The following is a 72,089-nucleotide window of genomic DNA, read 5'->3' as shown; positions in this document are numbered from 1 at the left end:
CATTGACTGAAATGCTTGACATCAGCCTCATAAACTAGTAGTCAGCACAAAAGGTCTGACACTTGAAAGTACCAGTCCCTGACTTTTTTCTATTGCAGCTGCGCACGGGGGTTGGGCCTAACAGTGGTGTCCCTTTGTCAGCCCATAGGACAAGAGGTGAAGATAAATAGTGTTGACTTTAATGTAGTCACACAATTTTGCTATTTCCCAAAAGACAACATTTCCTCCCAGGCCTCACATTATGGCTCCGGGAGATAGAACTATTTTCCCTTTTGCTAGGGAGCAAGGGCCGGGAGAGCAACGTGGGTACAGAGTGGACATGTGGCTTACGGGTGTAGATGGGGGATGAGTGCAGTGTCGTGGGATCTTTTCCTCATCTTCTAGGAGGAGGTAGTAGGGTTTTCATGCATGCCATTTTGGTCACAGCGGCTTCTTTCATTTTCTTGAGATCCCTGGAAATGGTTCTAGAGGGAAGAAAAATGAACACAAGAAGCAAAATTACAAACATGTACAATGATATGATTTAAAATAGTTTTTGAAACCTGCCATGGCATTTGTCTGATTCTCACAAGGCCAGAAAGTACAACACTTTCCTGAGAGTATTTTGGTGAATAAGATTTTAAAACAAGTAATTTAAGGAGAGGTGAAAATTATCTGTGCTAGAGGCTAGAGCACATCAGCTGTGCGGTCCGCTGCCTTTGATAGCTGTGATTATAAGCATCTTTTTCATTGAGTATAAACCAGGTAGAGAAACCTTTTGCATTTTTGTCTTTACCTGTGTCAGAACCTGCAATAAAGGATATAGCCCACTTTGGGTTTGAAGGCTTAGAGCCAGCTTGGGTTGGGTGATGAGGATAGTTCTGCCTGAATATCATGCTAAGTTCTCTGCTTGGAGATTCCATATCTGCAGCTGTCTTTCACTCCCTAAAGAAGCTCACTGAAAGATGATGTCTGAGCCATGCCAAGGTAGAAACGTGAAACATCCGTCCCCATTCGGGCCTGTTTGTATCCAGACTAGATTTCAAGAACTTAGAGCTTAAACTCTACCAAACTATCCAAAGGTGTTTTATGCACAGAGTGAGGAAACGTGGAAGTTCAAATACTTCCAAGACCCCTGTGTCCAGATTTAGGAGAAATCAGAGTGGAAACATGAATGGTAGAAGAAAGTTCTACTTAAATCCCAGCTATGGAACCCAGATCAAACCAGAGCAGATGGTTTTAACGTCTGGCTGAGTTTTCCTTCCATTCCCCACACAGTGTTGAAGTGTGGAGATCCCTTTACTTAAGGCAACTCTTTCCCTCATTGGACAACTGAACCTATATTTTAGAAATTACTAACTGAAGATGTTTCAAATACTCTATTTTAAATAGCTCTGCTGCAGATTCATTCAACAGAACATTGTGTGAGGCTGAAACTTAACTATTTCTCCTCTGAAGCGGAAGTATTTGAGATTGAGACCTTTATTTGGGTCTCTTAAATAACAAGTCTACCTTAAAAACTAGTAGCTGCAAGTTGGGAGATAAGTTTCTTGAAAACAGAGATTGAATTGACTAGATTCTTCTCATCAGTTTAAACTTCTCTTTAGGAGAATTCTAAAGATAACATACTTTGTCATAAGCTTGAAGGGCTTGTTTCTAAGTTATCATTGTTAGCTTTTGCATGATTACAGCAGGAACTTTGGTAAATGTGTCATGTTTTGAGGTTGATTTCAGTGATTTTCTTTAGTTTTTACTTTTGAGGTCACTGAATTCATCATTTTTTAGGATATACTTATATTCATTTTTATCTATGTAAAACCTTGATTGGTTGGGGAAATTGGAAATTGTCTTGGAATTCCATTCCCATTTTCATGAGGCGATTCTTGGGTCTAGGGAAGCTGTAGTGTGAACCTCATGATGATCTTTTGTCTCTGCTTTTGTCTACTGCTTTCTTCTCCTTTACATGGACATTGGGTCTTTAGCTCTCAAACATAGTTTCTTGGCAGTTCCCTGACATGCGATTGAGACTTGCTTTTTTTTTTTGTAGCAGAGGAAAACAGCTGAATACGAGCAAACAGGAACCTGAGTTTGTAGGAGAAATAAAATGAATAGGTAAGGGTTATACAGAAGGGATTTTCATGTGATGATGAGACAAGTTATTGGAAAATTTCCTATGCTTTTCTCTGTCTAGGTCTGTCTTTTCTAGCCACGTTTCTGGAAAGGTCACCTTCTTCCACATGTTTTCAGTGCCAAGGGGTATCTGAAGCACAGAATATTCTCAGCACCTCTGATCACAGACAAAAGTGGCTGGATTTCTTTTTCATCCTTTTCTACCTCACACCGTATTTCCTCTATACCTTCATATAAAACAGAGGATGAACTTTCTACCATAGGTTATTCTGCAAACCCCAGCACTGACCGTGTCCCTCGCTGTTTTCCTTTCAATTCCTCTAACCTGGGAGACAGGAAGATACTTATGAAAACTCATGGATTGTGTTCTGGAAAGATCTCAGTCTTATTCTGTGTTCTCTTAACAGCGTTTGATACCCATTTAATCTCTCTGTTTTTTTTTTTAATCTGTAAAAGAAGGAATCTAAACTTATATCTAAATATTTTCTCTTCCTTGCTTTCTCTCTAAGATCTAACAGTGACCTACTTCATAAGTAATCATAGAAAACAAATGAGGTAGTCTTTCTGACACCTGGATATTGAAGATTGCAATCGCGTTTAAGGAACCATTAAATGATATCTACATAGGCCAGTGAATTGGATTTGTGTCTATGATAAAGCATTTCAACCAATCTATATTTAGGCCCGTGTCATGGAATTGGAATGGATGTGCCTTGGAGTTTTCTTAGCCTTACTTAAGGACACATAGTTTTGTAACCACACATTAAAAACCAACTTTCCAGGCTGAGACTTGGCATGTGAACGGCCTCCTGGGATTTAGTGATTGACCTGATGACGCCCCTTTGAATCAGAGTTTAAAAATTGTTTTAAATAAACATTTATTTTCTAGCCCGTTGAAGGTTTTACTTCTTTTTGAAAGCTCTTGTTTCACTTTGCGCGATACAAACCTCTATTTCAGGTTAAGTGGGTATTTCGGTCCTTTTGTTTGTGTGCTGATACAGGCGGTGGACTCACACCATGACGCTGTTCTGTTGACTGAGAATTGTATTGAGGCAGCAACACCTTCCTTTGTCCTTCACTCACTTTGTCCCCAGAGCTGGACTATTGCTGAAGATAAAAGGAAAAGATACTCTTTTGAACCAAAGACCAAAGAACTCCCTCTGTGCAAAGAAACCAAGTAGAACCAAGGCCACAAGAGCATTATCCGAGAAAGAATGCCTGGACGGGTTTTTGTCTTTCTCACTCATGTTGGCACCAAGAAACTTCTGTTGAAGGTCTGTGATTAGTTATGCACCTTAATGCTAGCTTTACAAGGATGAAGATAATTTGAATTAAGGACTTCGTCATTGTTTCTAGTTCTAGAGCTTTGTTTTTCCCGGTGATTCAGCACCGCATGTCCAACTTGACAATCTGCATCTCAACCTTAGTATATTTCAAACTCCTTTCTCGTCTCTGTTTAGGGAAACAGGTTCGGTTTTCTCTCTTCTCATTTGTATTATTATCACTGCCTTTTTGTCTGAACTCAAAGGTTTGACCTCACTGTGGAATATTTTTATTCTCTTTTTTCTCCTGGATTCTTATATGTTAACGGTGATCTAAGGCTGTTGCTTCATACTTTATTCTATGACCTGATTATAACCTTTCTATTTCTGTTGTTCTCAGATTTTTAGCCCTAAACTATAGCAATAACCTCCAGTTCCTTTTTTCATCATACCAAATATATATTTTATATGTGTGTTTATATTCTTTTATATAAATCTAATATGATTCTCTGATACAGTACCTCTCTTCTACTTATGTCACAACCTTGATTTTTTCATGCAGAATGAGGTATTTTTCATTCTCTGGAACAGTTCAACTCACAAGCCAACCTTGAACCCTCTACAAGCCCCGTGAATACTTTTCCTTTGAATATTAACTCTAATATTGAAAGTTACCATATTTCATTATTCCCAATTGAGAAAAAAATATTCAGTGGAGTCTCTAGGAGCTATTATGATTATGAACAAGCTCACAGGACAATGATAAATCTGGTTAGGAAGCTTGGTAAGGAGCTAGGTAGCAATAATAATATTGATGTTAGTTATCATTGACTGAGAGTCAATCATGTGCCAGGAAATTTTCTCAACATTTTTTTTCTTGACTCAATTCTATAGCCACCCTCTGATGTTGATACTCACTATCTCATTTTGCAGATGTGAAAACAAAGGTTCAGATAGGCTCAGTATCAGGAGGTACATGTTTAAATAACTCTCATATGATTTTGAAATCATAGAAAGGGAGGGGACCACCATCCAGGTGGGAGGGAGGGTGTGAAAAAGTTTATAAAACAAGAATGATTTCTTATTTTCCATTTAATTAAGAATGTTCTGTTTTTATTCTTATATTATTATAGTTCAATGAGTTCACTAGAGTGTGTTCTAAGTGGATGGTAAGCTCCTAAAGGATGAATGTGAAATCTTTTTGTCCTCTCTATATTGTCTAAAAGAGTGTTCTTTACACAGCTGGACTCTGTTACTGGAAATTTATTACCTTTTGTTGTGATGAGTTTAGAGATGCTGTCTTCCAGCTTTAGTTGTTGTTACTGTTCTAGTATATACTTTGAGTTAGTTTGCCACTTTGTCTAGAAGGAGGTTGCTGAGTATACACAATATGCATCTGCCAATATCAATACAAAGACAATGATATTTTCTGGCTTTAATTTGTCATGAAATATTTTGGTCTTGCTTTTCTCCATTTTGCCTAGTCATAATTTTTGCTAAGCAGAGTTTTACTTAGAGCAGAAAGGATTAGGGCTTGTATAGCTGAGCTGATGTGAATTGCCGAAGATTTCCACAGAATCACTGCTGTTCTTTAGTTTCTCATCTTGGGACTGTAATTTTGTTCATTTGTTAGTGACTATCTCCGCTGGAGTATTGGAAAGATTAAGTAGAATAAGATAAAGTAAATTCTTAGCACAGAGCCCGGGACAGTGTAGTGTTATATAAGTGTTAACATATCCTCGACATCATCTCACTGTCATCACCGATTCCATCATAATCGCCACCATCATGACCACTTATCTGCACGTACCTGTAAATGTCACTGGGTATCAGTGACCAGAATCGTACCCACAGTTCCTGTACTAATGTCAGCACCGCATTTGGTTGTGTGGTCTTAGAGGATTTATAATACTTGATTCAGCTGAAAAGTCGAGACAGAGATGGATTTTCTTCACTTAAATACAATTGAGTGTCATTGCTTCTCATCGATCTTATATGAGGTTCCTTGTGGGGAGTGAAGTTGCAATGTCCTCTTCTTGAAAAGTTTGTATGACTCCCTGCATACACTGAAAGCCTCACCTCTGACTTTGTCTGTTACTCCTCAGTCTCCTTGATATGAAACTAGATTCCATTTATGTGCTGTTCAATGAATGCAACTCTTTTTAGGTTAATGTCAAATTTAGTAACAACAGCTCTGAAATGTTGGAAATATATTGAATTTATGGATGATTAGCAGGTTTTTTATAAATAATGTTGACTTCTAAATTAATGCAATGAGGAATGAGAGAGAGAGAGAATTTATTATTCACTTAAATGGAAAAAAAGTGCAGTCAAGTAGGTAAAATATTAGGTAGTGATTCATTTTGTTCTTTCTAACATAAAAGATACTTGAATACTTGAAAAACAATTATTCAGTTGGTCTTGTTTCCAGAAAGCCATGTGTGCAAAAAAGATAATTTGACTTTTTCCTGAATTCCTCTAAATTACACCTAGTACAGAGTCTCAAGTACAGGCATTTATCAGGCCATAGTTCTTTTTTGTTCAACTTTTCTGTAATTCTTGTTCTAGTAAAATGCATTGCGTATAATAAAAAACCTTAAATAAGTAGAATCTTTCTAAAATGTTTCTATGGGTTAATCATACTGGATTTATTCGTTTTCATTTTTGACAGCCCTAATATTCTACACTTTGGAATTACCCAACATGTTATTTACATTGAAGGAATGTGAATTCATCTAGTCACACAGATGATGAACTAAAAAAAAAAAAATTAAGTTAAAAAAATTGGGCGAAGTCACAGCTCAGTGGTAAAGGACTTGACTAGCATGCACAAGGAGCTGGATTTGATCTTTGCAACAGGAGGAAAAAAATAAATAGTGATGCTCTCTGTTTTATGTTCTAAAACACTCTCCCCCAATTTCCAGGTAAAGTTTGATTCTCAGACTTCTGTTTTCACAGAAGTAATATAAAAATCAATGTAGAAGAGGCAAAATAAATTTTCCTATCCCAGCATATTTTTGTAATTTTTAACATTAGAAAAGTCAGAGCAATAATTTCAAATTAAACTTTAAAATTATTAAATATATTTTATTTTAAAATTTATTCTTACTTCTCTCATATTGCTACCAACTAAAGACTGAGAGTCCCTGAAAAAGAGAAGCACCCTTTTAGAACTTTCTTAAACAAGAGTAATATTGAAGCAAATAGGAATGTTCTGGTAACTTGGATGGAGATTTCTGACTGTGTGCTACATTTTCCTTAAAACAGTGACAATTGAAACAAATAATAATTGCTACCAATCTATTTTATGAATTGATATAGATTCTTTCTGATATCAGTCAATACATGATCAAAAAAAGTCATGAACAAGGGCTACATGAAATAAAATACATTCACATAAAATCATAAATTCAAAGCAATTTTAAAAAAGGATCACAGTACCTCAATGCTCAAATTTATTTATGCTTTGTTTGTAAACTGTAAATTTTCCTGATTATTTAAAATATTCTGTTTACACACTGATCAGTGGGAAGCATAGTTACCTGTAAGGGAGATCCAAACAAATCACATTCCACTGAACATCATCTGTGTTATTGGTAAGCCTGTATATGCCCATAAATAATGTACACATTGAGAAAATCTCACATTAGCTATGACACCTATACATATAGTATGGAATCTCATAAATTTTGAACACAAAGGTATAATTTTGACATTGAGACTTTTCCAAATATTGCTTATTTGTAAATAATCTATGAAGACAGAACAATTATTAGGCAAATTAGAAATGCTAATTAATTTGGTATGGGAGCATGAATTTTTAAACTGTTTAATAAATAATTTCAAATTAACAATAACTATATGACATATATATCATTTTTAGCAAGACTATAGCAACCCTGAGAGAATAACTTTGAACAATATTTTGTTATTACTCACAGGGTTACAGAATGGAATTTAAAATAATCTGTATGACTTTTTAAATAATTTCTTTGCATATTTTCCTAGTTAACTGATTTTTAACACTGCTCCCAAGGATTTGCCTTAAAAAATAAACATTTTTCTCTAGTAAAATTTTATTCCATTATCAATATTTTTGTGTGAAAACAAATGGAGCATATATAGAGTGAATTTGACAGACTTTTTTAGTAAGAAGCAAAATTGTACTCTGAGAAAATGCTTATGTCAGTACCAACAAATGGTGGGATTGTTCTAGATTCTCAATGAGGAGTGAAGTTCATGGTGAAGTTTATCTTTTAAGGCATTTTCCTTTAAATAAGAAACTGTTCAATTGAAAATCCACTAGGGAGTACTGGAGAATTTTTGAGACTTTAGGGAAAAAGAAAAAAGTTCTAACAAAGAGTTAATCTTGGAAAATCTGAATGGTTTTGTATAAGAAATATGTAGGCATCTGCCAAGAATCATCTCTGCAGTGCTGGAGAACTTGGATTCTCATATTATTCTATAGGAGGATTTCTTTGTTATAATCTATCCATCTATATTATTTGTTGTTAGATACGTACATTTACCTGGCCCTTCACAGAGATACTGTAGCCTAATAAGGAATAAGCTGAAAATTAAGTTTCAACACAAATTCGTGCTCCGTCGGATGTGGTACCTGATCTCTGAGTACATTAGAGCCCGGCTTCAACTCTCTTCTGAGGTGGAGGTACTAGGGGAGCAACATTTTAAAATTTATTTGCGCCCCCAAATATCCTGAAAGGGTGAGTTCACTCCATCAGAGAAGAGTGATTTCTCTCCTCATTTGTGTTTGAAACATGGAAACAACATAACAGCTGCATGCTGCATTGAATAAAGAAGATACACATGCATTTAAATCACTTATATCTTACTTTTTTATGATGCAATTGTGAGTTATGTTCCTTTTGCATCTGTAATTAGAGGGCAGAACAGATGGCGAAGGCTTCGTTTAAAGTGATGTGTCCATTAAAATAACCTATGCTGCCAAATGATTGTTCACTATAACAGGGTATTCACTCACTGTGGCAGGCACTTTGCTGCGTTGAAATATGGTGCAAAGGCCCCTGGACTATACATGACGCTTATTATTTTTAAGGGCTTTCCAATAAAAGGGTTCACTGTAGCACAGCTAGCTTTGTACCTCATTTATCTTCCAAGCATATGTTTTACTATATTGTTCTAATTAAAAAGTGACCTTGTATATAATGATCAGAACTCAGTGCTGAAAATGATTCATATAGGAGCTGGGGAGATGAGGAGACAATCCACGCCATATTAAACCGGGCAGCAAAGTGGGAGGAGTTGGGCCCGGGGACCAGAGTGGAGAAAATCTGTTCCCGAGATTCTGAGTGCAAGGGATTCAGAAGAATCAGTTCATCCCCGGGACGTGTTAGCCTCTTATTGCCTGGTATTTGGAGGAAGTATTTTGTTGAGAAAAACAAAAACAAAAGCAACAAATACAAAAGGGTAAAGGTCATCATTAAGTATATTTCAAAGCAGCTCATAAAATCTTGTTATTTTACATTTGGCACAATCATAATAACTTCTGCATTATTCAAAGCCATTAAAGATGCATTTTGTTTGGCTTTGCTTAGTCAAGATATGCCAGATTTTTTTTTTACATATCAGGGCTTGTCAGCTGTAATCATAAATATTACTGAACTTTCATTTTAATCACCTTTTAAAGGCAACAACCTCTTAAATGTTATTTCATAGAATGCCCAGAATTCCACAAAATAGATGATAATGTTTCTACATTGTGAAGGAAGAGATAGTTTTAGAGAGATTGTGAGAGTGATATATTCATCCAGCTGGGAGAGGCATTTAATACAATCACACAAAGCAATAGAAATTATAAATGACTCTTAGTTACTGAGAAAAAGATTTTGTAGGTCAAGATGATAAAATAATCAAAATGGACATTAAAAACTTAACAAACAAAATTAAAATACCAAATTTAAAATAGAAAAACAGGGTTAGCTGGTATGAAAATTTTTACTTCCTTAATGTGCAAGTATCTTTAGTACATTATCCTTAACAGGTGAAGAGCTCTTAGAAATCAATAAGGAAAATACTAAGGACTGCAGCAGAATAGCAAGGGCAGCATCATTAGCTTAAAGCCTGCTACAATAATACATGCGTTCAACTTTATAGTTAAATTGTTTTAACTGAAATACAAGCAAATACTATTTTCAACTAAAATCTTAGGAGTGATTTTCAAAATGTTCCTGTCCTCTTCAAGAAGAATGAGGAACAAAGCCTTGTGCAGAAAGGAAATTCATGCTGAAGCTACTATTCTGAAAAGGATTTGGGCAATTTGTATCAAAAGCATTAAAAACTTTGTGCATTTCATGCCTTAATTCTGCTTTTACTATTCACTTCTAAAGAGTCAAGAAGAAACGTGCACAAAAGTTGTGTGATAGGGTATTAGTAATAGTGTCATTACTAATCAACAAATACTCTTGAAAACCCCCTACCTGATAGCACTGACATAATGTGAATTTTGATGGTTACTAATTTTAGATGATTCCCAACTATTTCCGAATTAAAAATAATGTTAAAAGTGGGCTCTGCTTGCCTGCAAGCATGAAATCTTACATAAAGATGACATGCATACAATTTTTCATTCAAAAATTTGTGACGGAAGTTCATTTCTGGCAAACAGAATTCCATCTCTCAGACTTCCTTCTCTTACATTTTGGTTAATCCATGGGAGATTCTCATACTTTGGCAGGTTTTTTCCACCAGCTTTTTTTGTGAGTAGTTAATGATCTGTGAACAATCATTTAAAGGCATCAGGGGAGTTTACCATTTAGAAGAATTCTGCAGGGAAAAGTGTTTTGTAAAGCAAAAGACTTTGGATAACACAAATACTCATCATTAGTTTTTATTTGCTTTTAATTTTATGTAAAAATCCTTTGGTTGAAGCTACCAATCATCATAAAAGTATTTTTTTAAAATCACTTCTATTATTCTGGAGTAATATCTTTAGTAAGATTTAATTTGGTTTTGTCAGAAGAAGATGCCTGGTGGCTGTGGAGGAATTTTGAATGATACAGCTTGGTCTTCACTCTCTTTGAATTTCTATTTATGGAGTTCCATAAATACTCTTCCAGTCCTCTCAGGGGTATCTCTAACCTGGCTTGGAGCTTATTGGCAATGTTGCAAACAACAGTCCAATTGCATAGGCTCATCTAAGTTTCTCATTCTTTAGGGAAGAACTCACAAATACCCGGGCTCTGCACTCCTGTGGACTTGCTGGGGAAAATCACAACTCTCTCTGTTAGACTCTGGAAGTAGGAAAACTGAGTTCCAAGCACAGACTTCCTGCCTAACACTCATGGGATCCCCAGTGTTTCGAACATGTCTCAGGGTAAAGCTAGACTTATAAATAATACCAAGTTCATACAAAGAAATCCATGAGGATTAAGGGGATATAATATTGAAATAATTTCTGATTTTGTACAAGGGAATTGAGCATTCATGACACAATACATTTACATGTTTTACTTTCTTTGTCTACTCTGCCCCTACCTTAAACTTCTGTAAGACAGGTACAATGCCTCTTTCACCCTTGTTTAATATGTGAGTTTTCCTTCTCCCCTGGACCACACACAAAGTATCTGCTTGTACAATAGTTTTTGAGTGGAGTGTTAATACACCTGAATTCATTGGAGGGTGCTCATCCATTCCAAGGATTAATAGTTCTGCCAGGGTATTTGTTATTTTTGTTTATTAGCCTCTCCTTCATAATTATTAATTGGTTTACACAAGGCCCTGGACAATATTTAAAGGTATTTTGCTTGTTCCATAGCATTACAGGATCTAGTTCTTCCATAACACAATGTGATGAAAAAAATTAGGAGGTTAAGTATTTAGCATTCAAAATTCAGCCTTTTCATAAAATGTAAAAATATATTAGATGTACTCTTTGTTAATTAAAATGTGACTGGGACATAAGAGAAGAATAGGACTAATACAGAACGAAGAATATCTGTATATATTTTGAAATGTGGTTGTCAAATATACTAGGAGCAAACAGTTCTTTGGTTTTTTTATTTTGAAAACTCAATTTTAAAATATCAATATTTTACGATTTAATTTTTGATCTCTGCCCAAGCCATTTGTCAATGTTGGAATGCTATTCTATAACCACTACTTACGTGCTGTTACATTGTGAAACGGCTCTTTGGTGATCATTCTTTTTCACAGACTGCATCTATCTTTCTAGGTTAGGACTTTCTGTTTTCACCTCTCAAAAGGTTACATCTATAATAATTGTGTTACTCTACCTGTCAGTGGCCATTTCTCAATTATTCTAACTCAACTCTTTGTGGTTTCCAGGAGGAACATGCTTCCCATCTCATCCCATACATATATGTTTGCTTAATGAATGCCTGTGGTTTGCTTCCTCTGCCCCATAAAATTAAGAGGCCATAGATCAGAAGAGATGATAATTCAAGGGCTTTACGTGGCATGGTTTGAAGCATCTGTCAGCTCAGAGAATGGTTTAGAATCCTGTGATTTGTTCAAGGGATTTCTTTAGCCTATGCAAGTTGCAACTCATTACAATGCATGAAGGTCAATCCAAGGGGCTGTGCAGCTTTACTGACGGTACCAGGCCACCCAGATTAACTCTGTGTGGATGTGTGTGCACCTGTGTGTGTGTGTGTGTGTGTGTGTGCAAGAGCACATCCTGAGACCTTGAGCATTGTTAATTCTGATTGTGATTGAAGGTGATGACTGACATATTTTTAAAGAGGACAGTTTTCAGGTCTTGAAGAGACCTGTTGGGATAAACACATTCAAGATAATACCAGGGGGCAGGACAAAAGCAACATCACTGTGAAAATGCCTTTCACCTGAAGCATTCTGATGGAACTATGTGTGAACAATGTATACAAACTTCTTAATGTGGCATATAAAGATAGCAATAACCCTTAATGGTAACTGCAAAATGAAGCATTATGTTATCCAGCAGAAAGGGAAATGCAAATTGATTCTCTTTTTGTTTAGATGTAAGTGCTTATCAAGGTTAGTACGTATTCAAGGTCTGTGACACCAGAATAATTTATTTTATTATAATATACATACAAGGAGAGTGCTCAGGGCTTTCTGAGTAACTCAGATGGCCTGATGAAATTCTACAGTCCAGGCTTTAACAATCTCATCTCAATGTATCTCATACTCTATCTGGTGCAGGGGCGGGGGCTAGACTTGGAGATGAAAGCCTTTCAAAAATGAGAAGATAAAATAATTGTTACCATGGAGGATTCCTGGTAATATTTCATTCCTTGATAAGATTATAGAATTGAAACTTGCATGTTGGCTGGCATTGTTTCACAGCTGCTTGCTAAGCAAAGCTTTTCCAGGGGTTGTATCATAATAAACATGTGCACATGGGCAAGATGTATACTGTTGACTTTCTCCAAGCATAAAAACTCATTGAGCACCAGAAATCAGGGAAATGCTAATCTATTTGAATGGAATATAAACTATGCCTGGGTTCACCATTGGAATTCTGTCTCCATTAGTTCTAAAGTCTACATGGTCCCTTAATTTGATCTGTCAGTACCATAACGTAGCACCTTAGTTTCCACAGAGGCACGGGTGCTGTCACATAGTGACATCTATTGCTGGCTAAAGCAATGTTTGGACATCTGGGAATATACCTCTACCCAGATGGTGGTTTAGGAAGAAGGAAAGAAGGAGAGCAAGCAGAAGGGATTGCAGTGCTGGGCAAATGTTTCATCTGAAATTCTGCGAGCTGCTGAAGGTCTTCACAAAATACAACCACTCTCTAATGATAAGTCTAATTATGGAGGTATTGACAATGGTAAATACAACTGTCCAGAATTTTCTTTAAGCTGCTAGGGAGACGTGTAAGGCATTTGGCTATTATTTAGTACATAAATGAAACAGACAAAAGCCAGCTCTATAAAATATTTAAACACAGAAATGGACACATCTGTCTAATTTTTAATATTTTGGTGTTAGGGTCTTCCTTCTCATAGGTTAATGGGTGATATAATCTTCATAAAAATTTGGAGAAATTTTTCTCTTTGTAATACTGGGGATTGAACCTAGGGCCTTAACACTGGACTACATCCATAGCCAATTTTATTTTTTGAGATAAACTATTGCTAAACTGCCCCACGCTGTACTCAAATTTGAGATCTTCCTACCTCAGCATCCCAGAGTGCTAGGATTATAGGCATGTGCCAACATGGCCAGCATTAAATTGGGTTTTTTATTTAGTGAGTTGTTGAGTGATGGACATAAAACTAGTTAGTTGCAATGCCAGGTACTGTCCAGGTACAATACTAAAATATGCAAGATTAATCACTTTACTCAAGAAGAACAAAATCAAATTTTTGAATTGGCATTTGTTAGCCTGTCATACTATTACTTTGAAAATAAAAGGAACAGGTTTTCTTTACCGTCCCTTGGGAATGCATCATTGCCTGTAGAGGGGAAATCATCAAGAAGATTTATACTAAGTAAGAATCATAAAATATAAAAAATAAAATAAACTGTACTAGAGATTATTTTTATTTCAAACCAGAAGAAAATAACTTGCGCTCATTTAAGCAAAAAAGGCTATTCATTGGAAGGGTACTGAACCTCAGGGATGGCCTGAGTTGAGAGGCCACAGGAGTGTGGGAACATGTCAGCTCTGAGATCTCAAAGAAGACTTGATTCTAGATCTTCCCGCTAGTGACACACCATAGTTGATATAGCGCCCAGAATTTCTCTGGTTAAGTGCAGAAGTTCATATATATAAGAGAGTCTGACTGGCCCAACTCGGGTAAGGACTCTAATAATGTTCCACTGTGGCCAGGGGAGCAGACTATCAAATTTACAAGTGGACACTGAACTGTTTTCTCTGCGGAGGGAGAAAGTTTGCAAGCCAGTAATAGTGTGAGTTGCATAGACACCCTAAAATGTGTCGGTTACACTGTGGGAATAAGCAAAGCTTTGTATGTTATGCAAATGCCGATCTCATTGAAGAGAAGCAACTGCTGGCAGAATGTAAATTTCAGAATGCTATCATATGACATTAATAAAAATTAAGGACTTGGAGCAATGGGGAGGAGTTTGAACCATGAGGGTTTAATATGTTTTTCTCCCCTCACTTTGTGGTTTGGGTTCCTGATGACTCTATATGTGACACCAATGAGTGATTGAGAGTCTCGAACCTAGTGATACCATAGGTTGAGAAGAGGGTGCAATCTTGACTCTCACATCAACCCCAAATACCCTAGAATGGCACATTAGGCCATTCAAAGTCTGGGTTTCTTCCTTTTGCAGCTGGGCTATCTTCATATTGTCCCATTATCTGAACACGTAGCATAGACACATGTCCAATCGTAGAGAGATCTTCTTGTAGTTCCATAAACATGGGGGACATTTTTACTCTGCTTCCTCTTTGCTGATGTCATTTTCCTTAACCAAGAATGCAATTATTTCCTTCTACCTGAAGAACTCTTACTGACTCTTTAGAGGACTTAACAATATTCAAATATCACTTCCTCCAGGTAGGTCTCTCTGTCCTGAGCATCTACCAAGTGCTTATGCTTCAGGGGCTTTCTACTCCTCAGAATATTTGCTCCACAAAAGTGAGAAAACGTTTCTTCTTCACCTTTGCATCCTCTCCAATATCTTGCCTGGCCCTGTCACAAGAAACACTTTGTGAAAGAGCGAATGAAGGAGTGTGAAGATAAATATGAGTCTGAGACCTGCACAACACCCTTCCTGCCATTTCCTGGAGCCTTGCGGCTGCCATCTAAGATCTTCCTCCTCCAGCCCATAGGTGGCAATGAGAAGTCTCTCTCCAATGCTTTTCTTTCCTTCAGGCCCAATTGTAATGACAGATAATTCAGAAGCATGCTGTGCTTGAAACGAAACCAACAGCGCAACAGTGCTATGTACACTTCAGTCCCTATCAGTCTTGACAGGATTTTTATATGGGGATTTTATGAAGGAGAGCTTATCCCCTCACACCTTCCCTGGATCGTCTATTCCCCGGGGGAGGGAGATGTTTGTTTACAATTGCAAAGACAAGGAAAAAAAAAAGAAAGATAAGGAAAACTTCAGCATGATGTTGTTCTTCAATACAGGCAGCCTCTAGTTGTTCCCGAGACTGCCTACACTAACCCACATGCAATTTGAATCTATGATGCCTATACAGTTTATATATCGTATACATTTACAGACTGTCCAGCAGAAATTATACCAGTATATACACGCATCCAGAAAGCTTTTCTGGACCTAAAGTGATATGTCACATATATACCATAAGAAAGAAAGAAAAAGAAAAGAAAGGTGATCATTGTTGTGGCCACTTTATAGATAGTACTCATTTATATATCTAAAGGACACAGAATGTCAATGTCCTGTGGTACAGGTCTTTCTAAGCTTTTTCCTCCTTTCACCTCTTGCACTGTGTCCATCCTATAAAATCTGGTTATCAAAATCAAGGCCAGTGTGTTCATGCGCCTGTTTGGGATTGGAGAGAAATGTGCATGGATTCTGAACTTCTTACAGAATACAGGAGGAAGGGCCATCTGTTAAAATTAACTGGATATGTAAATCCCTTTTGACTCATCTTCTCTGACAACAGGGAGGAAGAGTAACTGGTCGACCACAGCGTTCTTACTATTCACGGTAAGAAATATACTTTCTCTCAGAGAAATCCATCAGCTGATGTTAACAAGGAGAAAGAGAAGGAATAGCTTGGCAGGAAGTTCTGACTCTCACCCTAACTCAATTCAAGAGCTCATCAAGGAAGGAGTTTGACTGTAACTTATACCTTTCTTCCTCTGATGAGAGTGACAACCAGGGTGACTGGAATCAGAGGGCAGCCTGTTCTCCTTTGGCAAACAAACACCCACTCTGGTAAGTGCCTTTAAATGTGCATCGAGTCTTTGTCTGGGAAAAGGACGCACAGTTGGCAAGTACAGAGCTGTAAGGGGATAGCTTTGACATGCTGATAAAGCTTCTCAGTTTACTTTGGACTTGACTTTATCATTTACTGAAGGATATTATTAGTGTGGAGATGATAGCCATTCTCTGACTTCTCAAACGAAAGCCAGGGAAATGTATATGAACAAAAGGTCTGTGATGGAGAATCCTACCCTGTTTGTTCAGTGACTTTGGGATCTTAATCATACAACTTAACAGAGATAAGGCCTGGAGGAGAAGAAAGGAGGCCACCCAGTTCGGGAGGCCCCCAGGAAGACCAGTGAAAGTCAATCGTGTTAAAAATGGACGTTTCTCCAATACTGAGCATGTGTGTACTTTTGCCTTATTGCAAATTTGATATTATAAAAATAGACTTGCTCTTTGTAGGCAGATGGCAGGCAGCACTTCTGAGGTTAAATCTAGCCTTATGACAATGGCTATCGATACCCAGGAACCACTTGGACTGGGTGCCAGATACTCAGCTCTTGGTGAATCTTTTTCATCAGGAGAGAGCCTGTGCATCCTCTGCAGTGTACACACACACACATTCCTCAGCAGCAACATTGCTCTAGCTGCTTACATTTCCTTGACTAAGTGTTTTTGGTAGAATCTCTTTTTAGGTGTGTTTCTGCATTTATTATTCATCTGCCTGACTCTTGTCTGGAAAAAAATAAACAACAGTAATTAAGAACATATAAATAAAAACCCAGGCACCAATCATGAATTATCTGGTTGCTTTGCAGCATGATTTTATTACTCATTTTATGATAGTTTCATTGATCAACTGATTGATTGATTCATTGATGTCTCTATTCATTCAACAAAGCCCAGAATGATAGATTGGAGATACTAGGATCTGGACTATAAAGATGCTTTTTGGACTTGTCTAAACATTACTTTTTAAAGACAGGGCATCTTGACAAACCCATTTCTGTGTTCTTAGCTGTAGATTCAATAACTTAGATAGAAGATAATAACAGTAAGTGTACTTAAAATTTCATATGTAAATTGTAGAACAGCAGGAAATATATTTTTAATTTTCAGTAGCTGGAACTACAAGTGAAATATTATATAATTTAAGTGAATGAGCATACTTTAATACCATGCCATGTTCAGAACTGTGTGCATTTTGTAGATAAAAAAGGCTAATCTTAAAGAGATTCTGTACTTGAGAAGGTTAAAGTCTAGGAGAGGAAAATAATTTGGTCTTAGAGAAGATAAAAATTTAGTCATAGAGTTTTCCTAAAATTTTCTGTGTTACCTGCCAGATAAGTCCATATAGTGCTTCTCCAAGATCCTCAGCCTTGATGCTACAAGAAATTGTGACTGAAAAATCCTGGGTAATTGAAGATATAGCATGCAGCCCCTCTGAACATAATATTTTAAAAAATTTAACAAAAAATAGTATTATGCTTGCTAAATGGTTTCCTAATTTTATGGCAGTTAAGAAATTCCATGCCCACTAACTCCAAGCTCCTCTTCACTGTATTTTTCATGAAATAAAATGGAATAATAATTGGAAAATAATTATTTCATTAGGTGAAAATACTCCATTTTTAAGCAAAATATCCAAATATAGCTTTGCCCCCCAAATTTAAGTCTTAGCTATTGTACAGTTGTTATGTGATTTAAAAAAGTAATTTAACCTTTTGCATTATAGCTTCTTTATGTGAGGGATGGATTAATAGTGAGTCATTATAACGATGAAACATAAAAGTTGAACAACACTTTTGATTGGATAAAGACTGGGGCTTCTGTGACAAAGACCTTCAAATACAAAGGCTTGAAATACAAGTTTCTTTCTCCTTCATGTGCCCTGGTAGTGGCTCATGGCTACTCATCAGGGAGGACTCCGCAAAGCTTCACCTTAGCTTACGATGTGCGCTTCCACTATGTATACTATGAACACAGATAGCAGACACCAATTAGGGAATATTACTTGGTGTCCAGGAGAGCTTGTCAAGAATATGAGGGACCTCTCTTTGCCCTGCGGCCGCACGGACCCTTGAGGAGCAGTCACCTGCAGTCTTGGAACAGCATTCCATGGCCTTACATGACTCCCAGGCCCACCTCCCATCTCATCCACCCTCAGAGCAACACCTGCAGCCTCCTCGTGGTAGCAATCACAATTTGAAGCATTTTACGTTCCTGTCTTTTTTTTCTGCTAGTATGTACGCTATGCAAAATGGAGAGGAGGCGATCACAGTACTTTGAAATTCAGGCTCAAAGTCGTCAGAACATTAGGCTGTGTGTGTTGTTCCTGCTCGTGCAGGCAAGTGTTGTTGTGGTGGGGTGTGTGTGTGTGTGTGTCTGTGTGTGTGTGTGTGTGTGCGTGTGTGAGAGAGAGAGAGAGAGAGAGAGAGAGAGAGAGAGAGAGAGAGAGAGAGAGAGAGAGAGGGAGAGAAACAGTCATACAAGCAGGCAGAAAAAAAGCAGCTATATAGAACCCCATTAGTCAGGCCTCAGGGCTCAGAGCCTGCTGGGGGATTCTCAAAGGCTGTCTTTAGCCGGATGGGGTTTTCTGAACCAGGATCGCTGCTGATCTCCGAAAGCAGCCATCCATCAGCTCAGGGCCTTGTGGGTGGCGGTAGTAGGTTCCCGTTTCTCCCAGACCCGTGGGACTTCCCTGATCCGAGGAGGTGTTACAGATGGTCCTGCAGCTAAGTGTCAGATGGAGGACCAGCATGTGTGCTTGTCACCTCCCCTCCTCCAGAAGCCACTTCCCTGAGTCCCTCCATGCTGCCAGCAGAGGCTCAGGTGCCTGGCTCTTCGCCTGCTCCTGGAGTTCTCTTTGACGTTGTCGTGTGTGCACCCTGCCCTATGCAGGACGAGAAATCACAGGCACCAGAGGCCCACAGAGGAGCCGCCGAATAGGAATCCCAGCCCAGACTCTCATGTACATTTCCGCTCTCCTATTCTGCCTTTGCAGCTGGGAGAATGTCAAATGTCTGTCTGTTATTCCCGAGGTGAATGTTGGACCCAAAGGCAGTACAACACTAGGAGTCACTGGCGTCCCCAGCACAATGAAGAAAGATGAACGGGTCTCAGAGAATGTGGCTTTACTGACCCCAAAGAGAGGATGTTCAGGTAAACTACAATAATAGAACCGGGGACAAGGACATGTCTAAATTCTGGACCATTTCTAACTTTTAAAGGGATTGCCACTTTAAGAAAAAGAATTGCAGAACAAATTTAAATACTTTGTGTGGCATATTTAACATTTTTACACTTAACACACTCTTTTAGTATACACCAGTGATGGCTAACCTTTTACAGACCAGGGCCAAAACTGTAACCACACGCCCACTTCTGTATCAGAAAGTTCCGATGCTGCAAGTAACACTGAACACTGAGGGTTTAGTTTAGGAAAACCAACCCATACATTAATATCTCTTGTCTTTTGAGAAAAACAACTGTGTCATAGATTCGCCACCATTGCTATACACAAACTCACTTGTGCTTCATGAAAGTTATTATAGAGCTCTTAAGGTATATTTATGCATAGAGAATTAAGTTATATGATTCTACAAAAGAGTATGTATAAGTTGATCATTTGTATATAGGGGTAGCCCTGGATTACACCTATGTCCCAATATGATTATCGATAGCATTCAAAACATGTCCCAGTTTAGAAGATACATTGGTTGGCCAAAATAAGAGTCCGACACATTTAAACCTGCATGCTGAATACCTCATTTGTGTACCCTCCAAGTGGCTCTGTGACAATATATAAAATGTATTTAGCGAAACATCAGAAGTCTTCAATGGCAGTACGATGGGAAGGAGTTTGAGGAATGAGTATGGGTTCGTCTGCACAAAGGTCACATCAGGATTTGAGGTGGCAAATGGGTGAGAGGTGCTGCTCAATTTATTTTCAGGGATGCTTGACGGGACCCTCCTAACTCTTAAATTTGCTTTGGGACACTAGTCTGAGGGAGGCAATCTCTATAATGTTCTCCCTGCCTTACCTTTGATGAAAAATTATCTGAGAGATGCCAGATTTCTAAGCTCAACACAACAGTCAGAGGCAGAGCAGGATCCAAGCAAAGATCGATTACATTTGAATTCAGACCATTTCCCCTCCTGTAGTGTAAGAAGGTGTAGCTACTGCTCCATTGTTCAATTTATTAATGCTTTGAAAATACTGCGATCTACAGTGCCCTGTGTGACAACTGACATTACCAGTGACAGACTCAAATTGTTGGTCCCCATTGACTCAGGTTTCTACCCAGTGTCTACCATATCTTTGGATCTCTAGTTTCTTGAATCTTTCTTGTAATACTATATTCACAAGCGGGATAATAATTCCTGCTTTGGAGGTCTAGTTGTATTAAATGAGATCTATGTAATGTACCTCAGGTATATTATTCACAAGGCACCTAACAGCCTTTTTTTTTTCTTTAAAATATGTGTAAAATACTTATGTTTTTAGCACATCTTTAAGTTCTAGTTGGAATTTGTAGGACAGAAAGGAACACGAGGCTATTCCCCATTTTTGTGAGCGACATTCCCTCTAACATTAGAGTGTTCACCTAGAAACTGAATTTCCCAGCACATAATAATGTATGGGTCCTATCTCCACTCCCTGCAAACACTGGGGAACATATCTGAAATTCTCCACTACTGGAAAGAAATTTAATATTTAAAGGTAATTTGACCTGTACATGTGTGTATCATGAATATTTGATGAAATCTATAGCAAATGTATTTATATAGCATTAATCTAAGGATATTTATTCTGTATTCATTTTCTAGGATATTATTTCTTCAGCAAGTGTGGAGTTGCCCTCTGTAAAAATGCTCAACTCTAAAGCAGCACTTGGAAATAAGCGAGAGGAGAGATTTTTTTTCCTGCTACAACTGTCAACATTGTGTTAGCCCTGTAAAAAGAAGAAATAATCCTAAAAGGATAAGAATTCCCTAAATTAATATCTCATTTTATTGTCTTGGATGTAGAACATGACATTTTCAAGGGGATTGCCCTTTGATTCTTAGTTCTGTGGTATTGCATAGACGTTAAAAAGTATAGACACCAGGATCTACATCATTTTCCTCTGATTTCACTAACTTCACTCCTTTGTGGTATTTCTGTTTGTTAGTACTTTAAATTAAAAGGCATACATGATTCAGTGCAGTCATTTGTATAATGTGCAATTCAAAGGTTTTTTTAACTTAGCTATTTAATAGTTGCTGTACACACCTAGAAATTAGGTCTCTTTCTTTGATTTAACCTCAATGCTGAGATAAAAAAATAAAAAATAAAAGTAAACAAAAAGGATACTATGCTTAGATGCATTTATTATTATTTTATGCTCTCACCTGATCAGATGTTGTAGAATTTGAGAGCAAGAAAATAAGATTTTCTAATTCTTTTTGTAAGGACAGCAAAAAAATTCCAACATTGTTAAGAGGGAAAAAATACAAAAAAAAAAAAAAATCCCACAGACCAATTCTTTTCTTCGCCTGGTCAGCAGTGGTGTGAGCTGGAAAGAGTTGCCCATTCCTTTAATCAAGGGTCCTAGGAAGAGTTCACTTCTGAGCAAGGTCGCCTGGCTACCAGAAACAGTCCCACATTTTGAATTGTTCCTATTTTATAAAAAATTCTACTCTTTTAAAACATTACTTCAATAAGGTAAACAAGCCCAATATTTATAATCACTCTGTTACAATATCAGTAGCAAGATACCGTGCTTTGCTATTTAATAGAAGAAATATAAAATCTACGATGAAACTTAAACTGCTGAACTGTTCAAAATCACAGAGTTCCAAAAGAAATATTCTGAAGTTGAGAAGTCTGAGAAATGTGCTTATCCCCTGGAAGAATTGCTTATCTCCTCTTCTCTACTTGGAATTAGACCCAGGGCCTTTGCACTCCTTCCCATTTTTTTTTTTTTAAATTTTGAGGCAAGGTCTTGTTAAGTTGTCAAAGTTGGACTCCAATTTGTGAACCTCCTGCCTCAACTTCCAAGAGTGGTGGGATTACAGGAGTCCACCACCATGCCCTGCTTGCTCTGATGTTTTTCATATCTTTATTGTACAACAAAATTTAGCTTCCCAGCCTGGAAGGTGTTGTCTGCTGTTTAGGGTTATTTTGTCACATTATATTGAAACCTACTTATAAACCTGTTGCCTTTAAAAAATGCAGCTCATTTTTCTTCTGCACTGGAGACGAGTAGTGTGTTATGTGTTGCTGGTTTCTCTATCAGTCACTTTGACCCTGGCCTTTGAGATTCTATGGAGAATGGGAATTTTGAATGGAAGGACAAACTTCATTCCTTGTGTATAATTTCAGATTAATTTTCTGTTGCCAGAAATCGATCTGGCAGAGTAGTGATCCAGTGATCCAGTGCATACCACCTCACATGCCCTCAACCTGCTCTGCAAATCTCTAATGAAAAAAAATTTATGAAATATTAATCCTGTCTACATGTGATTCCATGATGATATTTTCTTTTTCAGGCTATTTCATTTCATTTCCACTACAACCCACTGTAGGAGATGCACAGATCTAACGTGTAGCAAGGTGCATTGCATGAAGTATTTGATCAACAAGTGCATTTTGGACAACACAGCTTTATAATTTAGTTTTATTTTTTCCAAAGGCCATGGGTGCTTTGTCTCTATTGTCTCTCTTTAGTGGTCTGTATAGATCAACCCAAAGTTATCTAGATTTAGCATGTAACAGAGACTTGCAGAACAGAGAATTTTGGTGTAAAGTTGTCAGTGGTGAGGGGAAATACGGATTTTGAAACATAGATAACGTTGTCAGAGAACATGTAGGACATCCAGTTAGGTTTAAATTTCAGATGGAAAGTGAATAGATTCTTATTATGAGGTGTTTCCAAATATTGCATGGATAGACTAAAACAGAGATCGTGTTTTTGCTTATCTGGAATTAAAGTTTAACTGGATATCCTGTATTTTTATTTGCTAGCTCTAGCAACTTTAAATCTAAAAAGGAAATATATCTTTTCCACTTATTTGATGATTTAGCCAAATCTCTCTTTTTAATATATAAATATGAGAATTTACTGGACAAACTTTAGGATTCCATATGGGTGTAATGATTTAAGATACAGATGTTTAGAATATACAGTACTAATGAACACTAGATGGTTAACAAATAATACTAATGAAGTAATTTTAGTTTTTACATTTATTCTGCAATGAAATCATGCAAGCAAATATTTAACTCATGAAAATTAAAGGATATATTCCTTAGAGATATTAATGTGTTGGGCTATTTTGTTCACTGTTTTGTCTAATGTGTACAATATTGAAATGTGGGGAAATGTTAGACTCCATCTACAAGCGTGATAGATCTCCCGTAAGACATAATTCCTATTAACTTCTCACTGTGGTGGAATCTGTAGCAGCAATGGACTGAGCCGCTGAGATCTCCTTTCATAAAAGAAGTGCAGTCAGCCAACAGCCTGCAGGTAGAGCACCTTCAACATCCACTGATGCTTTTGAGCTGAGGCCAGTCCTGCCTAATGCTTGAGCATAGCAGGATAACAAGGTGTTATAGTTTGTGTCTAGATGTCCCTCCAAAGCCTCATACAGTCACTGAGTGGGCTTCTAGAATTTTTGATTGATTCATGGTCCAATGCTGGAGCTATGGGTGTGAGTACACACCCACCCTAGGCGGGTAGCCTGCATGCAATCTAAGGGACAGAAAGAGGCTTGCTCACTCGCTCCTCCCTTTTTGCTCTTGCTGTTTTTGCTGTCTTCACCACCTTAAACGGTTACTCTCTGCCATGTGCCACTCTGCCTTGGAGCCAGCTGAGTAGGGACTGACACCTCCACAAACTGTAAACTAAATAAACCTTTCCTTCCTTAATTTTGGGCATCAGGTATATTGTTTCAGCAATGAGAGAAATGTAAGCAACACATAGGGCATTGTGTTTTCTGATCAATGCTGGATCCTTCTAAATGGCAGGCTTCATGCCTCAACTTCCTGTGGGCTTTGTTACATTTTGTCAGATCTGCCCTGCAGCAGGAGGCTCTATCAAATTGTGCCTTTTTCTTATGTATTCATTTACAAACATTAGCTCCCAATAAACCACATGCACCCTGAAAGTTTTGGTTCCTGCCAGGTCCTCGGAGACTTAAGATGTGACTTGCTGCTTGCCAGTATGTTCCGCAATGTCCCTGCTGCATGGAACATTCCACAGAGTTCTCCTTTCAGCAATGCAGAGACCCCTCTGACACTGGGAAAATAGTTTTCACATTTAAAAGTTCAAGTGTTCAGAACAAAGGTATTGAAAGACATCATGTTAGATTTCTGTCACTGTCACAAATCTTGTTTTGAAATTCTGCATCATTTTGATGTTTTTGTGTTGATTTGTTTTTGTCTTTGTTCTTACTTTGCTATACTTTTTCTGTTTAAAGTAAAAAAATGTCTAAGATATCAACTTGATTTTTTTTTTTTTTTTCCAGTACCGGGAATCAAACTCACGACCTCACACTTGCCAGGCAGGTGCTGTGCCACTGAGCTAAATCCCCAGCCCCTAAGATATCAACTTGAAAGAAGGAAAGATCTATTATTTTGGCTCACTGTTTCCAAGATTTCAATCTATTGGCAGTTGGTCCCCTTGCTTTGGAGCTGTGGCAGCACAGTATATCACAGTGGGAACATGTGCCCAAAGAGATCAGTTTATCTCCGGACAGCCAGGAAGCAAAGAATGGCACTGCAAAAGGCCAGGTTCCAAAAATCTCTTCAAGACCACACCCAGGGGCACTAACTTCTATTAGGTCCCATCTACTAAGGGTTTCACCACCTGTCCATAGTCCAGAAGGCTGAGGGCCAAGCCTTCGATACATGAGGCTTTGGGCAACATTCAAGATCCAAACTGCATTAGAAAGAGAATGATTTTTAACTTTAATAAGAATTTAGCATTTGAAGAAAGAATAAAAATGTAACTGATATATTCTATTAGCACACAGAGAAACAAAGCTATCTTTAGAGAAAAGAGAAAGAAGTAAATTTGGTGTCAACTTCTCCTCACAGACCCATCACAATAAAAGAACCATGTCCATGTATACTCTGAAGGTATAGATATGTGATGTGAGCTTGCTAAAGGAGAAGCTACCACTCATTCAAAGGGGAGTTATGAAAGGTGTTCTCATACCCACTGTTGGTTCAGGATGTGTGTCTGAAATTTTTATTAGAAAAATTCCATAAGGGGATTTTCCAAACAATGAGAAATGAATCAAAATAATGAACTACTGAAAGAATATTACATAAACCAAAGAGTAGAAAGAAATGAAACTTTGGAATTTTTATTGTGAGTATGCATTACCAAATATAGTAAAGGAATATTATGAATATAGTAAAATAATTTTTGGAAGGAGAAAGTAATAAAGTAAAAGTAAGTTATCAATGGTGATGTAGATTTCAAACATGAGATTATTGAAAACTTCAAAGGAGAGAGGAAGACAAAAATGATAGAGCTAATTCAATGTACTTTGAGGCATAAATATAGTTTCGTGATTGAGAAATGAATCAAAATAATGAACTACTGAAAGAATATTACATAAACCAAAGAGTAGAAAGAAATGAAACTTTGGAATTTCTAAAAAAAAGGGGAGTATGTGGGACTTACAACTTCCTACTGAGCACAGGAAGCATCCAATATATAACGCATTAATTTTTTAAATTCTTTTTTTACTAATAATTTTCACTGTTTTCCTCTACATGCACATATTGATTTTGACAGTATCATGACACATTCTATTGAAAAGACTACTCCACAATTTTTAACAAATACCCTATGTTTAACGTATTGGATATGCTGCTAAATTGTTTTCCAGATAGTTTGTATTATTGTATAGCACCATCAGCAATGAATGACAGTGACTGTCACCTCACATTCTAGCCAACATGCTGTTAAAATAAAAATATATCAGTATTGTCTCATTTTAGCTCAGATTATAAATATTTCACTGATATTGGAGATTTTTTCTGTTCTGAAATAAAATGGGTAATTTTACTTAAAATTGAGTTAGTGATATATTTATATGCCTTGTGTATTTTTCTCCACAAAATAACTTAAAATCTGTCTTTGATAATAAGACCAACTGCTAAATGCTTTATGGCTTTAGCAAATGTTTCATATTGGGCCAAAAAATATAGTCAAATACCTTCAAATTATTTGGTAATAATTACCATCGTTCTATTTGCTAAGAAAGAGTCCTTTGGTAAATACACAAAATTTCATTGTATGATTAGGTCTGGATAATTATTTTGCAAGTGATTTGTGTGATTTTAATATATAGCATTCAGAGGTTCATTTTTAACACCACATAAGCAGGGACATAATTATGGATTGCTATATGTTAAAGTTTTTGAAGTAATATAACATTCCTGCTACTAATCCATCATCATCTTCCATCTTGAAAAAAGTAAAAAAAAATCCTGTAAAACACAGTGTGACACAATATTTGCTCAATATAAAGAAAAGTTAAAGATGTTCAGTAAAACAGAATTTAACCATTATCATGAGTGAGGGAAAAATACATTATGATTAAAGAATTTTAATACCAGAACACAATGTCAAATTGTGTGCATTCTCTGATTTTATAAGAAATTACATTGATGAAGAATAAAATATGCTTTTATAAATAATGTAAACATCCTATGTGGAATTGTACTTTAGTGGGTAACTTGGAAATACCAACTGAAGCAAAACAGTGATAAAATCTTTGATCTAGCCATAGTTGTAAGATAGTTGTAAACTCTTATTTGCAACTTTAAGTGTATAAGGTTTAAAAGATCATGTGCCATATCATGAATTGGACCTTGGTTCAATAAGCTGAAATGTTTTTATGTCATGAGATGTTTGTGTAGCCACAAAGAAGAATAAGGGACAAAAAACTAGAAAATATTACACTTTTATAACACACAGACTCCGCATAGATCAATGGTATACACACAAAAAGTAAAATTACAATTAAAAAAATTCATAAGTGAAAATATGAGGCTATTTTTGCAACTAAGTAATATGGCGTAGCTAAGAAACAAAACATCACAGTCACAAACTGTAAGAAAGATAGACTTGATTACTTTAAGTAGGGATTTGATATTAGTGAGTAATAACGAGGATAAAGTAGAGGGACAGATAACTACTTAAGGCATGTTATTTGAAATACCAGAAACTGTCAAGAGAAGAATACCTTTCATATGTAAAAAACTTCTGTGTATCCACAAAGGGAAAAATAGGCAAAAACATTGGTAGGAAATTTATCTACATATATGCATATGTCATATTATATTATGTAATTTACTTCCTATGCTCATATATTATGTTTCTTTAAAAATATTGAATAAATAGCAAATCTGAATCTTTTAAATATACTTTGAGGGTATTATTATTATAATATTGCAATGAAACTTTAGTTAACTTTCAAGTCATATTTCCAATGCTTCAAAATACCGGGAGGTGTGTTTTGGGATGGATTAAAAGAGAATTTTTTCTAATAGACTTTAAACACTTTCTCTTTTTTATAAATAAAAGCATAGTGCTCTAAATACTTTTTTCATTAATTTTTAAAAAATATCTAAAGGTATCTTATGTTCAGAAAAGTCTTCAATTAACAAGTTATTTTATTGGTAAAACTCACAAAATTCATATAACCATTACCCCAAATCAAGAAATAGAACATTGATGCATCAAAACAGAGCCTTTCTTGCTCCTAACCCAGAGATGCCTGAAGTCTTCGAATGGTATATTAGTGTACCTTGGCAGGAACTGAATACAGCTGGAGTCACACAGTAGGTATCCAGTCTCTGTCTTTTGTTCAATCTACATTGTGTTATGTTAGTGAAATTCCCTTGTGCAACAAAGTGGAGAGTTTTTTTCATTCTTGTACTGTGTTCCATTGAAGGAATGTTTCACAATTTAGTTACTCTTCCAGTTGATTGGCTTTGGCATGGTTTCCAGTTTAAAATGTTTATGAGTAATGTCTGTATCACATTCTTACAGATGTCTTTTGGTGTATACCTAGATTCATCTCTCACGTTCAGTCCTTGCATTACTCATTATATCTTCTCTGCTTTATTGCTAATCAATCTGGTCAGAATTGCTTCAGTCTTAGTACTCTTCTCATATGCAATAATTGGCTGGTTTGAATCCTGCTAGTATATGTTTTTATTTCATTAACTAATGCTCTTATTGCTTGTATTCCCTACCTTCTACAATGTTTAGGTTCCATGTTGTCTCTTTTGTTTAACTTCTTGTGATATAGATAAACAACTTTTTAAAAATTTTGACTTTCTTCTTTCTAAAATTTACATTAACAAGAAAATATTCCCTCTTCACATACCATTAGCTTCATTCTACAAATTGGAAATACCTTGGACTCATTGCCATTTATTTCAAAACATCTTAAATTATAGGTACTTTTAATCCAAAGGTCATTTAAAAGAGTATTGCCTTATTTACATATAGAATGACATTATATAAGGTATCTCTTTGTGAAATTAACTTCTAGTTTGAACTAGCATAGTAAGCCATGTATTCTGAATTATATGAAAACATCAACATTGTCTTATATCTCATTGTATGGGCAATATCAATAAAAGTTCCCCATACACTTGAAAAGAAAGTAACAGTTATACACAATGATTTTTTTCTATATCACTTACATCAATGTGGTTACCGGGTTCAAGTGTCCTATACCTTAACTAAATTCTTATCATTTAGAGCTTGAGGAAGATGTGTTAAGGGTTATTTCTTTTTTTCCTAACATCAGTGAGCAGTTACATTTTAACTGTCTTATGTTTTTGGTAGATTTAATTTCTCGATGTCTTGAAACATCCAGATTTATCTGTAGTTGTATTTTATGTCTTAAAATCTACTTTTCCTAACATTAGTTACAACTTTCTTTTGATCGCCATGTATTCTTAATTTGAATGTATTTTCTTTCAAAGAACATACAGAATTATTTTCTACAGAGTTTGACAAATACTTCTTATTTAGAATATTTATTAAATTAGTAACTCATGTAGCTATCATTGTAGTTGTATGTTTTTAATCTTGTTTTCTATCTGTTCAGTTTTCACAATTCTTCCTTTCCTTTATGTTTTTATTTTATCATTCCACCTTCCCACTGTTAGTATTTTTTTAAAAATTTCATAAATTTTTCATATTATCTGGACATATCATGTATTCCTCAACAAAATTATTTCATCAATTTTGAAACACTCAAGAAACTTAGAATAATTCTAATTATTATACATATATTGTTGAACTCTATGTCATGGGTAAAATGTAGTTTAACTAGGTCTGTATTCAAAATAAAATAAGGTAGTATGACAAATATTTATGTAGTCTGCAATCATCTTTATTTACCCACATATTATCATTTTTTTCTTTCTTCAATTCTGCCATTTGGCCTCATTTTTCTTCTGTCTGAAGAATTTCCTTTTATATTTCCTTTATTACAAACCAACTGACAATGAATTCTCTGTTTTTGCTTTAGGTTGCTATTATTTTATTTTAAATCATGATAACATGTTCACTGGACATAAAATTATAAACTGCCACTAGAAACACTTTTCCATCACTTTGGAGACTGTAGTCTCTTGCTCTCTCTACATCACTGAACTGAGAAGTCTATTTTCAAGTTTATTCCTTATTCTTTAAAAATGTCTGTCCTTTCTCTAGCTTCCTTTACGTTTTGCTATTGAGTTTTGATTTTGATTTTTAGAAGTTCTGATTTGATGTACCCAAATGTCATTTCTTTGTGATTGTCTGGTTTGCAGTTTAACCTATTTAACTACATTTGAAAAATTCTTAGTCATTATCTCTTAAATTATGGCTCTGCTTCTCAGTTCTTCTCATCCTGAAACTGCAACTATATATATGTTAAACATTTTTTATTTGGCTCCGAATCATTTTAACCATTTGCTTTATTTTTATCTGTTTTGTATTTCCCATCTATTTTTCTTTCTCTTTTCTCTGTCTCATGTTTATATGTATGTGTGTTTGTGTGTGTGGCGTGCATGTGCTCCAGTCTGGATATTTCTCTTTAAACCATCTTCTAGTTCACTAATCTTCTCTTTAGCTGTATTTAATTTTCTAAGAGACCTAGCATTTGATTTCTTAATTCTGGTTGTAACATTTTCTTACAGACTTTATTTTAATTCTTTACTCATTTCACTTTTTTAAAATCTACTTTGTTGATGTGTTAATGTTGAAGATTTTAATATGTAAAATAATCATTTTATAGTTCATGTCCAGTAAGTCAAATATCTTGATCTCCTATGGTTGTATTTCTGTACACTGTTAGTTGGTTCTTCTCATTGTGCATCTAATACATTTTTAATTGATTACCTAAGATGTAATAAAATCGATTAATTTAATAAAACTTTAGAAAGAGTGTGTAGTTATGGAAGGCATTGTTATCTTTCTATTTACAAATACTTTTGCAGTTTAGAAAGACATATATTTATTTAATTCAATCATTAATTAAGTAGGTTTAAAGCTGGACTTGGGCCTTTTAAAAATTGTTTTATGTCGTTTCTTTTTAATGCTGGGATTTATATTTTTGGGGTCCCAATTGAGAATCATGGCTGCTTCCCTTTGCTCCTTCATCTTCTGAGCTTTGACCTTCAATATTGTTCCTGGATTATGCAAGAGTGCTGGGACCTGTACACAAGTTCTCAGCATCTCCGCTGATACTTTCTGCTCCGTTCCTCAGTTATCTTTAGAATTAGAAGTTGCCTCAAGGAGAAAAATAACATCAAATGTGGAATTAATTTCTTTGTGTTTTGCTTTGTCTGTAATATTAGCTTCTTTATCTTTGAGGTCTATCAATAAATAGGTATTGAATTATTGAATTTGTGTGCATGTGTGTGTATGTGTTTGTGTGTGTGTGCATGTATGATTTCTATTTAAGTAGTCTCACACTTTATTCAAGTAGTTGCACTTTTCACATACAATTTCTTCAACTCTGTAATCATTGCTTCTCTGATCATTAACAGATACAAGAAATGTTTCACTAAGTGTACAAGAAGCTTTAGCCTATTTTACTATTGTCTTCATTTTAAGATGTAAATTTGAGGTTGATTTCATGGAAAAATGTTGAAATATACCCATTCCAATTTTTAAGGATTACCTGTAGTTTTAATTCTACTCCCAAGTAGAACTTCAAATTACCTTTCAAAATGTAACTCCCCCAGGGACAAATATTGTTAAAATATTTTTTTAAACTTTGATAGAATAGCTAATATTTAGAAATAGTTTAATTTATGCTGGAAAATAAATGTATATTACCTTTGAAATTTTGTAGTACATCTATGAAAGTATCAGTTGTAAATATATTAAATTAGTAATTTTTCACTTTAAATATGAACTTTCTTTAAGAATTTAAAGAGATCTTCCCAAATTTTCAGGGTATTATTGGTACATGTATGTGCTAAGTAAAAGCTTTCTCTGCCATACTGAGTGATTGGAGTATGTATGGAATTTCACCCTACCTTTCATTATCATTCCTTTGGGCTATAAGATTTAATTTTTTGGAGAGTTTATATGCAAATAACATTAAAAATGAACATAGTTAAATCATTCTAACAAATTTGTAATATTAATTTAAAAATAAAGTAAAAATTCAGATTAAATACACAGTAACTTGGTTTTCTAAAAAACTGCATTTGCTATCTGTTACAATGCAGTTTGCCATGTGTGGGTGACGGTGGTGTTCTGTGGCTCTGTCCCTAAATCTGAATAGGAGGAAAGTAAATCAGCAGATAATTCAGATTTAAAAACAAAGTGTTTTAGCTATTGGCAGATGTCAAGGCAACCTGAAACTTAATGAATACTAAACTGCAAACCTGCCATCCTTATCTGTCTCCAGCACAGTTGACAAAACAAGATAGTCTTGATGTCAAAACAGATGGAACAGGAAGAAAGAAAGAAGAAATTTGGGCAGAGTTAAATCTGGCTTTTACTATTTTTTTTAAATTCTCAATTATTTCCCCAACAAATCCTATGAGTATCCAAAATAAAACTTCTACTAATCCACAGAAAATTAATCCAAAAGCCTTCTGTACTACAAGTTTCAACAACTGGTAGGTAAAATCTTGACCCATGTCTTTTCTTCCTGTTAAACCCTCGGAACCTCATAGTCCTTGTCTGAGAGCTAAATCTGCTTATGGCTGTGGTGCCCAATCTGAAAAAGGCCATGGCACTTGACCTGTCCCTACTGGAACACTGTTGTTTTTTCTCCTTGATTTGTCATATTTCTTTTTGAAATTTAAGAAACGTTTTTTTTTTTACTTGGGACACATTACATTTTGGGATGCCCCATGGTTCCACCCTGAGCCTACGCCCAACACTCTCACAGCTCATCATGGTCTTCATGACCATCTACATAAACTACCCAGGCTCCAGGTTCCTTTTTGAGGGCCACCCTCACAAGTTTAATTGTATAATAACTATTTTCTTCATATATTCCTTGATCATTTTCTATTTCCATGTATGTTATACCCATCTACTCAAGCCAGAATATTGAGGATCATCTTAATTCTTCTTGACTCTAACTCTTCTCTACATCCCTACCTCTTCAGTAAATTATCTGCTTTTAACCTTTACTTCTTCAAATAGTTTCCTCATTCAAGAAATTGAAATAAGCTCCTTTCAGCAAATACCTATATCTCTATACATCTACAAGCACTTTAATTGCACATTATCTATAGAAAGAGAAGCAATTCCTTCAGCAGATATTCAAGGTGTTCCATGATTTCATCCATCCCTATCTCCCTAACTCGCACTCTCTTTATTCAGTATATGTTTAGTGAGTGCTTCTTATGTGCTATTGTGACTAAAGGTTGGCATTATTCTTTCTACAAGGAGCCCTGATTGTGTTGATGGAGAGAAAATATTTTAAAAATGGAAAGGCAATTATAAAATAAGATGAAGAAAATGAAAAAATAGGTCAGGAGAAAACTTGATCTAGTCTGCAGAGTTGGAAGGTTGTCTTGAGCAAATGGCATTAGACCTGATATCAAATGGATGGATAAGTGTTACAAAGAGTCAGAGAAGAAGAAATTAATGGTGTAAACACGGTGGGGAGCATTAGGATCTTAGATGCAACATTCGCAAAAGCCCTGCTGTGAGAGTGCATTATGTTTCAGGAATCGAAAAGGGTCTAGTATGGTTGGAGTAGAGTGAAACAGGTTGCAAGAAGTCAGGAGGAGGAATATGAAGGGGAAAGTTAGAACCAGGTCTCTCTCGTCCTCATGGGCTCTGTTAAGAATTCAATACTTTATCTTGAGAGCAAGAAGACACTGAAATCCTTTAGCACTGTAAAATAACATGACATATATGTATTTTGAAAAGAACTCTCTGGAAACAGTGTGGAGTAAAAATCTGAAGACTGAAATATTGTGCACGTTGCTGATTGGAATAAAAAACTACACAGCCCTTGAAGAGGTGGCAGTGTCTTAAACTTACCTTATGACTTAGCAATTGTGCTCCTAGATATCTAAGCAAAAGAAATGAAATCACATGTCTGCATATAAACTTGCGTGTCAGTGTCCATAGTACTATTGTTAATAATAGTTAAATATAAAAATGGCTTGACCACCAACTGCTGAGTGAACAAATAGAATATGATATATCTATATACAATGACATACTGTTCTGTAATAAAAAAGAACAATGTTCTTGTGCGTTCTCCCACACAGATGAACCTCAAAAATAGCGTGCTAAATCCAGGAAAGCAGACACAATACCATTTATTGTATGAGTTCATGTCCATCCAGACAGAAAAATCTATGGAGATGATTGAGTAGTGTTTGCCAGGGGATGGAGGTAGAGAGAAGTTGGGTGTGCTAGCTAATAAACACAGGAGATCTTTAGGGGTAGGGAGAAGTGTTTTAAAATTGGGTTATGATGATGGTTGCACAACAGCTTAAATTTAGTAAAAATCATTGAATTCTGTATTCCAAGTAAATATGTTTTATATTATCCTCCCACAAAGTTGTTAAATGATTAAATGAATGAACAAATCAATAAGTAAATAGCTAGCTGGAGAAATAAGTTGTGTATCTGAGCAATCCAGGGAGGAGGACACTGTGACAGCCTAGAAGAAAGGCAATAGCTAATGCCGGTTGATAGCCTACATAAAGAGAATGGGAAAAGTCTAAGAAACATTTAAGAATTAGAACGAACAAGAATGGAGGATTGACTCTCCCTGGCTATTTTCGACTAGACTCCCAACTCTAGAAAGGTCAAAGTACTTGTGAGTACTTGAGCACTGTGCTCTTCATCTTTCTCTTGGTGTGCTTAACAGTGGATTCTTCATGAGTGGCTCTTACACCTTCCTCCACCTTACATAGCTGTGATCATCCTTTGAGACCCAAATCAGGTGTTATCTCCTGTGGGAAGCCCTCTCTCACCCACATCACCACTATGTGCACCACTTTCACATTTTGTCTTAGCACTTCCTTGCACATATTTGTTCATGTAGTTATGAGAAACTTTGATACTTGGGTCTTTGTCTCTCTCACATCATCTCCACCAGACATGATTCATTGACCACAGTACTCTTTCCTGCTGAGTCAGGTTATCCCTTTTTTTGTTTTCTATAGTCCTGGGGGTTGAACCAGAGCTTTTCACATTAACATATTTCCCCACCCCTTTATCTTTCAGGTTGATTTTAACATAATATGTTGTTAAGCCACTACTTTGCCCAGTCTAGGTGTGAAATTGTGATTCTTTTGCTTTAACCTCCCACAGTGCTGAGATCGAAAATGTAGATTCAATACCCCTGAAAACAATGACAGATAGTTCTATTAATCAATTGTCATTGAGATAGGGTGTGAAGCTGTGAGTGAGAAACTTAAAGTGCAGTGGAGGCTTCAGAAGGTTGGAAAAACCAAGAATGTGGATTGTCTAAGGAAAGCTGCAAGGAAGGAGCAAAGCAGGCCTAAGAGAGAAGCCATGGGAGTTGGAAGCATCAGAAGTGCCATAGGGGTGGAGTCACCCAAGCCCTTTGAAGCTTACAATGTGTCGCAGATTGCTTCAGATACTGGACATGGAACTATAGGACTTAATGTTTGCTCTGCTGGATTATGGAGTTACTTTGGTCCCATTCCTTTGTATTCCTTAGTTTGTAACTTTTGGAATGAAGGTGCTTTTTTTGAGTCATTGAATGTTGGAGGTGTTTAATTTTTCATTTGTTTAGGGGCTTACAGCTGAGTTTGCCTTATATCTAGGAGGAGACTTGGTACTTGGACTTTTCAGCAATGCTGAAGCTGTTAGGACTTTGGCAACTCTTAGAGATGGACTAAAATGTCTTTTCTGTAAAGGGATATACATGTGTCTTTGTGGGACCAGGAATGGAATGATATGGTTTGTGTCTGGATGTCCCCTCAAAACCTCATGCTGTCATGTGTTGAACTTGAGTTTATGATTGATTCATGATCCAATGTTAGGATTATGGGTGTGAGCCCTATACTCCCCCAATGGGTGGACAATTTGCACACAGTGTAAGGGGAAGAAAGAGGCTATTTGCTGCTGCCCCTCCCCTTTTTGCTGTCACTTGCTTCTGCTGTTTTATGCCACCATAAACACTTGCCCTCTGCCATGTGCCACCCTGCCTTGGAGCCAGCCGAGTGTGGACTGAAACCTCCACAAACTGTGAGCTAAATAAATCTTTCCTTCCTTAGTTTTGGACGTCAAGTATTTTGTCCCAACAGTGACAGAAAAGTAACCAAGACAGACATCTATAAAATCTACTTGCTCTATCTGCGCCTGAATGTGACTACCTCAGAGATAAACATCATTTGTCTAAGTGTCTCCTACATCAGGTACATTGAATAGATTACAATAAATGAGGACAAACCTTTCCAGGGAGGTATGTCCCTATATATCTAAACATGAAACACAAAGCAATTTTTCCTATGTACTATATCTCTTATAATGGTGGCTTCATATTTTCATCCTTGGCAGGAAATGCGCTGAATATCATCATCATTTTTCCCATTTTTTTCCTATAAATTCTATTTTCTTAAGTGTGGGCATAGTCCACGGTCTTCCACAATAAAACATCAAACTGTAGTCCATTGTGGAGTCTGGGATTTACACAATAATCTTTGTATTTCAGACACTATTCCTTTGAGAACTGCAACTTTCTAAGTCAGGCATCAAGGTAATGATTTAGTTCTTTATTCTTTTGAACCAACTACTTTGGTGACTCATTTTCCTCACTAACCCACGCTATTATGTTCTAATCCATACATTAGTTCCCTCCAATGTAGATGACACACAAAGTTGACTTAGGGTGATTTTGCAATATGCACATTAACAAAGACTTTGTGAGCAGGAAGAATAGCAGTTATTCAGCCAACTTTAGGAAAACAGCTGAGTGGGAGACCAGCTTAGCGGGGTGTTAAACATCCATTAATAATGGCAAAGAGACAAACTTGACGGTTTTGATTTTAGTTCAGATAAGCACTTCAGACTTAGGGCTCAGCTAACTGTTTTTCTGAGTTTCTGCTGGAGGAAATCTGGCCTGAGCACCCTGGATATTCACCTGTCTGAAGATAAGGAAAATATTTTTACAGTAGCTTATGTAACAATTACTATCATGTCACACACATTAAATGTATGGTACATTATGAACTTTGTGGGGATAATCCCACTTTCAAGAATTTGACCCTAGTTTTGCCTATAGCTACCTTTCTTAGATTACACATATTGACTTTTGATTCAGAACTTAATATCACTGCAGCATGAAAGTTTTACTGTATTTCCACTTGGAAGCTTTATTCAGTCTAGTTCCATTCTCAGCAGAAAACATCACTGTTTTCCCTTGATCTTTGCTTCCTAGGATATATTATATTTACGTTTTCCTCTTCCACCACTAGCTTGTAAGTTCTTTGAAAACACAGACAGTGATATTTAATTTATCTTCAATTAGCACCTCTCCATTTTATGTGTTCAGCTATTGGTATTAAAACTTGTGTATATATATATATATATCCATCCAACATTAAAATTATTTCTTCTTAGTTTGTGGGAAATTTTACCACTGTTGAAATGGTTAGTTGTCTCAGTTTACAAAAGAGAACTTGTTTTCTAATATGTACTATCAGATTACTATATGTCCTTTATAATGCCAATTACTTTTCATGGGTTTTCTCAATAGCACGCAGAAGTCATTTAAGACATAAGCATTATTTTATCACTTCATTATTGATAAGAAAACTGAACAGAGTGAAATAACTCTGCCATGACCACACAGGCTGCTAAGTTGGTGGAAAAGCCTATCAAAACTAGACCTATACCCAGAATCCCATAAGGGTCATTGCATTTTACTTTGGGGAAGACATCTATTTTCACACTTCACATTTCATGAAAACAAAAGTTTCAATTTAGTTTGGTTTAGTTTTCATTATGTACCACTTGTCCCCAGGCAAATTTAATCCTTTCTAGCAGGTAGTGAAGTCAAAATCCCAGTATTTCCTGTGTATTCTTCCTATTCTTGATGTCACAAGTGTAGCCCATCAGCAGATCCTGTCACTTCCACCTGCAAATCTACCCAGGGTCTCACCACTTCCTATGACTTCCACTGCTACTAGCCTGATTCCAGCCATCAGAAACTCTCATGTGATTCTTGAACCATCCACACTTTGTTACCGTATTTCTTGCATCCTACAGCCAAATCTTTAGCAGAATTCAGAGTGTTCTTTCAAAACAATCAAACAAACAAAGCAGCCCAAGTCATACACTGCCCCTAGTCCTAGTGACTCCTTAGCTCACTCTCAGTAAGGGAGCACGTCTTTTCATTGGCTCTACAGAACTTGCAACCCTGGTCTACGCTTACTCTTCTCATGTAATCCTCCCAAATCTGCCTGGCATGACCTCCACCTCAGCCATGCCATCTCTATCTGTCTCTGTAACTCGTAACCTGGCCTGGGTCCTTTGTACTGGCCACTGTAAGGAACTAGAAATCTCTTCTTGAGGAAACATGAATGGATTTCTTTCTCACTTCCTTTAAATTTTTATTTTAAAGAGAATAATAAAAAAAATAGCAAAATACCAACAACATAGACAAAAACAAAACAAAGCAAAAACAATAAAAATGATATGGAGTTTCAGAACAAAATGAGAGGAATTAACAGTAGTTGCTATATTACATATTGTTATCTTCAACGAAGTTGCTCAGATTACGATGAGAGAATGCAAGATTGATCAAACCATTAAAGAGAACAAAAAATAAAAACAAAAAAAAAACATTATAAATGATTCAGAGTTTCACTAGACAAGATGGTAGGAATTCACCAATAGTTGTTATATTGCATATTGTTGTCTTCAAATTAATTGTTCAGATTACCAGATAAAAGCATGCAAAATTGGTAAAAAGAAAAAAAATAAGCAGTAACTGTTCCTTTCAATAAACAATTAGACATCAGCAGTACAGTTATCCCAGCAGTCCTTCTATATACATATATATTAGTTTCCCTTCCTTCTTTCTTTTTCTCCTTTCCCTCATCCTAGCTGTTCCTTCCATTGAGCAGTTTCTTTCCCTTTCATAATATCTGTTGTATGTTTTGGATTTTATTTACTCTTTCAGGTTCTTACACTAGGGAGAAAATACAATGTTTGCACATGTGGGTGATCTAATTTTATTGAGTCCTCTACTGATTGGAAAATTTTAAGTTACCATGCATTCCTATCTTTTTTTTTTTTACAGTTGTGTATTACCTAAATATATAGCATCTAATGTCCTGCAGGGTTTGGTTATATGTTCAATGTCTGTTTTAAAACAAGTAGAATGTGACACCCTTGAAGGCAAGGTTTCCTGTCTCAAAAGTTTCTCTCGGACATGCAACACAGCTTTGAATATAATAGCCATTTAAAAAATAAAGTAGAATCAGAAACTCATATATTTTATTTTATTTCATTTTTTGTTTTTGTTTTTTGTTTTGGTTTTTCTCTGGTGCTGAGAATCGAACTCACAATCTTGTACTTGCCAGGCAGGCGCTGTGCCGCTGAGCTAAATCCCCAGCCCCAAAACTCATATATTTTAACTTGTCATTTTTTTTTTTTACCAATGCCCTTCAAACTGGTTGAAGAAAATATTTCAAAATATTTTGGGATTGATAATCACAGCTTTATGTAGGAAAATAACAGGTATGATTTTCTGTAGGTAATTGCTTTATTATCCTGTTAGCATTTGAATAATTTAGATTTTCCTGTAACCTATCTACCAGTCACTTTAGAAGACTTTATAAAGTCTTGCTGTATCCAAAATTGCTTTCAACCTTCTGAAATGTAGATTGGTGCTGAAACAAATTCTAGTTTATCCTTAGACTTTAATTATAGCTTTCTTGAAGACATTTACACTTAGTGTCAGGCAATCTTAATTTTACTATTGCAAAAGAAAACTGCACAACAAAGAAAGCAACGTCAGTTCTCTTGTTTCTACTACAGACACAATGCAAGCATTGTTTTGTTTTGTTTTTCTTCGGTACCGGGAATTGAACTCATGACCTTACGCTTGCCAGGCAGGCACTTTTGCTACTGAGGTAAATCCCCAGCCCGCAAGTATTTTTTAAGAGAATGTAATATGTATATGTTCATATCTTTGACTGCGTACTGCACTGCAATGATTCAGATGCTGAATCGGTTCCTTATGAATTATACAACATTTTTCAAACTTGTAACTTTCTATTAGACTACAAAACATGCATTTTAAAAGCATAAAATTGGTGACAATTAAGAATATTCTTTTACAAAGAATAATGAAATTATTGAGTCAAATACTGGAGAAAAGCCAAAGTATCAATCTTGCTTGTACATTTTTTAGCTAAGCTGTTGTCCGCATAAGTAAGAAGCAAAGTTTTTGTTTTAAAGTTTACATTCATGTGTTCATTTGTACGTTCATGCAAGCCTTACCCACTCCATAACTATTATATTTAGTGTGTAATTTACACAAGGAATGTGCAAAGTATAAAAATAAGATCTAGAATTTCAGAGAGTGCATTACTTGGATGGAAATAGGCCACAGTGAAATTACTACTCATTTCTTTCACAAGACGTAGAATACTGAAAAATTATTGGGGCAGACTAGGTGAGAAGACCAGAAATGAGGATGTACCTTAAATTAACTTTGGACACTGACGTTCATCTTGATTGTCCTCCAAACTCTCAGAGCTAAAGACGTGGTACCTTACCTTGGCGCTATGGGGAGGAGGTAGCACATTTAGGAAGTGGATCCTAAATTGGAGGCCACACCCTTGGAAAGAATATCGGAACCCCAGATTCTTCTCTCTTTTCTTCCCGTGGTGCCTGGCATGATGTACTGTGCCGCCACACCACCCAAGTCACCCTGGACAGGAAACTCTAGAACTGTGCACCACGGTAAATCTTTCCTTCATGGAAGTTGTTGATTTCAGGTATTTTGTGACAGTAATAGAAAGTTGAGTACTAATGAGACCCCTGAACGGGACAAATTTCACTCAGAAAATGGAGTCATCTGTATCATTACTGTATAAATGGGGTTCCAGATAGGTGCGTTGGAATAAGACCACTTCTTCTCCAGATTCTTTTCTTTCACATCTCTCAAAATCCTTTTCAGTTTTTCTCTATTATGCATGCGATCGCGCTGAACAAAGTACTCTGCTGTTCCTTTAAACTGCACTGTAAGCCTCTGCTTCAGCCTGGGGAACATCATTTTCTTCAAGAAGCCTTCTTTCTATTTGCTCTAGGCGATAGATCTCCGCAAGTGACCCCAAGATTTCTTTCCCGCTTTTTTTCCCTTCTCTTATCACACATCTGCATCTTAAGTCACTGAAATCGCCTGCTTGTACGTCCAGGTTTCCCTTTTTAGACTGTAAGCTCCTGAAAGTCCTGTGCCAGGGCTACCTTTCCTTGTTTGAGACAGCTCACTTAGCACACTACTTACACTTAGCTAGCTGTTTCATAAATATGAACTGAATAAATAATTTCCATGATGTCAAATTACAACTCAAATATTTGAATTAGAGTGCTTATCTGCAATGATTAAGGACAAAAGGAATAGTTAATTTTTTAATATTTCACCAATGCTTAGGTGAACAGGTTTTGACACTTTCAAAATATCGTAGCTGAGTAGTGAATTAGAGCAAGTTAATGCATGCCCAAGGTGTATACAATTTCCAAAGGACTTTGTATAAGTAACTCATTTATTGTATTTTCTTTTTTTTGTATTCTTACTGTCCAAATCTCCAGCAAGTTAGGTTGAAAAAACTTGAGGAGAGTTCAAATTAGGCAGAATGAAAAATATGAACCAAGAAAGACAGAAGGAAAGTATGTAAAAATGTACTTGTTCAGTCTTGCTACTATTTCCTGGAGTCAATCTTGGTTAAAAACATAATAAGCAGACCCTGGCTTGTCATACCTACTTTCTCCCAGGGGTTTGAAACTGTAATGAAAGCATTTTAACTCAGTGGTAACTGGATTAGAGTAATGCAAGAACCTGCCACCTTGGGACCTCCTGCTTGTGTCTCGGCCTGAATAAATGTGCATGGAAATTGTTTTAAACTGATAGCTGCGCAAGATCACAACTTATAGTAATGTTGACAGTCTCAGCTTGGAACCTCGCAAAATAGCAAAAAAAAAAAAAAAAAAATGTGGAACAGGGATTGAAAACAGCTTATTTGCTGACATGAAAGCAGTGCTCAGAGGTTTAGATGTACAACCTTTGCAGGTCAATGGTGACAATATTTGCAAAGTGCCACCAGCATCTTTACTGCAAATTGAAGCAGCTTAATATGGATGCTTGCCGCAAATCTCAAGCAACGTGATTTCTTTTCCAGCCTCCAGTACTCATCACAGGCCATAAGAAGAAGTTTCACAGACTTACTGTGTACAAAAGGATACTAAATCTTCCATCTCCTGGAGGCCGAATAGGAAATGAAAAGAGAGAGTTGTCACATTCTGTCAGAGCCGAGTATCTTGGAAGTAACCCAATAGGTTTGTTCCTTTCAAAAGTAGTAGATGTTTCAGTGGGAGTTCTGCATTCTTTATTCCACAGGTTTATTGTATGCTGTTGCAGAGGCAAAACATCTGCTGGCAAAGACAAGGAAGAAGGGGCAGATTCTCCATCTTCCTTATGCGCATTCACAAAGAAATACTGATGAATTTACTGCCACTACCAATCGGCAGCTTGTCACTTCCCAAGAGCCCAGGTTTGTAGAGAAGCTCCACAGTGGAACTGCTTCTTAGCATCGAATTCAGCTAAACGGAACCAAAAAGGAGGGACCTAAACTTAATGTGTTTATTCCCCAACATTCAGTATTGTCCTAGAAGTTCAACTTCACTTCCTATAAAGGTGAGAGTTTCCTTCAAGCAAATCCTTTTGCAATGCATTGCTTCGCAGAACAGTATTTAGTTCCAGAGAACCGGGCAGATAGCCCAAGCCATAACACTATCTATTTCAACAATGCCTCAAAACTAGTATGCAGTTGTATTTCTTTTCTTCAAGAGGGATAGGCAGTAAGGGCTCTGGAAGTGATGTTGAGAGTTCACATGAGGTTTACCTTTGTGGCATATTGATGCATCATTCTAAATGGAAGATCAGGAATATAGTTTGCTTATTTCGGTACCAGCTTGCATCCAAAACAGGGCCTGGTACATAATAGACATTTTTCTTCACAATTGCTTGTTGAATTAGATCTTATTAAGTCAATAATCAGTGTGAAGAATTCATCCTCCCATAAGTCACTGAAAAGGCATGTCACTAGGCCCAACTACTGAGTCTGTATTTATTTATTTATGAGTTTGTGTTTCATTTCCTTGCATGAGACCTGTGAGACTTTGCCAATCCACACTTTATCACAATTTAGGCTGTTTGAATTTTTAATTAGTCTGTTCATATGTCAATGGAATTTGGATTTGAATTTTCCTTAATTTTGAATTGGTATTAAAATAAGTACAGTGATTAATATCAAATGGGGAAGGCACGCTGAAAGCTATTGATGTTTTTATTAATTTTGAAACTGAAATATTGGCTTACTTCAGACTGAACCATAGCATTATGTGATTTCTACTCTTTTACATTTTTATCATTTGTGAGTGTGTGTATATGTGTCTATGTTTTGTCCCCCTATTTTGCACTCTATAAATAATACCTGTCTATTCCATAAAGAAATCCGAGTCTATGCTACTAGGTACTGTGTAAATTTGCCTTCATTGCAGAAATATAACCCTCAAGCCTCCCAAAATATGCCCAAAGCAGGGAACGATTTCAGTCCTAAAACAGATGCAGGCAGTTGGTATAGTTAGAATCTAAGGAGCTGCTTTTCCTTTTCTTGCTACTTTTTTCTCCTTTTCCCTCAGTGGAAGCTAAAACTTTATTATAAAGCCACAGATAAGTATATCAACTGCTAGGAGGCTGGCACAGCAGAATATAAGGAAATAAGAGATAAGGGAATTTGGTCAAATACAAAAAGTACTGTGGAATTTAAACCAAATGACAGCAGATAAGACTTTCTCTGAGTTTCTATTAAAAATGTAATAAATAAGAAATCCAAGAAAAATTCTTTTCTGGTGCAGCACTTTTGTTCCTATATTGCTCATCGCAAACGTGCAGTATTTTTGTCAATGCACAGATTCTATTTACAGCTGCAAGCATATACTCTGCTGGAGTCATGTTACAGAGATGACAGCTTCAGATTGATGTCCTGTGAGTCTTTCAGGAAAGTCCATTATTTGAATAAACAGATTTTATTTACCCACTTAAGGAAGAAGCTCCCTAAGTCTGCATGGAAACCTGTGCTAAAAGTGTTGGGGGGGACTCAATAGAATCTCCAGGAATCAAAACCTTAAAGTAGAAAAATAACATTGAGATCTTTGCTTATGGTGCTCCATAAGGAAATACAATAGAAGGTGTTTTGGTTTATTGTTTTATTATGATTTCCAATGGATGTAATTCTTTAAGGACCCCATGGTACAGTTAATAATGATTCTTGCAGATATCTCATGATTCACTATGGGATTGAAATTGATCAAAATCAGATAGATCTTGAAAAAAATGTATCATGGCCCACGTCAATGAGTTTGCATAGATTCAAGGAGACCATCTCAGCACCTTTGACTTTAGGGAGAGAGGACAGATGGAAATCTGGGTGAAAAGAGACCCTGCTGGTACCTGGGATGGCAGCGCCTCTGTGGTCTGAAATTTGAGTGAGATCTGTAGCCTCAGGTGAAGTGGTCTGTGGTGTCTGCGTCATCTCGGGAGGGCAATAGCCTTAAGTCATAAAATGTCTCCCTGCCTAATATGGTGCATCTGTCATCCGCAGCCTCCCCCACTCAGTTTATATCCATCCTGGGATGGGCGACAGAGGAAAAAGATCACCCTATTTGAATAGTAGGTATTCAAGCCATTTTATTTCTCTCTATCTTTTCTTCTTATGTGATATGTGTATATATGTGCTTTTTATGTAGTTAGATTTATGTTTTTAAAGCATATAGCTACAGACAATTTCAGAGTATCATGTCTCTGTATATAGGTAGCTTGAAAAAAATAGGCCGAGCCTTACGTGATTCTTTAAATTATGCCAGCTGAGAGGTGAGGATGATAATAACAACGTTCAAGAATAATTTCTATTGAACATAGGAATAGATTCTTTCTGGGTACTAAATTCAGCTCCATAAATAGGTCACACTATGCTAATAATTCTGAGTTTTAAGTCATGAGTGAATATAACAACTAACAAGCAAAACCCGAGCCACTTATGAGCTGGTTGTGTGGATAATTGTGGCATTTTCAATAGCATGATTCAACATCTTTTGTTTTTAATAGTTCAGTTATGAGTGTCCTCTTATTCTATATTATCAAATCTTAGATTTTTCTAGGTAAAGAGAGAAGCTTTTATTCAGAAGGTATGAAAATATCCAAGCATATGTGAAGCAGAAATGAAGAGGATTCAGTCTCCTAAAATTAACTATTGAGATGACCAGATAATTACCATAGCTAGAGAGTCTAAGTCTGGTGACTATTAAAAAATTGCCACTTTTAAAACTAGTTAGTCTTGTTATTGAAACAATTTGAGATTTGATATCAGTGGAACATTTCCACTTATTTATAAACAAGAATCTCAGAAACCTTTCCAGCTTCTGTGCTATGAGCCAGAATAAGAAATGCATCTGAGGGAGAATAAAGGCTGAACACCTTGCTCCTTTTGTCCCTTACAGTTCCTGTGAAAAGTCCACTTCAGCCTTATTTCTGAGTAGTCACATAGCGTTCCTTCCTGCCCCTTGCAGAAATAGTTGATTAATGACTAGAGTTAAATGAATACCCAGCGTGAGGTACATAGGATAGTGTCCGGCATGTGGCTTTCTCTACATGCCAATGATCATACTTCTTCTGTTTGTCAATTCAGATTTCTAGGTGAGGATACATTTATTAGTCACCTTCTTTGTTGGTGTCTCCTGGCAAAACAAAATCTGTGGAACATGGGACTTCTGACAAAACATGCACATGTCCTTACTTTCTCTGTGTTTAATTTCTAAAACTTTGACCTTTTAATCTAAATTTAAAACCTGTATGTTTCTCTGTTCATAACTTTATATCATATGAAACAGAGTTTTTTGACTAAAGAAGTAGAATCAGCCTCCAATTAATGTAAAAATAATTTCACTGAATACATTGATAAAGCGGTGCTATAACTTGATGATGTGCTGTCTCACTCACAGCTTTAAACCTCATTTGTGGGTGAAATTATACGGGTGCCTATGTGTGCACCTATCTGCCTAGCTTCTATCTGGGTAAATAGCTTGTGTGCAATCTTGAGCTCCTCCATGGTGCTTCACAAATTCTGAGTACTACTTATATTCATGTGATTCTCGGGGATAGAAGGAAGGAAGAAAGGAAGGAAGGAAGGGAGGGAGGGAAGACAGAGAAAGAAAGAAAGCTAGAGGGGGAGGGAATTTTTTCTTAAATTTTTAGTTATTGGAAGTTCTTTAGAAATCTTTTCATACACACGTATATATGACAACATTATGTATTGATCAATTTAATCTTATTTATGATTATTCAAAGACCATTTTGGAGGCTGAGTTTAATTATACTAGATGAAAAAATCAAGTTTTGCATTTTCCTCAAAATGGAAGTATTTTGTCAATATTTTAAAGTTTTAGCTGGCTGTTAACTAATTACTCGGGATATGAAATGATATCTCTGAAAATAATTGTGTAATTATTTGATTAATTAGACAAAAGTAGCGTGAATGAATATTGCCAACTTTAATTTTCAGGTTTATTTACAGCAATAGTCATAATAAAAAGTTCAAAATCTACCTTATTGTAAAACATTAAGTGGGGAATATATGAATAAGGATGCAATTGATTTTAAATTTAGTTGATAACAAATCCCAATTTAACCTAATATTAGCATCATTGACTTTACATACACATTATATCTGAAATCTTGGTCATAATCTTCTTAAGTATAATATGCCATTTTTAGTAATTGGCCATTTATGATATCATTAAAACAATTAAATGGTTAAGTAAAACAAATCATATACCAAAATTTTATTTGCTTTTATATTATTAAATTATCTTAATAGCATAATGGAAATGTCAGTATTCATTAAGCACTTGAACTATTTTAAATTTTTAAATATTAGAATAATTATGTCTTGATTTAGTTGCACCTAACTACTGATTTTTTTATAAACCTAAATAGTTTCCATATTTAAATAACTAAGCATTTGTTTAACAAATAAATTCCATCTGTAATTATAGAGGACTGTAGGTGTTTTATATTGTTTCAGAAGAATTCCTTGCTATAAAATTTACAATAGGCTGTCTTACTGCTGTCATTTCAACAGAACTAAACACTCACACACACACATACACACACACACAGAGTTCATCAGGCTGTTACATTGTCAACGTGTGTGTCTTTGTGTATGTCACACCCTCTAAATTCAGGTGGCCTCAAGCTGTGCCATATAATTCCAGCCTCAATTAAACTTCCCAAGGTCAGCAGTTCTGTACCAGGTCAGACATAAATAAGGCAGAGGGTGGTCCTAGGGTACAGAAAAGCAATATTTATTCTTTATCCACAGTTCATGGCTATCAAATGAAACCTACCCGAGAAGAAAGACAGAAGAAAGGCAAAATCTCCAAAGGTAATTTCCACCTAAGCATTGGATTTATTAAGTAAAATAAAATCAGTATATATAGAATGAATTAAAGGTATGTGTGCATGTGTAATATTTTTCTCAAAGAATACAGTTTTATCCAGGGCTCAGTGAAGAATATGTTGAAATGATCCCCAATCAAGAGCTCTAATTTCTAATTTTCTTTGTGTCCAGAACTAATTAGGGAAATATAGATGCACATTTTACTGATCTCTGATCCTCTTCATAAAAGGAGAAATTTAAAAATAAACAAAAGGGGCTGGGGATTTAGCTCAGCACCAAAGCGCCTGCCTGGCAAGTACAAGGTATTGAGTTCGGTTCCTGGTACTGGAGAAAAACCAAAACCAAAAAAAATAAAAATAAAAGTAAACATACATTGTGTTTGCAAGACTGTACCTCATACATGAATCAGAATCTCATTTCAGTGACGTTAGTACTCAAAAATCTAATCAACTCAAGACTGGAACCTGGAGAATATATTTAGTGATATGTAATGCATAGGTACTCGTCTTTGGAATATGAATATTTCCTACAATAAAAGGGACAAAGTTACAAAAATTATACAAATAAATTAACAAGTCACTCGGCAAAGCAGTTAATCAGTAAACATATGCAGAAATGTTAAACCTCTTTATTAACCTGAGTAATGCAAAGCCAACAACCATGTTATGCAGTTTTACACTCACAAATTTGGCAAAGTCAGTCGATCTGGCCCTGTCGAGGATGTGTTAGGAGTGTGCATCTCCTATCACACACCAAAGTTGATCAAAGCACAGTAGGAAACGCGTCAGAGCTACAGAGGATGCTTTGAAAAATTTGAGGAAAGCAGGACAAAATCTGTTGAGCAGAATGCATGTTCTCTGAGTTTTAGGGAATTTATAGTTTCAATTTTAGATTGTGCTATATCCCCTTTAATGTTGTTCAGCACTTACTATAATAAAAGAAATAGCTGTGCCACCCACAGCAATTATGGGCATTAAGAAGTCCACTTCGCCATTCTCCCATAGCACCTAGCACATGGACTGCTCACTTCGCTGGGTGAAATACAGTTTGATCCTTAATTTTTTTTATAGTGCTAAGGATTGAAGCCAGGGCCTTGAATGTACAACGCACATGCTCTAACCTGGAGTTATATCGCAGCCCCATGAGCCTTAATTGACGAACGAGGTGACTCACAGTAGCCTGTGGGCGGCAGACACGGACTTCTCCACGTGAACTAAAAAATAAATGCTATATAGGATAAATAAGTTGTACAACAAATAAAGGAGTTGAATAAAAACAGGAAGCACAAATTGGATTGAGATAACATGAGACTCTTCTAGGAAGAGGATATTGATTTCTACTGAAAGTCAGATTAACAGATTTAGAGACTAACACTAAATAAAATAGCATAGACTTACTCTAAAAAGTTGTTTGTTGTCTATCTGAAATGCACATTTAACTGCACGCCCTCTATTTTATATGGCACTTCTGTATGAAAACGATAAAGAAGTTCTGGGAAAAGTAGACAATGACATTCAAACTTAGGGAACTCTGAAGAACTGGAAATGAAATGCAAATGATTGCTCATATAGTGCTTAAGAGAGTAAAAGGGTTAGACCACAGTTCCTCTCCCATGGGAAAGAAAGACGAGTAAGAAGAAAATGCTGCAGCCCCTCTGGGAAAACACAGAAACAAACATGAGTTCCATAATCCGAGGATAGTCTGAGAACAGTTTGAGAACAAGTAGAAGGAGATAGCCGAGAGGAGGATCTACAACACACATTTTACATAGCAAAAAAATTGGAATCGAATGAACATCATATATGCCAGAGAACTTTTGAAAGAAGGAGATATAAATACTAAGAAAATAACGATTTCTCAGTTCGAATCTGGGTAAAATTCCAGGTTATGTGAATCACAGTCCCCTATGAATCATTGCTAATGGGGGCGAGTGAGTGGCGAAAATGACGTAAAAGCATCCTTCCGCGGCCAGCGGGCTCTTGACCTCCCCGGGGTGAGGACTGTGAAGGGCGGCGAGAAGAAATGAAGACGAGCTACAGCAGGCTGGGCTCGGGTGGGGCTCTCTCTCCTGATGGCTAAAAGAACTGCTCAGCAACTGCAGTGCGTTTGTCTGTACCCGCAGCAGGTTGATGCCAGGGGAAATCCTTTTGCCTAACAATTGACTCGACTCTCACACCCTGTGTTCTGGGGCTGAACGCCTGTTCCCCTTGGCTCCGCAGGTGTGAACGATCTCCAGCTCAGCCGCTCCTACTACATACTACATTTCTGAAAGCTTTCTTCATTATTTTTGACCTAACAAGCACAATCTCGGAAAAACAGATGCACGTAGACTTGCAGGAATTAGGAGGAAAACCATTAAAAGTAAAATGATAGTATTCGCAACCAACTGTGGACACACAGTAAAGTAAGAAAAGACACAGAAAGCAGAAAGTTTAACATTCTACATAAGAACAAATATAAAGTGGGGGCTGGGGATTTAGCTCAGCGGCAAAAGCGCCTGCCTGGCAAGTGCGAGGTCCTGAGTTCAGTTCCTGGTACCGGAGAAAAACCAAAAACCAAAAAAAAAAAAAAAATAAAAATAAAAATAAGAACAAATATAAAGTGAGAAATATGACTGCATGAAGCCCATTCATTAAATGAAAAATACTTTCAATTTTGAGTCAAAAGACCATAATAAATTTCTTTTTGCTACAACGACTGCAAAATATGCAATTAGTTAAAGTAGTTAAAATAGCAAATTCTTTCAATTTACTAATGAAAATGTTAAAAATTCTGACCAATAATATAATATGGCAAATAAATAAAAATGTGGGAAAATTCTCTACTCATTTCTGAGTGTAGGAAACACAGATGATGTCCAAGTCACTATGGATGTACAAACACAACACTAAACATCTTTGGTGGTATCCAGTGAAGTTGGCTTTTCATTTCATTTAGAACATTTTTGAAGTACACACATGAGTGCCGGTAAATCATACATTTAAGAAACAAAATTCTGAAATTGAATCCAACCATATTACACTTATCACTATGAGTAAAACAACAGTAGTATTTGTCTAACTGGAATTTAACAAAAAGTACAAGTGTTATCTAATGGAAATCTACTAATATGATTCATAAAATGGGCTGCCAAGATGAAAAACAAAACGATCATTGTTACACAAACAGATAAAAATCAAAAATAAAAAGTATTACATATTACCTACTATTCGTTTTTTAAAAATTCTTGGAAAATCTTAAGTAGTAGGTTTTGTAAAAGTATCATTAAGAATATGCATATGCGGCCAGGCCCCAAAGTGTAGACACTGACGGATAAAGCGCTAGAATGAGTGGGGTCATCTGTTTGGTTTGGATCCCAGACGGAGGCTTAGATGATGGTGACAGGTAAAGCAGGGTCATGGCCTTATATTCACCCAGGGTCGCGCACTTGTGCTGCAAGGTCTCCTGTAGTTTCTGAGTTTCTATTTTCTGTCTATCATAATTAAATTAGAATTTGGGGCAAGATTAGGAGATACTATCAGAACTCAAAAAGTATTTCTACCTGTGTTACATGATAAGAAAATGTTAAGTTTCTCCAAAAATTAGCAATGGGAAGACAAACATCACTTTACAGATAGTGTTTCATCATACAGAGAAAAATAAACCAACCGAAAGACACATTCTAAAATTGGCAAATATACAAAATATAACAGTCTATTATTTTCTGACCTACTAAAAGTAAGAAACTGTCACCTCCCCAAAGGCCAACTAGCTTACTTACAAATGTAACTCATACACAAACAGTGAAGAATAAAATTATCAAATATGCACAAGACCAAGACATATATTGTCAGAAAATTTTCTGAGAAATGAAAACTTGAAGACATCTCAAATAAAAGGATAGTTAGCAAGACTCTTTGGTTGGATGAGTCAATGCAGAGATTTATTGATGGTTTGTTCATTCACTCACTCATTCATTCATTCATCAAGTTTCCTGTAGAATATATACTCTAATCCATAAACCAACCAAGAGTCACAGACATTGTGGTAAACATTTTGATTGGAGTTTCACACACAAGCAAGACACTTCTGAGTACATGGAGAAAAGTTTTCCCTACTGGGAGGTAATAATAATCATAAAATGAGTATAATGTGGTGCAAGAAAAGAAAGATTCAAAATTGAAAAAGATAAGGATTTTTAAAAATAAAAATACCAAAAGCTAATGTCTGATAATGATGTGAGGGAAGAAGGAACTCCTGGATTGTTTGATGGAATGGAAATTGGCACAATAAATTTAGAAAGTAGTTTGATAAAATGTAGAAAGTTGAAGATGAACAAACTGCACTGCATCACATTGTCATGTCTTGATGACTCCTCTTGAGAAATGTTCCCACTTAAGCACAGAAAGATAGGCTAAAAATGTTAACCTCAATGTCCTTGGCAAAAGGAAAATAAGTGGACAGTGGGAGAACAGATATGGTTTTTTATATAATGGTATAAACTTCATGGGAAAAAACAGTAAAGGAATTATAGCTATGAAATGTATTTAAATATATAAAGCTTTAAAAATTGTCCAATAGGATGACATTTAACTTTAAAAATTTTAAAATAATGCCATGCACATGTTTTGGATGCAAGCGTGGTGGATAAAGACACTAAAACCAACCAGGGAATGGGAACTATCAACTTCCACATAGCAGTTGTGTCTGATCAAGGAAGGAGGAGAATAGGTCAGGGAGAACAGGCTTTTAGACAGAGTTGTAATATTTATTGCTCATTAATAATTTAACATCCGCATTTCATTGATATTGAAATTAGCTACTTGTTGTAAAGTTGGTTATAATTATCACTACTTGAAATATGTGATAATTAAGGAAGAAGTTAACTTTTTTAAAGTTAAAACTTTCCTACTATAACATGCAATGTTTGAAAATTTCAAAGCACTTTGTGAAAACAATGGCTTGAATATTATATTTTATGGGAAAATTGAAATCAGTGTTGGTATTAATAATTACCTCATGGAAAACCATCTAATAACATGATAAATATTTATAATGCAAGCGAAATAACCATATATAAAACAATATATAGTAGGACTCTAATTTTGTGATTCAGAACACATTTGTGGAAATTGCAGTCGAAGTTTGTACAAGAAAATTAAAATAATGTTTGTCAGAGTCACAACTGCGTATTTTTCTTTTATGTTTTTTCTCGGTTTTGTCACAATTTATGTGTGTTTGCAATCTATATTTTAAGGTGGACGTAAAAGAGGTAGATAAAATGAAAAAGATAAACATTATAAAACTTGCTGATCATCTACTTACCTGCATACTACAGTGTAGCACATAAGCCAATTGCTAAGGAGATGCATTTACGGAACCAGTAAGAGGACCTAGCATCCAAAAAAAAAAAAGTACAAAAACAAGTCCATCATGCAGAGGACAATGGTTCCCTTGGTGTCTCTAAGTCTTCTTTGAGCTTGCATTTCTTCAGAATGGTGATAACCACAGTTAAGGGCATAGTTGTGGCTGGAGTCCAGGACCCAGCTCTGAGGGGGAGGCAGGGAAGTGGGGTAACAAATGCAGTACCATGCACCCCCAAGGCACTGGTGTTTGGTTGTCTCCCCTGGTTTGCAAGTTTTTCCTACAGAGGATTCAATTCTTCATCCAGAAAATAATAATGACTAGTTTGAAGATTACTTTTTAATTTTCCACCAGAAATCATTAACCCAACCTTTTAGCTCCTAATGGGCATTCTATAAATGTTAACTTAATGTGACACTGCCATCAGGACTTTCAAGAGGAAATTTCTTATGAAACACAGTTTCCCAGTTTATTTTTCCCTAATTGGCAGGGTTTATTTTTTCTGTTCTCTGTGACAGCCAAATCAGACCCAGTTCAAATGAGTTTACACCAAACTATGTTTTTCTTTTTGTTGTTTTTCAAACAAGTTCAACAATGGCCTGTGGGGCCTTGTGATCTACTTCTAAGTCTGGAGACTCACTTGTCTGGTGCTAAATATTTAGCCTTTAATGTTGGGAAGGTAATGTGACAGCCTCCTCCATCCATCTTTTTCCTGTTAAAATCAAACTCTTTCATAGATTTTTAAAACTAGATTATTGTAATAATTCAGTGAGCTGAGGGCTAAATTATTTTTGCCATTGCCAGATATTCTTGCACTCATCTCAAAAAGAGTAAGAATACAAATAAAGACATAGGGACCCAGTATTTTCACAAGGCTGAGTTAGATTGCTCACATTCCCAGAGTTCGTAGCGACCTTGTAAAGTAAAGGAGATGAGATGCCCCGTGCTTGGGTTTGTGAAACGGTCCCAGTCTACACTAACCTCCTAGAATTGCTCTTATGAACCTGGACTATACCTGTGAGACAACTCACCAGCAGGAGTATGGCAAAGGTCCTTTTCCAAGGACTGAATGGTGACGGCCAAAGGGACCACCCCGAATTCTCCTTGGCAAACTTACTTGGACCGAAGGGTGACAAGATTCACAACAGTCCTCACATCAAGTGTGAAGATGCCCAGACATGCAGACAGGAGTAGAGAAAACTCTCTGGAAAGGTTAAAATCTCACCAGTAAAAATTAAGGTTTTGTAGTTGATAAATGTGTTCATAGATTTGTTTAACTAGATTTTTATAATTCCACATGTTCACGGGTAGGATGGGTGGATTTTTCCATGGACGGATCATTGCTAGATGACCTGCTGGGTATGACATACATTAATCCATTTAACACCTTGTGTGTTATCATCTTTGCAAGTAAAGAGACTACTCCCTGAGGGGAGAGGTATTGGGGTGATGTGACCAAAGAAACATACTTAAAGCCAAAGTAGAATTAAAGTAATGGGAGGGGAGGGCCATAGTGTCATTACTTTAAGATCGGTGCTGAAATTTTTCCAGTGGAGAGAATTGTGAAGATGTTTACCTAAAAGCTTGATGCAACAGATTTGATTCACACCAGGGAAAGACTGCATTTCTTGGTACCAGAGGGGAGATGGGTTAACTCATAGTGGTGCAAGGAGAAACAATGGCTCAGGTAAACCTTGAAAAAGTGCCACTTGATGGGCACCCTTACCCTGAATCACTATAGCCCAGTTTGCAATTTGTGTTGGCATGGAGATGGGAGGAAGAGAGAACAATGCTTAGAAGGTCACTGGGACACATAATGGGGATGGAGATGTGAAATGGGTTTTAGAAAAATTTAGTTTGATACTTAAGGAGGCTGAATCACAGAACCAAGGCCACAAAACCAGGCAGTATTGCAGCCATTATTTGCATCCATGGAATCTGAGACCGCAGTCTTCATGATAAATCATACTAAAATGCAGCATTTGCAAAGTGGTGAGATTCTTATTGCTTTCTAAGAATCTAAAAATTATAGTGCATAGGTAAATGGAATTTGGACTCAATGGTGAGAAACTTTAATTCTCTGCCAAGAAGATTCTTTTTCCTCTGCCATAAGTCACTGTAGGTAAGATAAGGGACCTTAGAATAAGGATTAGAAAGAAGAGAAACAAAAGACTCTAAAAGAATATTTTAAGAAAACTACATTGAAAAGACCCATAGCATTCTGGAAAATTACCTACCTAATTTTTTTATTATCACAAAATGTCCAAAATTTCACCAGTGAAATCTGTATCTAGGGGCTGGGGATTTAGCTCAGCGGCACAGTGCCTGCCTGGCAAGCGCAAGGTCGCGAGTTCGATTCCCGGTACTGGAAGAAAAACAACAAAAAAACCCCAAATCTATATCTAAACAGTCTGCTGCACTTGCTGGTTAGACTGGATAAAGAAGACAGAGGGGCAAGCAGAAAACTATTACAGAGAATTCTTTGTTTCTGGAAAAACTGGCACCCAAATAACTTAACTGTCCCAGGAAAAAGAGTAGGGTTTCACGACTAAATATATATTGAAGTATAAGCTCAGTATCCACTGTTAAGAATTCTTCATAATGACATTTGTGTAATAATGATAAATTAATCAAAGGCTATAACTAACAAGACTAGATACTAGATGCTCTGGAGAATAAATACACACGTCCTGGAGAATGGCTGAATGGAACTTCCTACTGCCAACATATGGTAAGAAACGTCTCTCTTCAGAGAAGTTGGTAGCACCTGAGTATTTAATATCCTTCAAACATTTCCTTGATGACTGTTTCTTGTTTCTGTATCCCAGAGGTATGCAATCTTAGAATCATAATGCCTACCTTAATTACAGGTTAAGCCCATTTGTCCATTTTCTATTACAACACGGAAAAAACAACCAGAAACATTTGTTCTTATGATAATTCTGCACATTCTTTCTGAACATTCTAAAAAGATCCCCCCATTTTTGGTTTTCTTTTCTGAAGAACAAATAATCTCATGTCCTTTTATCTTTCCTCAGAGGTCCTATTTTGCCATGCTTTAATCATTTTTATTGTTTCCATGTGTACCTGGTTTAATTTTTCCTATCCATTTTAAAATAGGTATGTGTAAATTATACATGGTACTCAGAAATTGGAATAGATCTATAATACCTATTGATCTGTTATTGGACTTACTATTTCTATTTGGATAAGGCAACGTATAGAAAATATTAATAATAGCAAAGGGAAAATGGGAAAAAGGTAGCTACTAATATGTAAGGATATTCTAAATGGTGGAATTTGTGTTAGAGAAAAGGTGATTAGAGGAAGAATAATATGGGAAAATTGTTATTATGCAAGTTAAGTAAAAAAGGAAGGATATGGAAAATATTTAGACAATGATTACAACTGCAAATAAATGCCTGAATATAAATGCACAAGTACAGGAAAAGAGCATATACAGGGGAACTGTTTCTCATTGACTAGTGAAAGTTTCTGCATGTTTTAAATTTTAGCTTCTCTGATATTTTTATTTTAAAAATTAATAAAAAAACTGACAAAACAATGCAGTACTAGGTATGCAATAACTAAAATTTATAATTGTAAAAAATTATCTAGAACATAAGAAAAGGAGTCCTAGGACCCATAACAATATAATATTTAAGAAAAAAGCTCTAAGTGTGTATAGATCTGTCCTACACATTTAGAGAATCCTGCAGAGATCGCCTCTTGCTACTCAGGCTTGTAACAGATACAAAATGATTAAAAACAAAACAAAACAACAACAAAAACACTATAGTCCGTTCTGCGGAGCTCCTTGACTTTCCTCAAAAGGTAGAATAATAATGAAATAGAAAGGAAAAAAGCAGAAAAATATGCTTAGAATAATATAGAATTTTTGATTATAATATATCATGAGTTCTAGCACCCTAATTTCACAGTTGACAAGCTAAAGATCAAAGAGTAGGGCTCCATTTTTATGGTAATATATCAGTGAAGAAAACACAGGTTACAAATGCATTGTGAAACACTCCCAGACATTTGTATGTCATACTGTATTCAGGATCATGCAGGACCCAAGAATAACAGGAATCCCATTAGACAAGAGTTAGGACACTGTGATTTCTCCGTTGGTAGGGACTGTGACTCTTCTTAATCGGCAGCTTCCATGAGTGCAGCAGTGAGAGAATGGTAAGCGTTCTAAGTCCCTGAGTCTGGCTCACAAGAAAGGAATAGAGTGGGAGACAGCAGCAGAGACAAAATAGCACTAGTCGGTAAAAAGTCAATGAATGTACACATAATTTTGACATGAAAAAGCAGAAACATTTTTTTACAGTTTAAGGATATTATCTTTATGCTCCTATATGGATTTGTGCGTATATGTGCATACACATATAAAAATTATTACCTAGTCAGTTTTAATCAACTGTGTTTTTATTTAATATTTACGTCATGGTTCACAGTTGTGTCTTGAATGTCCCTGAAACTTTGTTGTCTAATTTCTCATCTGCCTCTTTAGCTCTTCCTATCATCCCAAACTCAAGTATGACCTTTATAATCTTTGCCGTGTTAGGAAGACCAACCCACTTTTTATTAAAATGGTAGAATGTAAAAAGGTGTGGGAATGAAGACAATGAGAAGGAGAGGATTCTAAAAATCAGTATATATCCTCGATAATGAAAGACAACTTTTAATTAATTTTATATAATTTTTCTTCTTTTACATAATTTGTCTTATCTGTCTTTATCCACCTGTGAGCAGAGGCTAGTGGTGCTGCAAGAAAAAAATCTCTTTGAGAAGCTGAGGCAGGAGAACTGCAAGCTTGAACCCTGCATAGGCAAGTTAGTAAGTGCTCATCTCAAAAGGTAAAATAAATAAAGAAGGCTGAGGATGTAACCTCGTGTAAAGGCAGTTCAATATTCAGTACTGAAGAATAGAACAAAACACAACAGAACAAGAGTATCAGTATCAGTAGCTTCCTGCAGCCAGAGTTTATTATTATCCCCTAACTGGAGATGAGGGGTTCAGGCAGTTATCCAGTGTGGTTGTTCTTCAAGTGCTGGCCCAACCATTGCGCGACTTTGTCCCACAACACCTCCATATCATCACTTGCTTTCTCAACAACTGCAGCAGGGAAAGGAGTGGACCATCATGGCTTGGAAAGTTAGAAGTGGCTTGTGCTGCAGCTTGCACGAATGTCCTCCAAAATACAAGGGTTGCTCATGCATCAAGACATGGTGGACTTCAACAGATGATTAGCCTACAAGGGCTCCTCCATCATGAATGGTATGGAGGCCTTTATGAAAGAGCTTGATGGGGAATTTCACTCTCCTCTTACCATTCCATCTCCTGCCCTGTGAAGATGCTGCAGGAAAACCATGTGTTTGGTCGCAGCGGTGCTGAATGAGGCAGGGCTCTCATGTTTATTTCATCAGCTGGGAATAAGTACAGTCAAATCCCCTCCCCGGACATATTAGCAAAGAGCAGAGCATTGGTGAACAATAGTGAATTTATAATGTAAAAATTATACCTTTTTGTCCATTCTGTCATTTGAGGACTGAATTTTTATAGTTGTAAAAAGTAAACCCATGAATTTTATTTGTGTGCTGTGATTTACGCAGGCATCTATCACGTAGTGCACAATCACTGTGGGCCATGTACAATGCAAGGGGCTTCAAATTCATAATAAACTCTCCGAGACAGGCGTTACTAGCTGTAGGTGAGGAAACTGAGACCGGGAGAGAGTAAAAAACAGGCTTGCAATGACCACTCCGTATAAAACAAAATTGGAATTTAAATAGTATTCAGTATGATGGCAAAGTCTCAATTTGTCCCCTGCGAGGAAGAGGAAGAATATCCAGATTATAAAGTCTTGCTAGTTTAGGATTAAAGAAAAATTAAAGACTGTTTAATAATTGGCTAAATGTGTTTGAATTTCTTTTATAAAAGAGTGTAATGGTAAGTAGTATCTAAAAAAAATTATTGTAGGGAAATCAATTTATTATCTAAAATTTGTTATTTTTCTTCATAAAATATGTCTATAAATAATTGATCCCATAACAAAGCACTATGACTTGCACACCCAGTTCTATTTTTTACTCTTAATTTTCATGATAAAATTTCTCAGCCATATTTATCTGGGGAAAACATAAACAAATCTTCCTGAAGCCAAAAGTTAAATGCATTGAGAAAATAATGGCTGCTGTTGGTTGATAAATAGCAGACTGTAATGGTGGCCTGCTTGGGACATGATAAGATGACTGACATCTTTGACATTTTGTCAACATCAATGGCAACAAGTGCTGTTCACACTGTTAGTAACAGCAGCAAAGAAAGGAAGAGTTCCAGCAGCATGCATTGTCCTAGGAGGTTAGGCTTGTTACAAGGGACATGGGAATTCTCAAGATTCTTTGAATGAATTAGTGGGTTCTTTTATTTGTAGTCATTGCATTCATTTTTATTCAATTACATAACTTTATATCTGCTGGGTAACTATCACAAAATGAATTTTATTGTACGAATAAATGCGAACTTCCAGTGGATTCTGCAGATTTCTGCTGTCAGAGCAATTGAAATGGGCCCATCTCTGCACCTGGCACACAGTAGGAACTCAAACACAAATTTGATGAATAGATGAAAAGCATCAACATGTACATCTGCCTAGCAGAAATTAATGTCCAGTGCAAAGGGACATTGACAAAGTCATCTCCTTCCATTTCAAGAATAGCAATTTGCTAATTGAGCCTTTGGAAAACATGTTTTCCAAATAAATATTTAACCATATTGAAATTATTTATGGCCTTTTAAGTTTTCAAAGGGGGCTCAGAAATAAGAATAGTCCTTTGAAGTCATCCCAGTGCTCCCCCCAGATGGAAACGCGCAGCTTGGTATGAAGGAATAGCAGCTTCTCCATTTTGTTAGATTCTGCGGGGAAAGAGTTGTGAAAGTCTCTGTGTTTGTTTCAAAATACTAGGAAAAAAAATATCTTCAGTTCAAGGACGGTAGGCCCTATGCAGAAAATGTGCTACTTTAATGTTTTTGTGCTGTCGACAAAAAAGTTCAGCCATACTTTATGCTCCTGTGATAAAATTAAAAACAGCTTTGTAGAATACAGGACAGAACCTTGTGTCTTGAGACAAGAAGCTAAGAAAACTTTATCTTCTTTCTGTCCGCAGTTTTTCTCTCTCTTTTACACATGCGCACACACACAGTATACATGAGCCACTTCTTTTGAAGATTTTGACTGTAAAATTTCATTGATAAACGTAAACTTGACACAAAAGATTTTTTGTGTGATTGTTTGTGACATTGTTTTGTTTTTCTCTCACTGAAAGGGAATAAAACTAAGAATATATAAGCTCTTTCAAATTATTTTTATATGTAAGAACCTAACACAAAACCTGTGTAAACCAATAATTATTCAAGAATATATCATATACAGTTATATAAATATGATCCCAACTTGGGCCTTTGAATGTGGCTATATTTCCATGAATTCCCGTCAATGAAATTTAACAGAATATGTAAGTGATTGTCCAGAGTTTGGTGTTAGAAAGTAAATTTCTGTGTTATCAGTACCTGTCGGGAATGAATAATCTTTCAATGTGATTTGAAAAAAAGAGAATACTTAAAACATAATCTTCAAAATATGATACAGCATGTTTATTTCTTTGCTCTCTGTTCTGTGATGTTCTGTAGGTTAAACACTCTGGCTAAAAATATTGTCTCTTAAAATATGGCTTGTTAAAATTTGACTTTAATGGTTCCACCTGCAAACTCACACAGTGACAGCCTTCCTCCAAGTTACATCAAGCTTCCATCTTGCCGTGTGTCCCAGGTTCTGGTCACAAAGCCAAAAGAAGTGGAAGCACTGAGGGGATTATGGTTAGGTGGAGGGGAAGGTTCTTGTTAACACTCTCAAGCATAGGAGAAGAAATAAAACTTGTGATTTAAAAAATGATGCTTTGAGTTCCCTTTTGTTTCTGATTTTAGTTGACCTGCTTTTAAATCCCACTGGAGTGGATTTCCCACTTTTGCCATTACAGAAAATTTGGAAGTTTGAGTCCCAAGATTTGAATATGTATTTAGTCTGACTGTTCAAATAAAAATTTACATCTGGAAAGTCTCCTTATTCTGTCGTATCAGAGTTTAATAATTACTCTGAATGTGACGCGAGTGCTTTACAAGAATGACAATAATGTGGAAGAGGTTTGTTCTTCTCTGCAATTACTGTTATTTCTAAAGCAGTCTTTTGTTAACAGATTGTCCTTCCTGAATGCATGCCTTCAGTTTGAGTGGACTTTTTGCAGTGTTTGAAAAGAAACCATTTTTTAATGCTAGAAAACACACATTTTAGAGCAAATGAGAGCATATGCCTTGCTATCTCCTCTTCTCCCAGATATGATAGTTTATTGTACAGCAACAGAATACAAAAATCAGTTTATTAAGTTTACTTAGAAGCGATGCAAAGATATCTATGTGAGCTGTTTGAGCTATGTCAACATTTTCTTGAAAGATACCTGGGATTATTTGATGTTTACTTTTTTTAAGTATAGTATTTGTAAGTTAAAGTGCACGGAACCATTTTATTACATTTTAAATGTAATTCCTGATCCTCAGATGCTGTCCGTATAAATCTGAACAAACCCAAGACATCGCTATCTATATTAGATCAACAAATCCTCTCAGTCCCTGGGCTAGTTTTAAGAATAAGCAGCAAAAGTGAAATTCCTGGGTAATAAAACTTCTGTTTCTTGACAAGTGTGATGTAAGGACATTTTTTGCTATGCTGCCTACATTTTTCAAAGTAGGTTACACCACACAGTATGATTATGTCTTCCTGTAACCTCTATTTCAAAAGTGCCTGGCGTGTAAATAATACACTTTTCCAACAACTGTTTTAATGGTCACTTTTTCTTAAGGTCATCTTCATGTGAAATTCAAAACTGCAAAATGCTGAAAATCCAATTTTGTTTCAGAGGAAGGGATATTTTCTTTTTCTTTTCCATTTTTTTCCTTTTGGGTATTTATTCTCATTTCTTAAAATGGCAGTCTCGATGGGAATTGGCATACTCGTACATCAAACTTCATTTGTGCCAGTATTAGGTTAAATAATTTCTCTAAGCTTTAAGAGCACCGTGGAATTGAGCATACCTGTGTGAGCTATTGCTATTGACTTCTCAAATTATTACATTACACGTTTCTTCTTGAAACCAGACAAATATGATATTTTCAGGGCTGGAAGACACAAATGTATCTCTTCCTAGTGCCCCAGAACACATTATAGAATTCTGTGTCTTCTGATTTGTGCTGGGGTGAAACCCCCCCCCATTACAGTAGATTGAGCTCTCCAAAATGATTTCTAGATCTAGCCCCACAATAATCACAATTCTATGCACAGTGCATTATTTTTTCTGATTATGACATTATTGTGAAAATGTGAAAAATTACATGAAATTACTGAGGAAGAAAGAGAAGATATCATTTGTAATTCTGCCTGATAAACATGGTTTAAATTCTGAGGTGTAATAATCCCTTGCCAACCCTGGCTTGGCCAACTGAAGTAATGAGATGAGATTATTTTGTATCATTATGCAAAAAATTTTAAATTCCACAACCTACTTACACATACGGGATTCAATTCAATCTCCTTAAACAAGTGCAAAAATTGTGAGATATCTTTATACTCTACCCGTTTGAAGTAAAAGTAAAATGATGTGCAAAATTTTACCTTTGTACAAAGGCCCAGAGAAAGGTAGTTAAATTGCTGAAATTTTCTAAAACAAAACAAAGTTTCAACAACAACAAAACACACAGAGAGTTTTAGAAATTCAAACCAGAGTAGTGTGTATATAACATAAAATTATTGGAATGCATTACCTGTAGCAGCTAGTGGATACTGAAAGAGTTTCACTGGAATACTCAAAAAGGGAAATCAGTAATATAATTAACTATTAATGCAAATATTTTTCATGTTGTAGATATCTTTCAATTTGTAACAAATTACTTCCCATCCGGTAAATACAATGCATTTTACTCTTTTCCAATAAAACCTTACTTTCTGTATACTTTCCATACCATGGTTGTTTTGTTATTCATTACCATTCCAAGAACTTATTTACAATATTGATAAGGATCACACACAAATAAATACTCATCCATTCTTTTGTATTTATCTATTTACATGTGTTTAAGTTTTTATGTTTTATTTAGTATATGTCTATAGTATATAATAATTACATGCATCTCAGGAAAGTGGCACATCTACACATCACATCTTAACCATTTTTCATTCTCCTTCCCTTCCTTCCATTCCTCCCATCCCCGTGTCCCTTTCCCCTCTCCTGAAACTCTCCCTTTCTATTTCCGGACATCTATGCTTTATTTTGCTCTTTAAGTGATTTACATTTTGAATTTCTCCTACAAAAGAAACCATGTGATGTTTAGCCTTCTGTGTCTGATTTATTTCATTTAGCATTATGAAGTTGCATCCATTTTCCTACAGATCACTCCATTAATCCTTCCTTCTGACTGAGTGGCACTCCATTGTTTACAGACATCACATTTTCTTTATCCGTTGATCTGTTGATGGGTCTACAGGCCTCTTCTAAGACTTAGCTTTTATGGGTTGTGCTACTCTGAAGCTGATTATGCACATTATCACTAAAACATGGTGTCTTTAACTCTCTAGGGAAGCTACCAGAAGAGGTATATCTGAGTCAAATGAAAATTCTAGTTTTAGGTTTCTGAGGAATCTCTGCAGATGTTCACAGGGGTTGTGTTACTTTACATTCCCAACGACAATGTAGAATGGTTCTTTTTTCTCTTGCAATCTCAAAAGCATTGTTTCTTTCCGAGATCTTGAGTATATCCATTCTTTTTGCAACAAGATTGAACCTCAGTGTTGTTTTGATATGAATTTCTCTAATAGCCAACGATGCGAGGCACTTTTTCATGTACAAGACCCAGTCTCAGAGTGAAGGCTAAATGGTCCTGGAGAGTTTCGGGTATGAGTGTGTGTTGAAAGGCTGAAGAAGCTGGAGCTGGTGGCAACTGCAACATAAAACGAAAGAGAGAAAGAAAGAAAGAAAGAAAGAAAGAAAGAAAGAAAGAAAGAAAGAAAGAAAGAAAGAAAGAAAGAAAAAAGGAAGAGAAAAGAGCACCTTCTGAAGCATAATCAAGCTTACAAATGCAAGCGGGTTTCCTATTGTTCCCCTTTAGTCTGCAAGCCTATTGGATGATGCCACCCACAATCAGTGTGGATCTTCACCACTCAGTTTGCTGGCCTACATGCCAATCATCTCTGGAAACACCCTCTCAGACACGTACCAATCTTCTAGGTGTCTCTGCATCCAGCCAAGATGACAACCAAGAATAACCGTCCCATGGAAGATACTGGGTATTACTATTAGAATATTTTACTAATGTTATAAACAAAATAGTGCATTCTATTGTTATAGTAATTTCAAACTTGAGCAACATGCATTTTAATTACTCTTTATATTCTTATCTTTCATTTTCTTTCTTTTGTCAATGGCCTTTTCACACTTTTACATATATTTTAATAGAGGCATTTTTTTCTAAGATCTTTTCAGACATAATGGTTACTAATTTTCTTTTGTTTTATTTTTCCTTAAGGTGATCATTTACCTTTCAATTAATTTCAAATTTTGAATTAGATTACAGGAATTTATATTTACATTCAGCCAAACCCAGCAATCTTTTCAACCTTTCCATTAGTCTAATATACTTTAAGCATCTCTATACTTCCTAGCACCTAAATACAGATATCATATTCACAGTGATATTTTTATCAGCATCTATCTCTAAAATTCTTATGAATTTCCCTAAAGATTTTGTTATGCGTACTACTGAGAAAATTCCACAGCTCAGAGACCTCCTGGAAACATTGCGGGAACGAGCTCCCAGACTGGTTATGGTGTCTGTGCATAGGTTCTTCTTTCTTTTAGGCAAATTATTTCCAAGACACCTCTAATTTTCTCTGCTGAGTACAGGCCAGTTCTCTAGTACACTCTAACACAGTTGAATTTCTGTACTGCCCAGCTGAAACCCCGAAATTTTTAGCTACTGGCTCTTCAGAGGTTATGTGCTCTTGCATATGTTGGAGGAATTAGCACATGGCTGAAGAGTGGGCATTAATCTTGATGTCTGAAGCATCACTGACTAATACTCATTATTCTGACTAGTGGTAAAATGGCATAATTCTTCCTGAGTTTCTGTCTGAGAAGGTAGAGGAAAAATTAACAGCCTAAAGTACTGTGTTCCATTCCAGACTCAAAAGTATTCCTCAAAGGGAAAGACATTTCAGGGCTGAAATTAATTCTCAAGTAATTGAAACATCCAATGTTCAACATTATAGTGTGTACTAAAATAACTTATTTACTCAAAGGAAAATTATAGTAGATGAAATTCAGAATAAACTGCACTAAGGATTAAAGAATATCAGAAAGGATCAGTCTCTTATGAAAGATAAAATGATTATTTTGTAGCTCCTGCATTTTATATATACATATATATTTTTAAAAACTAATGATTGTTTAACACAAAAATAATAATGATATATTATGGAATCTATAACAACAAAGTACAAGAATTCAAGGTAATAAAGGATGAAGGCAGATCAAGGATCAACTGAATCACAGTATTAAGATTAATATATTGCTTTTAAAACAGTATACTATATTAGTTAAAAGTCAACCTATGATCTTCTCAAGATAAGATAAACGGTATAATCACTAAGGCATTCAACATAAATACTACATAATGTTCTAAAAGTTAACAAATACACACAAAAATAAAACCCAACCCACACGCACAAATTAGGAAATAAATGTAATAAACACAAAATAGATTTCAGATAGAAAGGTTAATCAGATCACCAATAAATTATATTAAGTGTAAATGGCACTAAAAGTCCACTAAAAGACATATATTTCTAAACTAGATTTTTAAATGAAAGATTGACTATATTATATGCTTAAAGTATAAGTAAGCATATAATTTAAGATAATTTAAGAAGATATCATAGTGTGACTACAATTTATTAACCAGACTTTTAAAAAACATGAAAAAAAGTTAAAATTGCATAATGTTGAAAGAATCACATTCATCAAAAACAGTGATAGAACTGAGTATGTGTGCATCTTTAAAACTTCTAAATACATGTAGCAGCAATAAAGGAAAAAAAATGAAAGGAATAATTTGAGATTTTAGCAATCTTTTCTCAATATATAATAAAACAGATAGAAAGGAGAAACAGAAACTATATATGTAATTTGAAAAATATTCAAACTACATGATCCAGTTGATATCTACTGAATATTACAAATAACCACTGTGTGTAGAACATTTACTGAAATAGAATATACACTGCGGAATGAAATATATCTAATCATTTTGAAAGGTTGAACTCATTCAGTTTATACTGACCATGGTGGAATTTAATTAGAAATTAATAGTTTTAAGGTATCTAATATAAAAAACCCTATATATTTGGAAAATTTTCAACACGTATCTGTATAAATAAGAAGGACAAAAATAAATCACAAGTAAAAATCAGAACATATTTCATATTAAATAATAGCACCATATATCAAGATTTATTGTTTGCTGTGCAAGTAGTACTTAGATGGCAATTTAACTGCGTATTACAAATGAAGATAATATAAAGTTAATTATTAAAGCTTCTTCATTAAGAAAATGGAAAAGGAAAATTAAATTAATTGCAAAGTAGAGCAAAACAAATTATAAAAGTGTTAGCAAATAATATCTATAGAGAGGGTAATATGTGATGTGTAAGTTCCTTCTATCCCAGACACACAAAATTGCTTCAACAGTGAAATATGAACCCAATTCAGTGCAGTACTAAAGTAAAGAAAAGAAAAAATGTACACTCATATCAAAAGGTTCAGAAACGAACTTACCGTAACTGTCTATTTAAAAGAAAACCTTTGAAGAATACGAAATAGAATAATGATGTAAACAAATAGAATATATCTGATGATTACTCACAGTAAAAACTATACTTTTGGGTGCAATGATCACATATTAGCAAGAAAGCAAATACACTGTTTCTCGTTAGTTCTATTTGAAAGTTTTCTGCAGGTCCCAGTCAAAACAATACAGTAAGATAAAGAAGGAAAAGGCATAAACACTGGAGAAGTATAAACTTTCTAATTCATCATGGGCATTATTGTATATATAGAAAAATCTATGAAATATATTTAAAAATCTAGAGAAATTAATAATTTTAGCAAAACATAGAATAAGAAAGCAATGGAAGATTTCAATTGTATTTTAATATTCTAACAAAACGTATTTGAAAAAATAAAAAGTTAATATTCACGTTTTCATCTCTCTCTCTCTCTGTCTCTGTGTCTCTGTCTCTGTCTCTGTCTCTCTCTCTCTCTCTCTCCTTTTCTCCTATCTTGACACAAGATATGTGCTAAGTTACCAAGGCTGAACTTGAACCTGTGATCCTCATGCCTCAGCCTACTCAGAGGCCTGAGAAAACAGACCAGTGTCACCACACTCAGTATTTAAAATTTACTTTAGCACCAAAACATCATTTGGGGACACATGTAACAAAATATATTATTCATTTAAAAAATGAAAATGTTCTCTGAATGTGAATGTAGAACCATAGAACTTCTAAAAGAAAATACAGAAAAGAAACAGCTTCACAAATTTGGGATGAAAGGTTTGTTACTCCAACAAAGCCATAAAATGTGATAAATATGGAAGTTTTCATAATTCATCATTTCTGCTCATTAGATGAAACTGTTACAGGCTGGAAATATGTTACACCACATCTCTCAAAAATTTTTTAAATGTCTTTTTAGAAATTCTACAAATCAACTATTAAAAAAAGAGAGAGAGCAAATGAAAATGCTCAAAAGACTAAGAGATAATCACCAAAGAATATATGAGTATACTTAGCAGAGATTGCTTAACATGTTTAGACATCATGCAAATACAAATAAAAACAATGTGATAACATTTTGTAATCACAAAATCTTCGGGAAAAGTGTGAAATGACTAGAATTTAGGTACATTTCTGGTAGGATTATCCACTGGTACTGCTACTGGATAATTTCTTACAGAGGTAGGCACTGACCTACCCTATAACTCACCTATTCCAATCCGAGGAGCTTCCACAAGAGAAGTCAATCATTTAACCACACAAAGGTGTGTGTAAGAATGTTGCTGACAAACTTACTCATGATAGTTTAAAGCTGGAAAGATTCCCATGGGCCCATCAGTACTAAAATAGATACTCAATTTGTGGTATGTTCAGGCAGTGGAATATGACGGAATAAAGTACAGATACTCACATGATGGGTAAATCCCAACAACAATGCATCACATGGAAGAATCCAGACCTAAAAATTGGTGCCTGCTGTCTGATGCCAGTTGTATGGGATTTTAGAAGACGTGATACTCCAAGAAGAGAACTCTGAACCACCGTTGCCTATGCAGCTTGAACACTGAATGGATTCTTAATCAAAGGGAAGTCCTGGTGTGACAGGAATGTTACACTGTAGGGCTGGTGGTTACTAGGGTACATATAATTGAAATAACTCATTGAACTGAATACTGTAGCACTGTGCATTTTATTGAATGCAAATTTTACCTAAGTGAAAAGTGTGATTTTAAGCATTGGTATATTAATTCATGTTTTAAGTTAATAAGCAATATTTGTACATATCACTCTGTACCTCTTAAATAAAATCTATTTATCATAAAAAAGTATACTTAGGGGCTAAGGGCGTGGCTCAGTGGTAGAGATCTAGGTTACCATGCACAGGACCTCGAATTTGATCCCTACCACCTCAACAAAAATACATGTTTAAGAAACACGTCTACAGAATTGGAGAACAGTAAGGAAAGGATGGTGTTAGAGAATACTAAAGAGAAAACCTGAAGTACTTGAAATAAATCATATGCATTATATTTAACTATGATAAATATGAATGAACTAGACTTTTCAACTAAAAATGGAGAGCCATATTGGATCATGCAATCACAATTTGCCTCTACTAATTTTTACAAGAGGTACTCCCAACCGCAGGGCCACAAAAAAGCAGAAAGTGAAGGTCTAACATGGGTATGTGTGTTCAGGTCTGTATGTGTGTGTGTGTGTGTGTGTGTGTGTGTGTGTGTGCAGTAGGTAAACAGCTAAAGAGAACCATTTTACAACCGCACTGGGTGCAATATCTTATAAAAATAGTCTTTAAAGCAAAATCCTTATCAGATGTGAAAAGGGTCATTGAAAGAAGAAATAATACATCCAGTAGAAACAATAATTCTGACGTGGTGCTCATGTATGTACCAATGTACATAAAGTAATCACGTACTTGAGTGTACATGAATAATATGTACAAAGTTAGAATATTCATAAAATTAGGGAGAAAATTATCACCTCATCTGAATTAGTCAAGGAGCTACCAAATGGCTCCTTATTGTCATGTCTGTGAGCTGCGCCTTCTGTAGTTTGTGTTCATGGAGGAAATGAAGCTGCCGGTCACTCAGAAAGCACAGAATGCCACTGAGCCCCACCCCTAGCTGTTTTGCATTAGATTCAGGTGCTTCAAGTGCATATGTCTGGGGCAACGTTAAGAACTTTAAGTATATAGAGCATTCACATACCCATATAGATTTAGACATAAATGGATATATACATGGATATAAATATATGTACTTGTGTGTATATCTGTATCTGTTTACATGTGTATGTTAGGTATATGTTTCGCATGAGGTCAAGATGAATTATTATTTGTTGGTTATGGTAGAAAACATGGGATAGGTATTTAATGCTTCTTTCATTTATTTTAATTTTACTTTTTAAATTGTAGAGCTGAACTTTTCTTCTCCTAATATACTTTTGAAATTACTGATACTGTCCAATTCTGCAGATGAGAATACTGAGTCATGCGTGGTCAATTACTTATGTAAAATTTGAAAAGAATTATTTTTCTTTATTTTAAATGCCCCTTTTCTTATTTAATTTTATGCAACATAACAATGGCTAGCAAATGATGAATCTGGTTGTTTGATTCAGGTCTGAATCTAAAGTCTGTTACTCTGACCGCTGTGCCTTCTGTCTTTAGTTGGATTGTTTCAAACTGGATCACAGAGCCTTCCTGGAAGGGAGCTTGTACTTAGGTACTGGTGTCAAGGTCCGTACTTGGACTATTACTTTGTAATCTATACTTTTGCATCATAAAATGAGGATCATGTTGAGTTTTATTTGAAAAGCACCTTGTAGGGCTAAAAAATTATTTAAAAACTCAAACTTCTCAGTGACAGGGAAACAAGATATAAATGCATGATATTTAAAATTTATATATGTGCATCACAAAGTTGAGAAAAATTATAGAAAAAACAGTGCTTGGAAAAGCCCCAATTTAATTTTTCAAAAATTATTTCAGCATGACACAAGTGAGTCAGAAAGGAGCAACTGATGAAAGCATTCCCTTATTAGTTGGCAAACACTGAAAGATTTGCTTACCACTTAGTGTATGTGATGAAAGCAAACTAGCAAAGATTCCACAATGAACAAATTTTGCATGGTGAGTTACTCATGCTATTTATTGTCTTATTGTAAATTAATAACAAATAACACTGAGCTCTTGAGTTGGGTGAAAAAAGAGGAACACTTGAGGAGTTAGAAACCATGATTCCAAAATAAAAGGGGAGATTGTTATAAAGCCACCTGTGACATTCATTGTGTGTATGGATGCAAACTATAGGTTTAGAAAACAAATGAAGACTTGGAAAAAAACTCAGTGGTAGAGTTCCAGTAACTTGGGTCAGGATGATAATAGAATTTCTGAGTAGCTCGGTGGTGACTTTAGACTCATATGAGCTGAAGGAACACCTGCTACCTTCATTATATGGACTGGAATTTTATTTCAGCATGACTAAAAACACACCAGTCTTATGGGAGCTATTCATGCCCTTATTTAGTAAAGAGAGATGTGTGTGCCTGTATGTGTGTGTCTAACGTTCTAGGATGAATGGTGTGGAGGTGGAGGGTGGAGAAGCAGTTTTAATGTTGAGGTGATGCAGAGATCAAAGATATTCGTGTGATATATACAGCACGACCTGCAATTAATTATAAACTGGCAGTAATATTTTTAGTTGCTTCTAACCAGTATTATCAGTGATTTATTGATGATGTAAGATTAAGAAATGGGCTAATTGTTTAAAGAAACTGATGCAAAGAAAGACGCATGCACTGTCAGGATAAAAGACAAAATAACTTGTCTCTAATGCAGATTTATTAATAGTCATTCACCGATTTTCAGTAAAATACTCTTCATGTAACCTTGACTTTATTAAGGAGTCCTTAAGGTGGATTTGGAAGGCAGATAATGAGTTCGGGGAATAGCCTTATCTACATCAAGCTAATCTTTAACAGCTTGGAAAGGAATCGGCATAAAGTTTTCCAATTTGAGTGACAGAAGTATGTTAAGATGAAACCATTTGAAATGTCCTTTTAATGTGAAGACTTTATAGTACACTGCAATATTTTTATCAGCCTGCTTCATGGAGCAGTGGGGACATAAAATAAACAAGAAATATAGAAAACTATGGAGCTTTAAGACTATTCTGGAGGGCTAAATGAATCACTAGTTAAGAGAATAAAGAATTCTACTGTCCGAGGCCTCTGAGTGGCACTTTGTATCAGGGTTAATAAAAGCAACTCAGATGTCCCCAGGGAGAAAGAAGTGTTTCATTCACGTTGGCTGTCTCCTTTAAAGGGAGTGACAATCCGAAGGGAGGGATTTTGAGTGGCATGTCATTGTCGGCACTGCACATGCCACATTGTCAGGGCTTCTATGGAGAGAAATCGCCAGGCACCTTTCTGACCCTTCGCAAGTGTAGAACGCTGTGTGTGTATGGGTGTGCGTCAGAAGGCTGTGAGCTGACAGAAAGAGGGGTGAAAAGAAAACTAATTGAGAAGTATCTTTCTAATGAGACAGCTCATATTTACCCATGTGCAGGTTCCCAAGTTCAGAGTTTTCTCCTTGGGAGAAAATGTGAGTCCCTTTCTTTAGCATAAGACTGGACATTCCATGAGAAGCTGCGTTTGCTCAGCTCTGCGGCAGTTACAACACATACCCCGGGCTGGGACAGGCTACGGGCTTTTAAAGCCTTCACCACGTTTACTCATTAAGCCTTTGTTATTTTTTATTTATGGTTTCTGATAATCTTAGTTTGAGTCTTCTACTGAGCTTTGCTTGTTGATTTGTTTCATT

General features: G+C 35.9%; 1 long non-coding RNA gene across 1 annotated transcript; it reads left to right on the top strand.

Moving 5' to 3' along the window:
• Positions 1–16,189: 16,189 nt before the first annotated feature.
• On the top strand, positions 16,190–21,369 carry LOC106148137. Its single transcript, XR_001233305.1, has 3 exons — positions 16,190–16,250; positions 19,283–19,403; positions 21,072–21,369. It is a non-coding gene; the product is annotated as an uncharacterized LOC106148137 (long non-coding RNA).
• Positions 21,370–72,089: the final 50,720 nt, after the last annotated feature.

This window comes from Chinchilla lanigera, unplaced genomic scaffold (assembly GCF_000276665.1).
Source record: "Chinchilla lanigera isolate Chin_1 unplaced genomic scaffold, ChiLan1.0 scaffold00015, whole genome shotgun sequence".
In the NCBI taxonomy this organism is placed as follows: domain Eukaryota; kingdom Metazoa; phylum Chordata; class Mammalia; order Rodentia; family Chinchillidae; genus Chinchilla; species Chinchilla lanigera.
This window is presented reverse-complemented; position numbering and strand designations above follow the sequence as displayed.